The sequence below is a fragment of the Crinia signifera genome, chromosome 11 (assembly GCF_055691185.1).
Source record: "Crinia signifera chromosome 11, ASM5569118v1, whole genome shotgun sequence".
In the NCBI taxonomy this organism is placed as follows: Eukaryota; Metazoa; Chordata; class Amphibia; order Anura; family Myobatrachidae; genus Crinia; species Crinia signifera.
This window is the reverse complement of record NC_139227.1, coordinates 89791097-89863185: the sequence shown is the minus strand read 5'-3', so window position 1 is coordinate 89863185 and position 72089 is coordinate 89791097. Positions and strand designations below refer to the sequence as shown.

At 46.9% G+C, this 72089-nt stretch overlaps 3 protein-coding genes across 5 annotated transcripts; 1 reads left to right on the top strand and 2 right to left on the bottom strand.

Moving 5' to 3' along the window:
- Nucleotides 1-23536: 23536 nt before the first annotated feature.
- BET1L (Bet1 golgi vesicular membrane trafficking protein like) lies at nucleotides 23537-32087 on the bottom strand. Its single transcript, XM_083165674.1, has 4 exons — nucleotides 31629-32087; nucleotides 30543-30634; nucleotides 29960-30016; nucleotides 23537-24184 (listed from the first exon to the last, which is right to left on the bottom strand). Exons 1-4 carry the CDS (start codon nucleotides 31645-31647, stop codon nucleotides 24017-24019), a joined length of 336 nt encoding a protein of 111 aa, XP_083021800.1. The 5' UTR covers nucleotides 31648-32087; the 3' UTR covers nucleotides 23537-24016.
- Nucleotides 32088-35341: 3254 nt separating this feature from the next.
- SIRT3 (sirtuin 3) lies at nucleotides 35342-47091 on the bottom strand. Of its 3 annotated transcripts, XM_083165672.1 has the most exons (9): nucleotides 46985-47080; nucleotides 46663-46737; nucleotides 46433-46538; nucleotides 44310-44477; nucleotides 40672-40904; nucleotides 40412-40512; nucleotides 39192-39353; nucleotides 35806-36009; nucleotides 35342-35477 (listed from the first exon to the last, which is right to left on the bottom strand). In XM_083165672.1, exons 2-9 carry the CDS (start codon nucleotides 46730-46732, stop codon nucleotides 35469-35471), a joined length of 1053 nt encoding a protein of 350 aa, XP_083021798.1. In that variant the 5' UTR covers nucleotides 46733-46737; nucleotides 46985-47080; the 3' UTR covers nucleotides 35342-35468. The 3 variants fall into 3 exon arrangements, with proteins under 3 accessions (XP_083021798.1, XP_083021799.1, XP_083021797.1); XM_083165673.1 differs by lacking the exon at nucleotides 46663-46737 and having other exon boundaries at nucleotides 46985-47091; XM_083165671.1 differs by having other exon boundaries at nucleotides 46663-47090.
- Nucleotides 47092-51576: 4485 nt separating this feature from the next.
- Nucleotides 51577-67292, top strand: PSMD13 (proteasome 26S subunit, non-ATPase 13). Its single transcript, XM_083165670.1, has 13 exons — nucleotides 51577-51803; nucleotides 56487-56565; nucleotides 56741-56775; nucleotides 58420-58475; nucleotides 58571-58614; nucleotides 59777-59863; nucleotides 61216-61387; nucleotides 63581-63660; nucleotides 64321-64446; nucleotides 64539-64601; nucleotides 64795-64875; nucleotides 66026-66142; nucleotides 66993-67292. Exons 1-13 carry the CDS (start codon nucleotides 51703-51705, stop codon nucleotides 67086-67088), a joined length of 1137 nt encoding a protein of 378 aa, XP_083021796.1. The 5' UTR covers nucleotides 51577-51702; the 3' UTR covers nucleotides 67089-67292.
- The last annotated feature ends 4797 nt before the right edge of the window (nucleotides 67293-72089 follow it).

Sequence of the window (72089 nt, the reverse complement as noted above, 5' to 3'; positions counted from 1 at the left end):
GACCTCAGCGCTGTGAGGCAGTAATGCTAACGAGATGCAGTTAAAATCCCGGCGTTCAGAATCCCGACCGCCGAAATCCCGACACTTTCTCCCTCCGTGGGTGTCCACGACACCCCTGGAGGAAGAATAAATTAGCGTTCCGAGCGTAGCGAGGCATCGGGCCCGCTGCGTGGCGATAATCCACGTCCCCCCCTTGTCGGGATTTCAGCGGTCGGGATTCCGGCGTCGGGATTTTGAACGCCGGGATCCCGACCGCCGGGATTTCATACTGAATCCATGCTACCCACTACACCATCCATACTGCCCAATGCAGACTGTTCCGCTCACAGAAGTGTTACACACAAAGTAATCAGCGTAGTCTCCTTGTATGACTCAGTTGTGTCACATTGCGGCTTAGAAGCATTTTCAGGCAAAAAAAATTCCAGTGGAATTATACCCTCCAGAAAGGACACGTCAGTGTAAATGTACTGAGATAGGCGTTCTGTTGAAGGTGGGAAGTTGCCCATAGCAACTAATCAGCTTCTATTATCTTCTAGAAGGTGCCAAATACATAAGTAGACTCTGATTGGTTGCTATGGGCAACATCCCACCTTAGTAAGCTTAGTAATCCTGCATGCTTATTTAGCATTTTTTTTCGGAGGGGGAATGGGACCCTCATGTAAGGATGTTGCAGCAGAGTTATAGGTTAGCGCAGACAGATACTGCACCTTCTGGTACAATTTCGTTAACAGCTTTCTCTTTACCAAGAAAATGCAGCAGGGCCACCACCAGGGTTTTTCTTAAAACTATACACTATGCGATTTGGGCCCAATTTCACCTGGTTCAGATGGATCAGGCCATGAGATCGGCCCAAATCGCATGTGCAGACATTCCGTCCAACCCAATGCACAGTCCCGTGCGCATCGAGCAGGAGTCTGGAGATTTGGGATTGTATGTGCAGCCTGGAGCCGGGCAGGGGACGCAGACAGGCAGTGGGCGGTGAAGGGACCAGAGAGCTGGGTATGGGAAGCCGGGCGGTGGACGCTCATAGAAAAAAAAAAAACCATACCATACAAATGAATGGGCAGCCAGTGATAAGCTGAGAGAGCTCTCAGCCAATCACTGGCTGCCCATTTATTTGTTTGGGATTTTTTATTGTATGTGAGCCAGCCGCCCGGCTTCCCATATATCCAGCTCTCTGGTCCCCTCGCCACGTCCCCTGCCCGGCTCTCCGCAAACAGCCCCCACCCAGATCACAACTCCCTCTGCCTGCAGCTCCCTCGGGGAGCGGTCAGGATGATTAGGTCCAAGTCGGCCTAATGTATGGGGGCCTTTACACTAACAAGGCGTAGGGAGGGCGGAGCCACCGGAGCTCATGCTCCGGGCGCCGATTGGTCGAATAGCGCCGCCGGCCCGCCCCCCCTCCGCAAATGATCCCACAAGTTCAAGCATCATGGCAGCCACCGGCGCTGTGCATGCTGCCCGAGCGCCCTGCACGTCAGCACAGACTGCGCGGCATCACAGCAAGCCCCTGAATGAAGGCAGCGGTGCTGCACATCGAACCGGGACTCCACAGCGGGTGGCGCCCCCGGTGACGTCATCAGCCAGCGTCCCGGGAGCTCCAGGAAACGCACCATCCCCTGGAGACGAGCAGAGGGGACTGGCATACCATAGGAGAGGCGCCGTCTTCACAGATCCCGCAGTACCCACTTCAGCTAAGTGGAAGCGGCTCCGTGGGACCGACACACTACGGGGGACCTCAGTGACCATTGTCACAAGACTGTAAGTCCGCAAAGGAGTATTGTGCACTGTAGGGGGTATGGACGCCAGCCCCCTGCAACACAATACCCCTTTATTTTCTCTTTCAATGGTCCTGGTGACACAGCTCAACACTGGGGATGTAGGAGGGTCCGAAGGAGCCAGGCACCTATCCTAAAGCTTTAGAGGGTAGGCTCCTCCCCTACTGCATCCCTGGACTCTTCAGTTCGTGTTAGGTGCCCACTGGAGTGGGTGCTATTCTAAAGGGCTGCGGAGCAGCCGAAGAAATAGAGTAGTTAGGGGATTTTTATTATTTTATTAACTATTACCCTAGCTAGGTAGGCACAGTGTGAGGATTTTCATAGTGAATCCTCACACTGCTAGCGCAGCAGGAGCTGACAGAAGCGCGTCCTGTCAGCTATCTGTGCACAGGGTAGACACTGTCTGGTCTCCCTGTGCTGCGCTCATAGCCTCTATTAAGAGGCTGCCTGGGCTCCGGAGTAGCCTGAAACCGGCTCCACAGTTAGGTGGGGATCATGGGGGACAGGCGCTCCGTGATGGCGGCGGCCATTTTATGCGGAGCTTACACGCTGAGCTCCTGACTGAGAGGACAGCAGCGCTGTGACAGGCATGTTCCAAGTGGTCCCCATTTGAGGGGGAGACACTGGAACAAGGAAATCCTACCTAAGGAGCGGCTAGCTGGGGGTGGTTGGCGCCAAGAGGTCACGGACCCCGCAGCAGCAGGGACTTTTGGTCTCTTCCTTCACTCTGACTTTGGCGCCTTTCAGAACGCTTGCAGCGGAGCTGAGCTGGCTAATTGATCCTGGCAGAGTGACTTGGATTTCCTGGGCATCGCTTCCCCGCAGTTGAAACCTACAGACAGCTAAGTGACTGGGTGCATTGACTTTGTATAAGCGCTTGTACAATTGTTTGCACTGTGTATATTGAGATATATATATTTTTCACTTGCATCATGTCTGAGCATCAGGCTGTGGTTTTGGGGGAGGGAGCCCTTAGTGCACTGAGCGCGTGCAATGTTTGCACACAAAAGTTTGTCCCTGAGCAGATGGCCAAGGGGGGCTTATGCATTACTTGCGCTGATGTGAGACCCATAGGCAGTGAACACCATAGGGCAGAGCAGAGTGAACCTGCGTGGGCCAGTGCCCTAGGCAGGTCTGTAAACGCTTTGGTGCAGCTTCTGGACAGGCAGAGTGATGTGCTGGTAGAATCACAGAGACCTATGCCATCATCTCAGCAGTCGTCTGGCTCCTTGCCTCTTACCCAGGCAGATCCTGCGCTTATTCAAGTGATGCAGGATACTGCTAAAGGGATCAACAGATTCAGTGAAATACTGGACAAAATGGATGATGTTGCAGGGACCCCTAAAAGGTCTTATGCTATGCCTAATGTGTTAGAGGAGGAGGAAGGAGAGTATACTGACACACCCTGGGACCAGGGTGATGATTTTGAAGAGACCTCTGCTGCTGGTATAGAGGATCTCATTGTAGCTGTTAAACAGGCGTTAAAACTGTCTGTTGAGGATAAGACCCCTGTTAAGGGTGTTTTTAAGCGACAGCGGAAGGAGGCTGTTACTTTTCCCTCAGATGAGGGGTTACAGGAACTATTGGAAGGGGCTTGGAAAACCCCAGATAAGAGGCTACAGATGCCTAAAAGATTCCTTAGTCTGTACCCCATGCCGGAGTCTCATTCTGAACTCTGGGAAAAAGTGCCTGTTGTGGATGCTTCTGTGGCACGTTTATCAAAAGCTACGGTATTGCCTGTACAGGGTGGTGCAGCTTTTAAAGATTCTGTGGATAAAAAGCTCGAGGGAAACCTCAAAGCTATTTTTGAAGGGGTGGGGTTTACCCTGCGCCCCCTTATTGCTTCAGCCTGGGTCTCTAAGGCCATTATAGAGTGGGCTGGTGAGTTATGCACCATGCTGCAGGCTGACCCTGGTGCTTTGCTGGTAGCAGAAAAGATTAAGGCCGCGGCAGAATATGCGGTGGAAGCAGAGGAGGAAGCTCTTAAAATGGCTACCAGAGTGTCCACAGTCTCTATTAATGCCAGGAGAGTGCTCTGGCTTAAGGCCTGGGAAGCGGACAATGAGTCCAAAAAGGCCCTAGAATTGTTAGCTTTCAAGGGAAAGTTACTTTTTGGTTCTGAGCTTGAGGAGATTATAAAACAAGCCACAGGCGGCAAGAGTACGTTTCTGCCGGCCTCCTCAACAAAGCAGTCATCCAGATTCGCTGCTTTTAGGCCGTCCTTTCGGCCCTCCCCTAGAGGTGGTGCGTCCTTTCGGGGACAGTCGTTCAGGGGAAGGTTTCAGACCTCCAGGGGCAAATCTCAAAGGTCCAAGTTTGGCTCTTTCCATAAGAAGCCTGCCTCTAAAGGAGAGGATAAACCCTCCGCATGACTGCCTGGGGATAAGCCCGGCAGGGATAAAGGTGGGGGGGCGTCTCACACACTTCAGGGACGCTTGGGCTTCTCTAGACCAGGATACCTGGGTCTTAGAGATTATTACCCAGGGTTACAAAATCCCTTTCAGAGGGCGCCCTCCGAAGAGGTTCATCCCCACACCCATACCAAAGCAGGCGCTCCTGCGCACAGCTCTGATGAGAGCGGCTCATTCCCTTTTGGAAAAAGGGGTGGTAATTCCGGTTCCCAGGGCAGAGTGGAAGAAAGGATTTTACTCCACGCTGTTCCTGGTGCCCAAACCAGACGGGTCTTTCAGACCAATACTAAATTTGAAGTCCTTAAATGTTCACCTATGGGTAGACCATTTAAAAATGGAGTCTTTGAGGTCTGTTCTCCTGAGTCTGGACCAGGGAGAATTTCTGGCGTCCATGGATGTCCAAGACGCATATCTGCACGTTCCCATTCACCCGGAACATCAGACGCTGTTGAGATTTGCCATAGGAGACCTGCATTTACAGTTCCGGGCGTTACCCTTTGGGCTAGCAACCGCGCCAAGGGTATTTACAAAAATAATGTCTGTGATGGCGGCAGTGCTGAGGCTCAGGGGAATCACAGTAATACCCTATTTGGACGATCTCCTGTTCAAGGCGGAGTCAGCAACCCTGCTGCAAAGTCACTTGAAAGAGGCCATCAGTTTTTTGCAGGCTCACGGCTGGATTTTAAACTTACAAAAATCTCAGTTGGTACCATCACAGAGGATCCAGTTCTTGGGAGTCATACTGGATACCCATCTCCATCGGGTATTTCTCCCGGAGATAAAGGCCAGGGACTTGGTCACCCTAGTTCAGGAGATTCTCAGAGCTCCGAGCTTGTCAGTATGGAGGTGCCTCAAACTCCTGGGGAAAATGGTGGCGTCATTCGAAACGCTTCAATTTGCCAGGTTCCACTCACGAGTATTCCAATGGAACATTTTGTCAGCCTGGTCAGGAAACACTTTGTCCATGAAGACGGAGTTGATAGTGCTGTCCGCGGACACTCCGGACTCCTTGAAATGGTGGACAGAGGTAGATTCCCTTCAATGGGGTCGGTCATTACAGACCTGGGACTGGTTGGTAGTAACTACCGATGCCAGTCTCAGGGGCTGGGGGGCAGTAGCCCTGGATCTCAGGCTGCAGGGCCTGTGGACGGCAGACGAATCAGTGTTACCAATCAACATCTTGGAGCTGAGAGCTGTCTGGAAAGTGATCTCCTTAGCGGAAGACAGGTTAAGGAACCTCCCCTTGAGGATTCAGACCGACAATGCCACAGCTGTGGCGTATCTGAATCACCAGGGAGGTACACGCAGCAGATTAGCCATGTGGGAGGTGTCCAGAATCTTCCTATGGGCGGAACAGAATGTTCCTGCCATATCGGCTATATTCATTCCAGGAGTGGAGAATATAGAAGCAGACTTCCTGAGCAGGGAGGAGCTCAAGGAAGGAGAATGGAGCCTACATCCTCAGGTGTTTCACCAGATCACGGCAATGTGGGGAACTCCGGATTTGGACCTAATGGCATCCAGGTTCAACCATCAGGTGCCCAGGTTCTATGCCAGAACGAGAGATCCGCTAGCAGAGGCAGTGGATGCCATGACTACTCATTGGCAGGGAGACCTTCTTTATGCATTCCCTCCAATTCCAATGTTAGCGAGACTGTTGAAGAGGGTACAGGACCAGAAGGTTCCGGTGATCCTTGTGGCCCCAGATTGGCCAAGGAGGTCTTGGTACTCGAGGCTTCAGAGGTTATCAGTGGATTCATGGCGTCTACCTCTGAGACCAGACCTGTTAAGACAAGGCCCATTCAATCACCTGGATTCCGATCGATTGATTTTGACGGCTTGGTTATTGAAACCGCCATTTTAAAAAAGAAAGGATTTTCTGACGCAGTAGTGCAGACTATGATAAAAGCCAGAAAAGCTGTTTCTTCGGCAAATTATTATAGAGTCTGGAAGACTTATATTAGATGGTGTGAGAGGCAAAAAGCTCACACATCTCACTTCAAATTATCAAAAATGTTGGATTTTCTACAAGATGGATTTTCTTCGGGCCTAAGCCTTCAGTCGTTGAAGGTGCAGATTTCGGCCTTGTCCATCTATTTTCAAAAAAGAATTGCCATTTTACCGGAGATTCAAACCTTTTTACAAGGGGTATCCAGACTGAAACCCCCTTACAAGCAACCAGTAGCACCTTGGGATCTGTCACTGGTTTTGGATTGCCTTCAGAAGGCACCTTTTGAGCCTTTAAGGTCGGCTGACTTTAAGTTTCTCACGTGGAAGCTAGTGTTTTTGTTAGCAGTAGCATCTGCTAAAAGGGTGTCAGAGCTGGGAGCCTTGTCATGCAAATCTCCCTTCTTAATTTTTCACGATGACAGGGCTGTTCTGAGAACAGTGCCGCAATTTTTACCGAAGGTAGTCTCTGCCTTCCATTTAAATCAGGAGATAGTTCTACCTGTGTTTCAACCCCCAGAGGGTTCCAAGAAAAGGGACAAGTTGAAGACTTTGGATGTTGTGCGTGCCTTACGCATATATGTGGACAGAGTGAAGAGTGTTAGGAAAACTGACACTTTATTGGTACTGTATGACGTACATAAAATTGGTTGGCCTGCATCTAAGCAGACCATTGCTAGGTGGTTGCGTTCTGTGATAGCCTTTGCATACACCAAAGTGGGTAGGCCTGTACCGGCCAGAATAAATGCGCATACCACCAGGTCAGTTGCCACCTCTTGGGCGGTCCGACATGGGGCCACAGCTGAGCAGGTTTGCAGAGCTGCCACTTGGTCATCTGTTCACACATTTGCCAAATTCTATAGATTCCATGAGTTCGCGTCGGAGGACGCATCATTCGGGCGAGCAGTGCTGAGAGCTGCAGACCTGAGCGTACCCTCCCAAAGGACCGGCTCTGGAACGTCCCAGTGTTGAGCTGTGTCACCAGGACCATTGAAAGAGAAAAAGGGATTTTTGTAAGAACTTACCGTTCGAATCCCTTTCTCTGATATGGTCCTGGTGACACAGCGATCCCTCCCTTACGCTCAGTAAGTATGCCAGAATTTCATGATGTTCATGTTAAAATGGTTAAGAGTTAACAGTTTCTGTTATAAAATGTGCATATAATATGTGCAGGCGTTTGTACTGAGTTAATGTATTCCAGTGGCTTTGAAAGATTGAACTGAAGAGTCCAGGGATGCAGTAGGGGAGGAGCCTACCCTCTAAAGCTTTAGGATAGGTGCCTGGCTCCTTCGGACCCTCCTACATCCCCAGTGTTGAGCTGTGTCACCAGGACCATATCAGAGAAAGGGATTCGAACGGTAAGTTCTTACAAAAATCCCTTTATTTCTCTGGCCATCATCGCTGAGAGACTGCACAAAAAAACTGCCTTGACCCCATAACACCATCAATTCAGCTTTCATCGAGTATCAGCATTTCTAAGCATGTATGTCATGTTTTGTACTTTATGAGCACATAATAAATTTGTTATATTATCTTCACCAACACATTATCATTATACTTATTTACCATTCTGCCTATTTAGATACTGTATCATTTGCTAGCATGTAACCTAATTCTCCAGGTTGTTATATAGCGCGGCAGATTCCGTTACAGGTTGTTATACAGCGCAGCAGATTCCGTTACAGTGTTTTATATAGCGCAGCAGATTATGATAGTGTCTTACATAGCGCAGCAGATTCCGTTACAGCGTCTTATATAGCGCAGCAGATTCCGTTACAGTGTCTTATATAGCGCAGCAGATTCCGTTACAGGGTCTTATATAGCGCGGCAGATTCCGTTACAGGTTGTTATATAGCGCAGCAGATTCCGTTACAGTGTCTTATATAGCGCAGCAGATTCCGTTACAGTGTCTTATATAGCGCAGCAGATTCTGTTACAGGGTCTTATATAGCGCGGCAGATTCCGTTACAGGTTGTTATATAGCGCAGCAGATTCCGTTACAGTGTCTTATATAGCGCAGCAGATTCCGTTACAGTGTCTTATATAGCGCAGCAGATTCCGTTACAGGGTCTTATATAGCACGGCAGATTCCGTTACAGGTTGTTATATAGCGCAGCAGATTCCGTTACAGTGTCTTATATAGCGCAGCAGATTCCGTTACAGCGTCTTATATAGCGCAGCAGATTCCGTTACAGCTTATTATATAGCGGAGCAGATTCCGTTACAGTGTCTTATATAGCGCAGCAGATTCCGTTACAGCGTCTTATATAGCGCCGCAGATTCCGTTACAGCGTCTTATATAGCGCAGCAGATTCCGTTACAGCTTATTATATAGCGCAGCAGATTCCGTCACAGTGTCTTATATAGCGCAGCAGATTCCGTTACAGTTTCTTATATAGCGCAGCAGATTCCGTTACAGCGTCTTATATAGCGCCGCAGATTCCTTTACAGCGTCTTATATAGCGCAGCAGATTCCGTTACAGTGTCTTATATAGCGCAGCAGATTCCGTTAGTTTCTTATATAGCGCAGCAGATTCCATTAGAGTGTGTTATATAGTGCAGCAGATTCCGTTACAGGTTCCAATATAGCGCAGCAGATTCCGTTAGCCACGCCCCCAATTTATTACTGGGGGGGCGCGAAATATGCCCTTGCTCCGGGCACCATGGTACCTAGCTACACCGCTGCTAACAATGCGTACAGGTCTGATTACCCATCCAGTGTTATTGCCTACCAGCAATGAAGCCCACCTGATCATCACAAATCAGCTGAGAGAAGGCCATGGTTAAGATAATACTTGGGCTTCCTTTTGAAGATGCTGTTGAACACCGCAGCAAGATGAGAGAAAGTACTGCACCTAAGATCTTGTAATAGGCGGCTGTGAAGTCAGCTGTCCTCAGGGCTTCATGTCTTCGTTTTTTTTTCTAATGTGCGGAACTTTGAGTTTCAAGATCTCTGCAATCAGCGCCTCGAGCTCACTGGGGGGATTTTCTATTTTAAGTTACATGAAGGTAGGAAGTCCTACACGGTGTGCAGAGGAGGGGTGACGGAAGCTGATGTCTGAGCTCGGTTCTAGACTAGAGCTTACTATAGACATGCATGATGCCGTGATCTCAGAGGGAGGGAGTATGAGTAATTATACCTGACTTCAACATCATTTTGTGAGTGGTTTAACCACAGGCTGATCGGCTATGCTAATGCGAGATTCCGTAGGGCTAATGTGAGGTTTATGAGTCTGCAAGCGGACTCCCACACCACCCACTGATTTTACAGGAGTAGCCACAACCACCATCATTGCTTGTTCCAGACCCACACTGGGTGCGAAGAGATGCAATAGAAACAGGCTTCCTTTAACAGTACATATGTCGGAGACTCGCACAGTTTCCAATGCACGCCTGTGATAGTCTCTGTGGAAAACGAAATTGCATCTCTACGCCATTAATTTATTACGACCGTCCTCTGCGCAATTTCATTACGCCATTTGCGTCTTATTAGCTTAAATGTAACTACCAAGGTCGGATGTCAAACATTAATGGTAAATTCTGTAAGATATGTTCCCTTTTGTTTTCTCTGTTTGTGCGAAGCTCACTGATTAAACCCCCAATGTTGTATTATTTAACTTGTTACAATTGCCGTCAAACAGCTGCAGGGAGGAGGGGGGTGAAACAATTCACTATACCTGTCCTTCCAGATACCTAAATCACTGTAATCAGATGAACCTTTGTGTGGAGTGAAACCAATGTCCACCCATCTCAAACTGGTTTCCTAGGCCCTGTCCAAGTAGGAAATCGTACCCATGATGTGGAGGACCAATCAAGAGATGCCCAGTCCACTTTCTGCATCCATTAATATCCCAGCCTGTCCCCACTCCCCTTTTTGGTATATAGTGTGGTGTTAGGATCTGAGCTCACTGAGCAAACAGCTGCAGGGAGGAGGGGGGTGAAACAATTCACTATACCTGTCCTTCCAGATACCTAAATCACTGTAATCAGATGAACCTTTGTGTGGAGTGAAACCAATGACCACCCATCTCAAACTGGTTTCCTAGGCCCTGTCCAAGTAGGAAATCGTACCCATGATGTGGAGGACCAATGAAGAGATGCCTAGTCCACTTTCTGCATCCAATAATATCCCAGCCTGTCCCCACTCCCCTTTTTGGTATATAGTGTGGTGTTAGGATCTGAGCTCACTGGTGATCTATTTCAGAGCACAATTTCCCGAGGCCTCGGGAAACCTCTGTCCGAGCTCCTTTTTGATGGTAATTGATAGAGATGTGCACCGGCCACTTTTCGGGTTTGGGTTCTGATTACCTTGAGGTTTTGGGTTCTAATGGGTTTTGCCAAAACACCTCCTAAGTGTTTTGTGTTTGGATTTCTTGGGTTTTGGGTTCTGATTTTTTTGTTAAAAAAGCATAAAACTTTTTTTTTTGCTCCTACGCTATATTAACCTCAATAACATTCATTTCCACTCATTTACAGTCTATTCTGAACAGCTTACACCTTACAATATTGTTTTTAGGGCAAAAGGTTGCACCGAGGTAGCTGGATAACTATGATAAGCCACACAAGTGTGCGGCACAAACACTAGACTGATATGGCACACTTAGCATACCCTCTAGGCTGATACTGCACACCTAGAATTACCCCTGGACTGATATGGCACAGGTAGCATCACCCCTGGACTTATACGGCACATTTAGCATCACCCCTGGACTGATATGGCACACTTAGCATCCCCCCTAGTCTGATACGGCACACCTAGCATCACCCCTGGACTGATATGGCACAGGTAGCATCACCCCTGGACTGATATGGCACAGGTAGCATCACCCCTGGACTGATACGGCACACCTAGCATCACCCCTGGACTGATATGGCACGCTTAGCATCACCCCTGGACTAATACAGCACACTTGGCAGCACCCCATGAATTATACGGCAGACTTGGCTTACCCCAGGAATTATACGGCACAGATGGTGGCACCCCTGACCTGATACAGCACACATGGAATTATACGGCACAGATGGCGGCACCCCTGGACTGTTACGGCACACATGGCGGCAGGCATGGAATTATACGGCAGACAAATTCCTGCAGTAAAAATAAAAATGTGTATTCTTTTAATTATAAAAAAGAGCAGCACACCTTATTTAGCAACACCCCATGAATTATACAGCACTCTTGGCTCACCCCTGGACTACAGTGCATTTAACAGCCCTTGCAGTAAAAAAAAAAAAAAAAAACTTAATTTTATTTTCATTAAAAAAAGGGCAGCTCCCCTGGTCTGATATGGGACACATGGGGCACCCCTGGAATTATACGGCACACATGCGGGCACCCCAGGACTGATACAGGACACATGGGGGCACCCCTGGACAAATACAGCACACATGTGGGCACCCCTGGATGGATACAGCACACATGTGGGCACCCCTGGACTGATAGCACTGGTAGCCAGTGGAAACAGCAGATTGGAATTATATACTGCAATAAATACTGGTAGCCAGTGGCAACAGACTGGAATTATATACTGCGATAAATACTGGTAGCCAGTCATCAATCCGGGCCCGGATACGAGCAGCGCTCGGCGCTTCCCGCCTGACTCGAATCCGGGCGCACGGGCAAAACGTCATCGCCCGGCGTCGGATTCTCGCGAGATCACGGAACCCTTAAATTCCGCAACCTCGCGCCGCCATCTTCACTCCAATCTCGGAGAAGGGTAGGGAAGGGTGTGCTGCTGCTGTGTGTGGTCTCTGCTGGGGCCCGTGCTGCTGTGTACTGTGTCTCTGCTCAGTGATCAAGACATCACCATTGCAAGGATGACTGGTGCTGTGTTCTGTCTCTCCTTTGTGCTGGGGCCTGCCTCTGCTGAGTCTGCTCCTGTATAGTCAGTCACAGTGTGATAGTCCACTGGTGCTGCTAGTGCCACTGCCTGCCCTGCACTGCCTAGTGTCTGCTGCAGTCTGCTCTCTGCTGTTGCCACTGGCTAGTGCCTACCAGTACCTATTGCAGTATATAATTCCAGTGTGCTGTTGCCCCTGGCTACCAGTACCTATCACAGTATATAATTCCAGTTTGCTGTTGCCACTGGCAGTGGCTACCAGTATTTTATTTATTGCAGTATATAATTCTAGTCTGCTCTTGCCACTGGCTACCAGTATTTATCGCAGTATATAATTCCAGTCTGCTGTTGCCGCTGGCTACCAGTATTATTTATCACAGTATATAAATCCAGTCTGCTGTTTCCACTGGCTACCAGTATTTATCGCAGTATATAATTCCAGTCTGCTGTTGCCGCTGGCTACCAGTATTATTTATCACAGTATATAAAAATCCAGTCTGCTGTTTCCACTGGCTACCAGTATTTATAGCAGTATATAATTCCAGTCTGTTGCCACTGGCTACCAGTATTTATTGCAGTATATAATTCCAATCTGCTGTTTCCACTGGCTACCAGTACTATCAGTCCAGGGGTGCCCACATGTGTGCTGTATCCATCCAGGGGTGCCCACATGTGTGCTGTATTTGTCCAGGGGTGCCCCCATGTGTCCCATATCAGTCCTGGGGTGCCCGCATGTGTGCCGTATAATTCCAGGAGTGCCCCATGTGTCCCATATCAGACCAGGGGAGCTGCCCTTTTTTTTCATGAAAATAAAATTAAGGTGTTTTTTTTTTTTTACTGCAAGGGCTGTTAAATGCGCTGTAGTCCAGGGGTGAGCCAAGAGTGCTGTATAATTCATGGGGTGTTGCTAAGTAAGGTGTGCTGCTCTTTTTTATAATTAAAAGAATACACATTTTTATTTTTACTGCAGGAATTTGTCTGCCGTATAATTCCATGCCTGCCGCCATGTGTGCCGTAACAGTCCAGGGGTGCCGCCATCTGTGCCGTATAATTCCATGTGTGCTGTATCAGGTCAGGGGTGCCACCATCTGTGCCGTATAATTCCTGGGGTAAGCCAAGTCTGCCGTATAGTTCATGGGGTGCTGCCAAGTGTGCCGTATCAGTCCAGGGGTGATGCTACCTGTGCCATATCAGTCCAGGGGTGATGCTAGGTGTGCCGTATCAGACTAGGGGGGATGCTAAGTGTGCCATATCAGTCTAGGGGTGATGCTAAATGTGCCGTATCAGTCCAGGGGTGATGCTACCTGTGCCATATCAGTCCAGGGGTGATGCTAGGTGTGCCGTATCAGACTAGGGGGGATGCTAAGTGTGCCATATCAGTCTAGGGGTGATGCTAAATGTGCCGTATCAGTCCAGGGGTGATGCTACCTGTGCCATATCAGTCCAGGGGTAATTCTAGGTGTGCAGTATCAGACTAGAGGGTATGCTAAGTGTGCCATATCAGTCTAGTGTTTGTGCCGCACACTTGTGTGGCTTATCATAGTTATCCAGCTACCTCGGTGCAACCTTTTGCCCTAAAAACAATATTGTAAGGTGTAAGCTGTTCAAAATAGACTATAAATGAGTGGAAATGAATGTTATTGAGGTTAATATAGCGTAGGAGCAACAAAAAAAAATAATTCTGCGATTTTAGCAGTTTTTATGCTTTTTTAACAAAAAAATCAGAACCCAAAACCCAAGAAATCCAAACACAAAACACTTAGGAGGTGTTTTGGCAAAACCCATTAGAACGCAAAACCTCAAGGTAATCAGAACCCAAAACCCGAAAAGTGGCCGGTGCACATCTCTAATAATAATAGGGTGCACGTTTAACGCGTGAAGTGTACCCTTAATATTAATTGAGAATCATCCGAGGTGTGTCCGATTTGAAAGTTGCTAGGAATTAGGCCCAAGGACGGTGGAGTTAGTTGTTATACTATATTTAAAGAATTATTTTATTTTTTCCTTCTCCATCTCTCGTGTGTTTTATTGGTACTATAAATCATTGTGTATTATGCATAGATTATAGTTAAAGTGCTGAACTTTCGCTTGCCACAAGGAAATAAGGTGTTCTTTTCTACCGCTTGATGCTTGAATTGTATAGATTGAGATTGTGAAGCTCAGTTAACAGAGCCGTGTTACACAGCTAATTGGGTAAAACAAATTGGATCAATAGTGTACAAAGCATTGTTAAAGCATATGCTAGCATATGAAGGTATAAAGTGTGGTTGTATTGTTATAGCATTGTAGGCTGTGTTCTAAAGCTCTTGTCACGTGACAACCGGGCTGAAGAACACAGAGCGCAGAATCGACTGAAACACAGTTGTGGTTCTGACGAAATATACGTGGTCTGGTAGGGACACGCTCAAACCAGTGGCGTAACTACAGAGGGTGCAGGGGATGCAGCTGCTATGGGGCCCGGGGGGCTTGGGGGGCCCCATAGCAGCTGCATAGAGCACCCTCTGTAGTTACTACACTGCCTGAACAGCGTCGCCCAGCCCGCTCGTGCTACTGTCACGCACACACAGTGAAACTTGCCTGGCTCCGGAGCTGCTGCCAGTGCCTCGCGAGAATGGAGGAAGCTCCGCAGCGGCTCTCTCTACTGTACCGTGACTCAGGCCTCCCATCTTCCTCCACGGTGTGGTCTGCAGCGGCAGCGCCGGGGTCATTGGTGAGTAATCCACACAGTCCCTGACCGCGATCAACCCCTTTTATACTGCACTAGAGGCCGAGGATGCTTGTGGTTTGGGCCGGGCAGCAGCAGGGAAAGTGTCTATATAACTCCAGTGCACCATACATGGCCCTTTCCTCTCCTAATAGCTGTCTCCTCAAAGTACAGGTGGAGTGCAGTGGTCCCTCTCCTCTTTTATGTCCTCCCAGCTCCCGATGCCTGTCTCCATGCCCCATACACCTATTTCCATGCCCCCCACCTGTCTCCATGCCCCCTCAACATTTTCCATACTCCCATCCACCTTTTTACACCCCTCCCCTGCCTGTGTCCATGCCCCCTTTGTCTCTATGCCTCCTCTGCCTCTATGCCCCCATCTGTCTCCATTACCCTCCACCCTGCTTTTCTGCCACTCTCCATGCCATCCCTGTTTCTACATCCATGCCCCCTCTGCATCTGTCTACATGCCCCCTTTGTCACTGTCTATGCCCCTTCTGCCTCTACATTCTTACTGTTGCTTGGTCTTCATGCCACCTCTACCTCTGTCTCTATGCCTCTACTGCCATTCTCTCTGTTGCTATGTCTTGGCTTTTTCTGTCTTTTTTAAATACTATTACTGACCACACTTCATGTGTGACACTAGCCCGTACAGTTATACGTCACTGTGCCATGCCCACTTTGGTGTTAACTTGATTGGGGGGGCCCCTAAAAATTCTTGCTATGGGGCCCACAAAGTTCTAGTTACGCCTCTGGCTCAAACAGTATACTAACAAGGTTATTTTGACCGAGTATATAGTGTGAGAGTGACCAGGAAGAGCATGTGTTGGACGCCATTACACATACACATTAAGTAACAGGCGTCATCACAGGAAATGCGTGCATGTGGGTATCGTGCAGAAGCTTGTCTCAGAAGTAGTTGCGTTTGCACAGTCGTGCTCGCTCCCGGTCGCAACTGCGTCCACGTGCGTGTCTCAGACGCTACTCCGGCCTGTATCAGCACATGCGTCTGGTCCTGAGGCCTTTGCGCGAATGCATTAGTGATGCATTTCCTGTAACAGGAATACATTGTGAATGTGAATCGGAACAATACTGCCACACTTTTATCCAGTATATATAATTTATTGTTATTATTTTAAAACAATTCAAGCATTGCTAGTACTTTAAACCTAAATTGTAAAGTATAATTGTAGGCATAGAATTTTGGGGGCTGAGCTACCGTCCAGGGAATTAATTTTCTGTACAGAAAAAAAAGTCTGCCTGTATGAGTCAGAGAGTGCAGTGAGTGAGTGCCAGTCAAAGATTTGTCACAGTAGGCATTGACTGAAGGTGACCAAAGATTCACCAGAACAGGTGTTGGTTGCGGAAATCCAGATCTGGTAGATCGGTGATGATTTAAACCAGGCATGTCCAACGTTGGCCCTCCAGATGTTGTGAAACTAAACATCCCAGCATGCTTTGCAACAGTTTTTCTATTAGAGAATGCTAAAACTATTGCAAAGCATGCTGGGATGTGTAGTTTCACAACATCTGGAGGGCCAACGTTGGACATGCCTGATTTAAACTAAAACTGCCAAGTTGTCGGTTCTGTTTAAACAGAGAGTCACCAGAGGTTACAAGAATCAGTATTGATTTCTGTAATTAACCGTGCTACTGTTGCGTATTCAGTATCACCTCAGCTATTAGGTAGTTCAGAATTTGCCAGAGTAGGCAGTAACTAGGCTGAGGTGCTCTGGTGGGTCCCTCAGGCAGTGCGGAGGGTCCATTATTCGCTCTTCGGGGTAATAGTTTGGTGGAGGAACTCAGAACTCCACCGGTCGCTTGACAGAAGAGGTAGCTTTCTTTCGAACAGAGGGTTCATAATGTGATTGGCTGCAATAATTACACAGTGTATTAAGGGCCTTATTTTGGTTCATTCTTTCTGACAAAATCCTTCTTAGATGGGCAAAACCATGTGCACTGCAGGTGGGGCAGGTGTTACTTGTGCAGAGAGAATTAGATTTGGGTGGGGTTTTACTTCAAAGTGAAATCGATATTGCAGTGTAAAAATAAAGCAGTCAGTATTTTCCCTGCACAGAAACAAAATTACTCACCAAAATCTAATTCTCTCTGCACATGTTACATCTGCCCCCCCTGCAGTGCACATGGTTTTGTCCATCTGAGAAGGATTTTGTCAGAAAGATTGAACCAAAATAAGGCCCTAAGTGTGGACCTTCATTTCCCATACAGCAGTATAAGGATTAAAATCTGCTAAGGTCACTGTAAGTATTCTGGGAGTATCCCCGGTACCCTAACTCCGTTGCCTCTGACTGGAATCGACGGACGTGTGTGGTGCTAGGCTTTACCTGGGCCCGTCTCGGCTGAAGGGCGAATTAGGTCCGCCCCACTCCGCTACAGGCAGGTCTTAGGAAATGACAACACGTCCGCCGAGGCCAGGAGAGAGCAAGGGGAACAAGCTAGCTAAATCCCTATACCGGGGAACTCCCAGAAGCCCAAAAGAAGTAATAAGGCTGAGCAGGTGACACTGACTGGCAACAGTGCACGTGAGATATAATACCATGAAATGGCAACAATGCTAATGAGATGTTATATAATGAAATGGCAACAATGCTAAGGAGATGTTATATAATGAAATGGCAACAATGCTAAGGAGATGTTATATAATGAAAATGGCAACAATGCAAATGAGATGTTATATAAAGAAATGGCAACAATGCCCAGTAGAAGATAACGTAAAATGGCAATAATGCCCAGTGACACCGTGTGTCAAAACTGCGTAAGGAGAAAGACAGGGTAACCCCTGACTTATCTGAGAAGATGACGGAGTCCCAGACAAGCACTCGCAGATCTCTTGGGCTGATGAGTGTACAGCGGAGCAGACAAGCTGAATCCCAGGCACAGCAGGACCAAACCAGGCAGGGCAGGACAGGCGTGAAACAACAGGAGGGCTTCCGACAGGAACCAGGACCAGGAACACACTCTGACATAGGCTGACAGAACGCTATAACCGGCGTCTGTCTGAGAGAGACGCCGGCTTATATTTTGAATTTGCCGCCCCCTGCGTGACGTCACATCCGGTCCGTCCTGCAGAGTCTTCCCCCTGCAGAGACGGCCGCGGCGGAAGTTCGGGGCATTGCCTAGCAACGTCCCCGAAGCCTTCCAGTGACGCGTCCCAGGAAGATGGCCGCCGTCCTAGCAGCGCAGACGCTGCTGACGGATTAGGATGGCGGCGGTGCCTGGGACGGCGCCTAACAGTCACCTTACAACAGAATCAGTAGCTTCTAGTCATATGCAAATTTGGTGTTTCCATAGTCTGTGAAGGAGAAGCCTTTAGAACTCTGAGCTGGGCATTTGCTAACATCACTAGTTGCAACTTGCCGTTGTTAGGGGGAACCAAGTGTATGTTTTAAAAGGTAACGAATATAGTGTATCAACTGCATTCTCCACCGGTTTGTTATAAAATACACATTTACATCATCTAAGGTATACAATGGTATGCGATGCGACGCGATATTGTACAATAAAATATCGCATGGCATACCATGCGATCGTATACGATTTTTTTATTGTACAAGAAGCACCCTGATGGGTCCTTATAATGTTAAATGATTCAATGTAAATGTATCTGTCTCTCATTCCTTTTTTCCCCAAAAAATGTAACTGTGTAATGTGGGCTAGGTGACATGAGGGAGATTGCTAGACTAATGAGGGAGAGAGGGAGATTGCCGCTATTTCAGGGAGTCTCCTGCAGAATGCAGGAGGGTAGGCAACTATGGTTTGTGAACAGGAATCAGACCAGTATTCCCACATTCTAGCAAAGGCAGGTTTTTATCTATATGACTAGAAGCAACCCTTTGTATAAATAATATAAATTTTTAACTAAAGGGTAGTTTAATAGTGATTACAATTAATTAATCAGATTAATCAGAAGAAGGTCCAGAGTTACACCTCAAATACTTGGATACTGTAAGGCTCTAGTATCAGTATAAAATAATGTATTAAACCTTTTTTTTTATATATATATTATTGGCATTTGGTCTGGATTAGTGGTGGCTAGATGATACTATTTATAACCAAGATTTTTTTACTTTGGTCAAACAGTACATAACATCTTAGCGTCTTACAGTACATAACATCTCAGCGTCTCACAGTACATAACATCTCAGCGTCTTATAGTACATTTAAATTCTCACTCGAGGAGCGGAAATATTTATCTTGTGCTAGGGAGTGATCAGTCCTGATAAATTATTCCTGGTTGTGTTGTGGGGTAGAACAAGGATACTAAGAAAATGTTCTAGGAAATGAAAGTCACGGTTACACAGTCGGCACAATGTTGTGTGTGTTATTCTCAGATCAAGATCTCTGATCTGTGAATCTGGGATCTGTTATAAACCCCCTCCCCTTTTCCACAATGAAAAGACCACTTTGGAACATTCAGGTGTCATGAGATAGAGGGCCTTATTCTGATTGACTCTCAAGGCTGTGAAATTCAAAGCCTTGCAAGTCCATCAGACGCCACCCTCTGCCTGCAGTGCCGGCCGCCCCCCCCCCCCCTTGCTTGCAGTACCCCTCCACATGGCTGCAAATGGCTGATTTACATAATCATCCATTCACAGGCAGGGAAGTCATTAGATGTTTGCTGACCATCGAATGATTTCTCCCATGCACGCAGTTCAGAGTGACCGCACAGAGCTGTGCTGCCCGGACCTGTGACCTCCTCCTCCCTGCACTATGATCCTCTTCCAGGTGCAGGGAGGAGGAGAGCCCGGTGTAGCAGCAGCGCCGGGTAAGGGAGGGAGGGGGGATCCGCCGAGACCCGCTGACTCACCGCAAAGGACAGATCTTAACGCAAGAGCTGTCCTTTGCCATAATTATCGCATATGTTACAGCATATGCGATAATTATGTATGTGGTAGCCAGCGGTAAGGGGGCGCGGATGTTAGAGCATCCCCCCCCTTTATCATCCTTCCATTTATCTCTTGTTAAAACTTAATACATCTGCCTCAATGTCAGAGATTCTCCACCATCACATCTTATTAGCTCCAGGGGTAAATTTCCGTTTCACACGGCCAGCGGCACAGTGGTATGTACATTGGAGGACAGAAATACCCATTATCAGTCGCCATGTGCCATTCTGACAACATATATATCATCAGTTCCATCCCTCCTGGGGAAGTATAGAAAAGAAGACTTGAATGTATGCATTTCTCCTATTACAAAGTCTGATAGTTTATGTGACCGATCGGTTTGTATTGTGTATATAATATATCTTTGTTATGCCTATTTACAAAGTGATGCAAGTGATGTATTGTGTTTTTGTATATAAATTTGTTACAAGAGAACACTCCTGCTTGGGGCAAAGATCAACACACCTAGGAGATATTACTAGTGGACTGTACACACGGTGCAATTTAAACCACACCTCATTTTGTCTACACTACATGTCAATACATGTCCGTCATACCTCTTTCACACTGAACATCAAATTACCAGGAGAAGCAGTTCTACCCGGTTATTTGTTCAGTGTGAAAGGGTCAACCTGGGTCTTAAATCCTGGGTCGCCATCCTGATCTTTATCAGGGTCAGTGACCCGGGAATTGTGACCCAGATTTACCCTTTCACACTACAGAAATACCCGTGTAATTCAGCAAATTACCGGGTTAACATTTTTAACCCAGTAATTTGCTGCTCAGCATGAAAGGGGTCAGAACGCACCTGGCAAAATGACTCGGCACTCAAAATGGCGGGCCACATGTCTGAAAGTGGTATAACAGGGTTTATGCCATGGGTCTTCAAACTGTGGCCCTCCAGATGTTGTGAAACTACATGTTCCAGCATGCATTGCCACATTTTTTCCTATAAGAGCATGCCAAAACTGTCAGGGCATGCTGGGACATGTAGTTCCACAACATCTGGTGGGCCACAGTTTGAAGACCCATGGTTTATGCGATCTGGTTCAAAATGACCTAAATGCGCATATTATTTAGCCTTACGATTGACTACGCAGGACCACGCATCGCAAAGGCAATTTGAACTAGATGCGATGCGATTTGCACCATAAGGCATAGGAACCATAACCGTGTCCTTCCCAGAATATTTTTCCGGTGGCATTAGGCAATTGGTTAAAATATAATCTGACTGGACAGTTAAACTTTTTAAATACTCATGCAATTAGTGCCCTGGCTGGACAGAGAGGTGTTTCTAGCAATGAACGCATCTGCATTCACAATTTAGCTTCCCTGCAATGCTCTTTTGGTCCAGACCACAAATTGCCTCTTAAATATGGTGGAGGCATCTCTGGTAAGGTGCCCATACACTGAGCCGATGTGGACGAATCGGGACGTCAAATTGGCCCAAATCGGTCAGTTCGTTGTACCCTCAGGTCCGATGCATGTTCCTGTGCGCATCGGACCTGAGTCGGTGGTCGGACTTACTGGTCGTCCGACCTGGGACCTCCCTCCCATTGGAGAGCAGGGACGTATGCAATCCATCACAGCAAATTGTGATGTAACGCATGCGTCCTTCCCGGGTGGCTCGCGGGATATCGGGTGGCTGTACACTGCTGCGAGCAGTGTATGGGAACCTTTACTGTACCCATAACAGTAGCCTAAATGCAGCACAACACTGATTTTGTCCATCAGCCACCTGGAGCAGGGTCAGGCATTTAACCACTTTCACATCGCAAACACGGGTTTTACAACCGGGGTCAGACCCTTTTAATTGCACTTTTGACCCATGTTATTGCCGTATTGGCACCTTTTCAGTCATCCCAGGTCAGCCATTAAAACACCATGGATGTCATTTTAAATGGACTATTTTTTGGCTCAGAAAAATGACAAGTCAGAAGGGGACAAAAAGAGAGGGTAGTGCCAGCTCACAGCAGTGCAGCAATCATGGCCGACAGAGCACAAGGCTGAAGCCCCGACTTCATGCTTGCTTCTACTTCAGCCAGTGAGAGCTATTTGAGGAGGAGGTTGCACTATTTGGCAGATAGGGCTTTTACCCGACAACAGTGTCAGTGCAGGAGGGGTTCTCTGTTCCTGGCAGCCCCACTTTTATTTTTGTTGTGATCATGGATTTTTAGGTAGTTTTTATTTAGCGCTTGCTGCTGAGTTCTGTGAAAGCCAGAGGACTCCAGCAATTCGGCAACATTTCTGTAATCAACAAAATCTTTGACAGTTCCTGTCAGCTGCCTGGCAATCTCTGCCTCACCCCTTATTCTCAGCAACTCCTTCACCTCTTCAGGACTCCAATTTGCCATGGCTGTGTGTGCAGTAAGTAAGCAAAATCCTCTCTGTACTCTCCTCTGCACTCTGCTGTCCAGGCACAAGCTGCTGATGTCATCAGACACACAGTGAGCAGCCAATAAGCAGTTTACAATGAACCATGGGTTGAATAACCTGGGTTGGACCATTTAAGGGCCATTTATCCCGGATCCAACCAGTGTATAACACTGCTTATATCCCTGGTTGAAATGCCAGGTTGCTCAACCCGGGATATTTAAAAGTGGTGCATTTAGACTCCACCTCAACCCGGCAATAGCCAGGGTTATTTTGGCGATGTGAAAGGGGTAATAAGAAGCCTGGTGAAACAGATCCTGGAGAGAACACTTCTATAAAATACATTTTATCCTAAAGATGCATTATGATCATACTTATACTTCATAGAATCGTATGGAGGATTTGTATGTATTGTGTCACAAAAAAAATTACATAGTAAAAGGTACAAGCACGAAAACTATTTACTAAGCCTGGAAAAATGCAGACATCTATCATATACACACTGCAGATATACAATAGCGGTTGTAACCCAAAAAACAGCAATTTACAACCAGTGGTTATATATATATATATACATACACGGTATCGCCCGGCACTCCACAGAACATAGCCTGTATTAATTACCCGGTGCCTTCCTCTCTGGACCCATTGGACCCGGCATATAGAAGATAACGATCAGGCGGCACTCTCGGAGTTTGGTGAAAAAACAAGTGAGGTTTATTACTCCAACATGTTTCGGGAACCTGAGGACGGGCAATAGCCCGAAACATGTTGGAGTAATAAACCTCACTTGTTTTTTCACCAAACTCCGAGAGTGCCGCCTGATCGTTATCTTCTATATATATATATATATATATATATATATATATATATATATATATATATATATATATATATATATATATATATATATATATATATATATATAAAGCATTGCATGGAACAGTCATGTGCTATAACTAGCTGAGTGCAGGTCATGTACAAAATCCCGACAAGGACAACATCCCGACATTTAAAATACCGACAAGGACAAAACACCAACATATATAATGTACAGGTGAAACTGTCAACATGACTTTAGGTCGACAGGTCGACATGGGTTTTTTCACCGTTTTTTTGACCCGACATGTGTTGACAGGCGGTATTTCATGCCCTACCATCCACAAGGGCGTGGTGGGAGAATTAAATAGTGTGCCGAGTGCAGCGAGGCACCATGCCCGAAGCATTGTGAGCGATGCGAGGGGCTGCGGTTCACCTCCAACTGTGTCGACATTCGGGTAAAAAAAAAAAAAACAGTGAAAAAACCCATGTCGACCTCGCGACCTGTTGACCCAAAGTCATGTTGACAGTTTCACCTGCACATTCGATATGTCGGTATTTTGAACATGTCGGGATTTAAAATGTCGGGATTTTGACCATGTCGGTATTATGACCCATTCAGGATTTTGACCCTGTCGGGATTTTCACCATCGGGATTTCATACCGAATCCGTAAAAGCCAACCAGTTCCGTTTCATACTATGATTTAGGAATTTCATGACCAATGCCGCTCTAACGTCAATAGGGATTATACAAAGTTTAATGTATAGCAGCGTTTTTTATTTTAAATTAAAAAAGGAAACATTTTCTTCAGATACATAAATAGATTTCCTTGGTCTCCTACCTTCCATACCAAACACTGTATAAATGTATACACTGGTAGAAGCGCTGCAAAGATAAGCAGACAACACATGTAGTCACTATAACAGATGGAAGCTGCCACTTTACAAACTTGTGGGTCGCACGGTAAACCCCCTTATTTTTAGGTAACCATGAACGGCATTTTGTCGGAGTTTGGTATGTTGCAATTACGTTAATATCTATATGGCTACTTGGATAGCCATTAGCGCACTAATACAATATTAAAAGTTGAATCAATCGGCTGAGTTGTTAAAAGTGATTTGTGAAAGTGCCAAGTTCCTCTTTAGCTTGAGTATTAAGCCAAAGACCCCTTCCCCGCAGGTAGGTAATGGGGTGCATGTGCATTAGGAATGTCTTTATTGTGAAGGTGAATTCCATCACGTACTGGCCCGGGAGACTATAAAGTATAACACGAAGAAGAGTCCCACAAGTCCAGCTGAAACGTAGCACAAGAGCTTGCGATTATCTCGCCCTGAACGAGCCATTCCTGTGAATCGCTTCACACTGCCGCTCAGCAGACCAGTGACACTCATGAAGTCAGAGTCCTATGGAGAAGAGGGAACACATACAGATGTCATATAAGATCACTTTAGGTTACTCAAATGTGAAGACATTTAATTCAAAAATATTTACTAATCAAAGTGGTGCACTGTATGAATAACTCATAATAAATGAGGGGGATAAAGCTATCAAGAGTAGTGAAAAAAAAGTTTAGAAAGTGGTGGTATATGGCCGTAGTGTTGGGATTATTAGTCATTTTTATGGCTAGTTTTGCCTTTAACGTATATAAGGGGATTTTTGTAAGACCTTACCATTCGAACCCCTTTCTCCATCCTGGTGACACAGCTCAACCATGGGATGTAGGAGGGTCCAAAGGAGCCAAGCACCTATGCTAAAGCTTTGCGAGGCAGGCTACTCCCTTCTGCATCCCAGCATTCCTCAGTTCAACTTCCAGAGCACACTAGGATACATTAGCTCAGTACAACGCCTGAACATATTAATATGCACAATCAAGTAATTCTAACCATCATAACATGACCAACATGAAACGGCATTACTTACTGAGCGTAAGGGAGGGATCGCTGTGTCACCAGGATGGAATCAGAGAAAGGGATTTGAACGGTAAGTTCTTACTAAAAAAAACCTTTTCTCTTTCACTCATCCTGGCGACACAGCTCAACCATGGGACGTTCAAGAGCCGGTCCTTTTGGAGGGTACGCTCAGGTCTGCAGTTCTCATCACTGCTCGCCCAAATGAAGTGTCCTGACGCGAACTCACGGAACCTGTCAAATTTGGTGAATGTGTGAACAGAGGACCAAGTGGCAGCCCTGCATACTTGCTCTGCCGTAGCCCCGTGGCGCAACCGACCTGGTGGTATGAGCATTAATTCTGGAGGGCACTGGTCTGCCAGCTTTGGTGTAAGCAAAAAGCAAGTCAGTTTTATGTAGCGCCTTCACTTTGACCACATGAATGCGCAAAGCGCAAACAACATCCAAATTCTTTACTCTGTCCCTATTTCTGACCTCCTCAGGAGGACTGAACACCGGAAGAACAATCTCTTGGTTTAAGAGAGGAAACAACCTTAGGTAAAACCTTAGGAACTGTTCTCAGCACAGCCCTATCATCACAGAATATCAAAAATGAAGACCTACAAGATAGGGCCCCTAACTCAGAAACACGCCTTGCAGAGGCGATTGCCAACTAAAAAGTAAATTTCCAAGTAACAAATTTCAGGTCAGCCGACCTCAACGGTTCAAATGGAGGTTTCTGATAAACCGATAACACCAGGGACAAAATATCAATGCACCACTGGTTGTTTATAAGGAGGCTTCAGCCGAGTACCCCTTGGAGAAAGGTCTGTACCTCCGGTAACAAGGCCACTTTCTTTTGGAAGAAGATAGACAAGGCCGACAATTGTACCTTCAGAGATTGAAGACTTAAGCCTGAAGAGAATCCATCCTGTAAAAATTCTAGAAGTCTAGAAACTTTAAATCTAGACGTGTGAACTTTCTGTCTTGCACACCATCTAATGTACGTTTTCCAAACCCTATAATCGTTTGCTGCAGAAACCGGTTTCCTTGCATTAATCATGGTACGGATAACCGCATCTGAGAAACCCTTCTTCTTTAAGGATAGAGTTTTCAAGAGCCAGGCCGTCAAATTGAGCCGAGCTAGGTCCTGATGAAAGAAGGGCCCTTGTCTGAAAAGGTCTGGCTGAAGAGGAAGACGCCACAACGCCGTCGACAACCTCAGAGTGTTAGAATACCAAGATCTCATGTGGCCAATCCGGAGCTATCAGGATGATGCATACTCCTTGAAACATATGCCATCTTGAAATTCCAGGGCACTGTCATGGCATCCACCACCCAAGACAACGGATCCCTGGTCCTCCCACAGAACCTGGATACTTGACAATTGAGCCGGGACGCCATCAAGTCCACTTCTGGAAGTCCCCAAAGAGCAACAATTTCCTGAAACACCTGTGGATGTAACACCTATTCTCCTTCCAAAAGCTCCTCTCTGCTGAGGAAATCCGCTTACACATTCCCGGAATGAAAACAGAAGATAAGGCCGGAACATTGGCCTCTGCCCACTAGAAGATCCGATACACTTCTTTAATCGCCATCTTGCTGCGAGTGCCCCCTTGGTGATTCAGATACGTCACAGCCGTGGCATTGTCTGATTGGATCCGGATGGGAGATGCCCTCAGAATCTTTGCCGCCTGCAACAGCATCTTCCAGACTGCCCACAGTTCCAGTACATTGATCGGCAATGACAATTCTTCCCTGTACCATAGGCCCTGCAACCTCAACTCTAGGGCCACTGCTCCCCAGCCCGAGACTGGCGTCGGTGGTGACCACCAGCCAATCCCATGACTGAAGAGAATGACCCAATTGGAGAGACTCCACATCTGTCCACCAGAGTAAGGCAGTCCGCGTTTCTGGTGTCAAGATAACCTTCTCTGTTTTCATGGTCTTGGGATTCCCAGACCAACACGCAAAAATTTTCCATTGAAACGGCTGTGAATGGAATCTGGCATACAGAAGTCTCGAAAGTCGCCACCATCTTGCCCAGTAGTTTCAGGCAATGCCATACTCACAGACCGGGTGACTGCAGAATGATCCAGACTAACTGACAAATGTCCCTGGCCTTTAATTCCAGGAGAAATACACAATGAAGATGTGTATCCAGTATGACTCCCAAACACTGAAGTCTCTGAGTGGGACACAGCTGGGACTTCCGTAGATTTACAATCCACCCATCGCTCTGCCGCGCTTCTGTCAGCCCCTGCTGCGCTGTCAGTGTGAGGAAAATTCCCCTGGAAGCCTCACACTGTGCCTGCACTAACTAAGATGTAAAATTAATAAAGAAACAAAAAGGTACTTGTGTACTATCACGGCGCCCATCGCATCGCAGACCATATCGCATGCAATGCGATATCGGGCGATGTTCTACAATGTCATACAATTTTAAAATTGTATGGCATTGTATATGGCATACAATGCCATACAATGCGATGGGATGCGATTATAACTTGTATAAGCACCCTAATGGGTGCTTACAATGTTAAATGCACCCCCACGCCACCCCCCAAGTATAAACGTGAACCCGAAGTGTGGCGAGCGCAGCGAGCTCGCAAGAGGCGGCGGTACGCGTCCTACGACCTTTTCATACCCCCACTATCCACGTCGGCGTGGAGTTGATTTTATAAAGTGTGGCGAGCGCAGCGAGCCCGAAGCCCGAGCGTCCCCTCGCGGGCTTCACAGGTATCCACGTCCCCTCGCTGCGCTCGCCACACTTTATAAAATCAACTCCACGCCGACGTGGATAGTGGGGGTATGAAAAGGTCGTAGGACGCGTACCGCCACCCCTCGCTGCGCTCGCCACGCTTCGGGTTCACGTTTATACTTGGGGGGTGGCGTGGGGGTGCATTTAACCATTGTAAGCACCCATTAGGGTGCTTATACAATTTAATATCGTATTTGGGTCAAAATCGCATCGAATGCCATCGGGTGTATGGCATGCGATGCGATAAAAAAATCGGGCGACTAATTATCGTGGGCGCCGTGCTAGTACACAAGTACCAAAACAAAACACCCTAGCTGCTCTATCGCATGGCTGCAGCAGCAGCCCTTCAGCATAGTACCCACTCCGGTGGGCACCTAAAACGAACTGAGGAACGCAGGTATGCAGAAGGGAGGAGCCTGCCTCGCAAAGCTTTAGCATAGGTGCCTGGCTCATTTGGACCCTCCTACATCCCATGGTTGAGCTGTGTCACCAGGATGGATGAAAGAGAAAGTGATATTAATCAACTATTTGTGTGGATTAACTGTATAGATAGGAAGCTATAGTGTGTGGCATTCAGTAATAGGTATAACTTGAGGTGCCCATACACGTACCGATAACTGCAGCCGTGCGATGCGATGGGATGCGCGCTCCCGCAGGCATCCCATTGCACAGTACAAAAAGTATGTGCTGCACACACATACTGTACTGTGTTTTGATCGCATCACACGTACTTCCCATGCACAACGCATGCAATAAGATGCAATGCTATTTTAGCACAAAACGTACCATATAATCGGTACGTGTATGGGCACCTTTAGACCTTCAGGCTGCCTGAATTTGTTAAATTTGTTATTTTTTTCTGTTACAATATCAGGGGAAGGTGTAACTTATACCCCTTTTAAACCAAAATCCCTGATCCTACCACACATTTTCAATGAAAAGGTAGGTCAACAGGTTAGGCGCAAATAGTCCGGAGTGGATATGTGAATAATCTGGACCCACAATGGGGAGTATTTTTTACCAGAACAAAGATTTATTTCACATACAAATAACATTTAAAAGTGCAAATGCAAATGGATACAAAAAGTGCAAGTGCAGCAGCAGTACAATTTTTCAATTTCAAAGTGACAATGCATTCATTTTTCCAAAAGTGCATGTACAATGAATAAGACGGGGCAATCTGATACTTTTATCTCACCATTCCAAGGAGGTGCGGTGGGCTGGGTGCTAAAGATGGTGGGTCCCGGGTAGCAGGAATGATAGCACCACCGCACAGGCTTTGGATGGGGATTCAGTGATGTTTTTGCAGAGTCCTCCCGTCAGAGTGTTGGCATCCTCATAACATGTTTCGGAAGCTAATTCCTTCCTTCTTCCTTCCACATCTGAAGAAGGAACTAGCTTCCGAAACATGTTATGAGGATGCCAACACTCTGAATCCCCATCTGCAAAAACATCACTGAATCCCCATCCAAAGCCTGTGCGGTGGTGCTATCATTCCTGCTACCCGGGACCCACCATCTTTAGCACCCAGCCCACCGCACCTCCTTGGAATGGTGAGATAAAAGTATCAGATTGCCCCGTCTTATTCATTGTACATGCACTTTTGGAAAAATGAATGCATTGTCACTTTGAAATTGAGAAATTGTACTGCTGCTGCACTTGCACTTTTTGTATCCATTTGCACTTTTAAATGTTATTTGTATGTGAAATAAATCTGTGTTCTGGTAAAAAATACTCCACATTGTGGGTCCAGATTATTCACATATCCACTCCGGACTATTTGCGCCTAACCTGTTGACCTACCTTTTCATTGAACCTGTCTATCCAAGAGTTGGTGTCACTCTTTTTTTGGCAACAGAGGGCTGCAGATAATTCCGCAGTTAAAATAGTGCGCACGGATACCCCCCTACCTTTCTATATCCTACCACACATTTGGAACACGGTTCCAAGCCAGGTTGGATCCGGGATTTTGGACCGTTTACACTGCATTGCCCAACCACATTGTAAACGGGGGCTGGGCTTGGAGGTGACATGGTCTCCAAGCACCGGGACCACAGATCGCCGTGGCCCGGACTGCCGTGCCGGGGGGCAAGCCCAGCACCAGAGGCCCAACCTCCACGTTGACCGCAGGATGCTGCGGTCCAGAGGTTGAGCTTCCCCCATTGCTGTAAACGATGACCCGGCATACCCATTTACACTGCCCTCTACCCAGGTCAGGACCTGGGTAGAAGTCCAGTGTAAAGGAACACGAGTTAACCCCTTTTACGCTGCCGCTGACCCGGGATCACAAGGGAAAAAGCCGGGTTAAAAGGGGTATTAGACAGGGAGCACCATCCCCAATATACTATTAAGAGGGAATTACCACAGAAATAAACAATATTAAATTCTAGTAACAGGGATAGTGCGGATCATCCAATCTCCATAAACCATTAATTTAATTTACAATTAATGCAGAGTTGGCCTTATGCTTTGGCTGACCACTCCACATAACAATAACCACCCAGTAACAGCGACCACGTGCAGCATCTTACCATTCCATCCAAGTACTTGTTATGGTCATCAGTTTCCCTGTCAATGTCCAGCGCAAGCTGCAAAGAGATAGACAAGTTATTAGTGTGAGGTTGGCGCTGACTTCCCTTGCGTTAAATACCAGAGGTGCACTTATCCTCTTAGCTCCTGAGGCTGCAAAGGAAAATCCATCTAAATTAGCATTCTGGTAATTAGGGTGCAAGGAAAATCATTAGGTTCTGTATTTCCCATGGAATCAATGGGATACTATGTGTTATAACAGTGGTTCTCAACAATGCACGGTTTCCAGGTCTCCACACAGAATCCCAGGTGAAATAATTAGCTTTACCTGTGATCTTTTAAAATGTGTCAGTGAATAAGGGTGACCTGGAAAACGTGCAGTTTGGGGGTCCTGAGGACTGAGGTTGAGAACCACTGTTATAGGTTTCTATCATACAGGGGAAAGGCTAAATAATGAAATACCTCCAGGCATTACATACAAAGCTTCGCCTGCATGATTAAACTTGGGACTAATTGGATATGCCGGATTGCGGTCTGTGCCTTTGGCCTGCCCAGGTTTGTATACCATGTAATGGGCGCACTTACTGATTTCAGTCGTGTCACTTTGGAGGATAGATTTTCTGCAAGACGCTTGTTTTCAGCATCAATCATCTCATCCACTGCGCCTGAGTTTGAACCTGTAAAGACAAGAGAAATGTTTATTAGAAACCTTACAGAAAAAAAAACAAAAACCTGACATTACTTATGCATATAGCAGAGGTGAAACATACATGGAGTCTCTTGGTTTATTACAACTGAACCTGCTGACACTATTCAAGAACAAAGAGACGTCTAATGACAGTTTCCTGGGGTCAGTAAGATTGCAGACATGAGGTCATGATGTAGACACCACCATAACGCTGACAGGTACAAAAGTCACCAACCACAATGACTCATTAAACATTCAGACCCAGACAAAATGTCAACAATTTCAGCCATAAGCTAAACATTTTTACCGTGTCAACACTATGAGAGTAGATTTAGTGTTGACATGTAATTGTCAAACATAATGACTAGATTCCTATTTGGGAATCGGGACATCTGTCAGAATGAACTTAGGTCTACAGTCATTAGGTCGACCCCACTAGGTCGACTGGCAGGAAGGTCGACCTGACTTAAGGTCGACATGGGCCAAGGTCGACATGACTTAAGGTCGAATTTGCATAAATGTCGACATGAGGAAGGTCGACTGGTCATAAGGTCGACATGGGTTTTTCACTGTTTTTTTATCCGAATGTCGACACAGTCGACATGGACACAGTTGGCAATGTAGGAGAGGCGCACTGTATAAATCAGAGACTATACTAAACACTGGACAGTAAACACCTAATATTAGATGAAATATAAGGTACTGTAGTAGTAGACTGTAGCTGCAATTGTAGCTAGACAATCTGTGACGCTACAGCTGTTGTGGTACTACAAGTCACAGCATGCCCTGCAGTTACACCACAGTTAGACACAGCTTCTATCGCTACCAAAGCCATAAACGAGAGACTGCAGACAGCACCGGCTGGACCCACAGTTCCAGTGACAGGAGTTGCCCTATTAGATGTCAATGTCCTACAGGAACCGCACACACTCTGGACTACCCTGAGATCACCCGTGGGCATAACAACAACATTGTACAGATACCTCTCCCCCACTCCGCCATCTTCCGTCCCTTCCTCTCTCTGACGTGGCAGGATCTGCAGCGTCAGGGATCCGCCCCCTTCGAGCTACGTCACCTGACAGCTCAACTACTCGTGGTTGACGTAATCAGATGGGCGGGGCCATGTTGTCGAGATGCAAAAGCCACGCCCACATGGGACGCGTTTAGTAGCTAGTAGGTGGTACTAGTGTTGACATGGTTACATGGAAAGTGATGCTCCTCTAGCTGCTGATTGAGGCCCCCTGCTTGTAACTTGAGCACTGCAGGGCTGAGGAGTGGGGTTGCTTTTTTATTCCATTCAAGTTGTTAGTATTTGGATAGCTGACAGACAATGGGCCTGATTCTAGTTGAATCGGTACCCGGCGTGTTTGCACGGGTGACCGATGTTGAAGCCCTGCGCATGTGCATTTTCGCTAATGTGCATGTGCAGGGCTTCTATACGGGCGCCATTGCTACCCGTCCAGTTCTCGGACCAGGATGCCGCAAGTCTAAGTCAGCCAAGACTGACTTAGATTTGCAAGCACTGTAGAAATTTCGGGCCCGCACACTAACCTGCAAATCGATATTTATGCAAACATCCATTCGCAGTAGATATTTGCAAGATGAGAAGGGGTGGGCATTCATATACCCAGCAGGCAGCGTTAGAATGCACGGTAAGCGCAGAACTACCGCTGCTTAGCGAGCCAACCAGTATGACCCCCAATGCCAAAATTGACAGTCAATAGGTCCTCATTCCTCACCTGGGCCCTTATTCTGATCGGTGCGGATATATCCGCGTGCGTTCGGACCGCCGATGTTTTGTGTCTGCGCATGTGCAGAGGCGTCTCTGCGCATGTGCGAGCGGGGAGTACGGCCAAATCCCGCATGATATGTGAACACTCCGAACAGGGGGTGGAGAGGGGCGTGAAGGGCTATTTGGGCTCATTACCATATGCATACGCCCGTTTCATGGGAGTTCCCATGAAAACGCTGGGCGTACGTATGGTAATGCGGCCGTGACGCACGTGTAGGGGGCGGACATATGACATCGCCGGATGTCAGCTGCCCGCCCAGATCTCTGCTTTTGCACGGAAAAATGTCCGTGTGGTCTGAGGTTGCGGGAGCTGGTGGAGCACTCGGTCCTGCATTCGATTGTCTGCGACCATCGAATGATGGGGGAGGTTCCCTGAGATGGAGGAGGCGTATTCCGTGAAAAATACACGTGCGGTCCGTTCGGCCAGCTTCTTACCGCGTACGGACGGAGTTGGCGATCCGTATGGAAGGCGGGGTTTCGCACGCACGGTCCTGGCTGCATAATCGGATCCGGCCGCACTGATCAGAATAAGGGCCCTGATGTTTAGCCATGCCCATCGTTTCATGGGCATTCCCATGCAAATGCGGGCAGAACGCAGTGTGTCACGTGTCGTCAGCCGCCCACCCTGTCTTCGTCCCGGAGCCTGCAAATATGTCAGTCTCCGCTGACTTTTATTTGCGAGCCCAGGAGAAATCATTCGATGTATGGCGACCTTTGAATGATTTCTCCTGCTGCGGGCACATGCGAGGGGATGGGTTTTCATAACACATCCCTTCGTATGGTTGCGAGGAGAAATGGCGGCGGGGGTATTCGGCGGGGCGGCGTCACAAGGTCTCTGTAAGCTGCAAGCTTCGCAGCTTACCGAGCCAATTAGAATCAGGCCCCCTGTGCATTATCCAAACATTTGAACTGACCAAAGAGCCCCTTTCTGAGCCATATGTTTTACTATGTCATGTCCAAACTATGGCCCTTCAGCTGTTGTGAAACTACAAGTCCCATCATGCCTTGCCACAGCTTTGCTGAAGTGCCAGTTTGCCATGCCTGCTCTAGCACATACCCTCCAACATTTTAGCGATGGAAATCGGTACAGGGGGCGTGGTCACATATATAGGGGCGTGTCCATGTGTAGAGGGGGTGTGGCAAAACCTCATATATCCGTGGCCACGCCCCGACCTGAGGATGAACAACATTAATTTTAAAATTGTACTGCACCCCGATCCAAGTCCAGCGGCCGTGATGCCAGTCAGATCACCGGTGGCGGGTGCGCAGGAAGCATGCTGGACGGGTGCGCAGGCAGCGTGCGGGACAGTCAGGTACCCAGGAAGCGTGCTGAGTGCTGACGTCAGACGGCGCTTCAGCGCTGGCTGCCGTGATGCCGCACAAGCCACACTGGGACACAATTATCCTCCTTACTGGGTCTGCGTATATGCGTCCAGCCGTCCACGATCCATCACAGCCTGCAGCCATCGCCTGCGGGCTCAGAGGAGCGGCTACCGACAAAGAAAATCGGTACATCAGTACATTTGATTTTTAGCCGGTACAGTCCTTTAAAAAGCGGTACTGTACCGGCTAAAGCGGTACAGTTGGAGGGTATGCTAGCAGCGGTTCTCAAACTGTGGGTCCTGACCCCAAATTGGGTCCCAACCTTCTCAGCATGGGGTCGCAACTCCATGCTGCTGACCATCAGGCTGATCTGATGACTTTTCTAATCTCAGTCAGTGATTCAAAGAGTCTGAAAAATCTGTTGAATTATCTGTTATTTCAGACTCCGCCAATCATTTTGTGCCTCCACAATGCTGCGATGTATGTGCTGTCTGCTGACTACACATGTGATGTGATGGGTTATGGTATATCAGACTCCTCCCATCACTCTGTGCCTCCACAATGCTGCCATGCATGTGCTGTCCGCTGACTACACATGTGATGTGATGGGTTATGGTATATTAGACTCCTCCCATCATTTTGTGCCTCCACAATGTTGCCATGCATGTGCTGTCTGCTGCCTACATAAACTGTATGATGTGACAGTGGCAGAACTCCAGGAGATAAACGGAGTCTCAAGCTGCCGGGCGCTAAGCCCTGAAGGGGCGCTTCGCTCTTTCACAATTCCTGCTGGCTCAGGGAGCAAGTATCCCCCTCACCCACCACGGATCACTAAGCATATATATATATATACTGTATATATATATATACCAAGAAATAACAGGCGTCACTGCGGGTCTTATATATCAAAAAAACGTGAGTTTACTTGTGTTGAACTTGTGTTGAACAGTCTACGCCGTTTCGGGCATCCGCCCTTCGTAAACTTGTGTTAGACCCGCTGTGACACCTGTTATTTCTTGGTATTTATTGGTGGAATTTTTTTCACTAAGGAGGGCACCCGGGCAAGCTGGATACAGAGAGCGAGGAGTGCCGGACATACAGTAGATATATATGTATATATATATGTATATATATATATATATATATATACAGATGGAGCAGGCTCCATCTTTACAGGGGCTGGCGATTCTATCGCCATCCACCACCAGCGACCGGCTCTCGCCAGAAGCGGCGCACCCCCCCCCCCCCAGTCCCCATCGCCGCCCCCCCCCCAGTCCCCCTCGCCCCCCCCCCCATCCCTGATGAGGATGCCGTCGCGGCGCTGTCCTGAAACTGGGACGTGCGTACGTGTGAGACGCACGCGCTTCCCAGTGTCAGATGGAGCGCCTCTGCGACGGTCATCGCCAGTGCAGGCATGCTGGCAATCCCCGGCCATGGATCAGAGATGCTCCATCTGTATATGCCCGAGTTGGAGGTCGGACGTGCAGACAGGTCTGACCTCTGACTCTGATCCGCAAGGCCTGTGCCTCATACTAATGCCACCTTTGTAATAGTAAATTACAATGCATACTACTTCCATCATTGTCATAGCAAAAATACATTTTAATATGAATAATAAACAGAAAATGGATAATGTGGCAGTATCTTCCTCCCAGCGAGATGCCTCAGACCCACTCCCGAGCCGTAAGTGATGGTCTTTACTGTGACTTCAAGGTTTCTGTGAGGAGAAAACACGTTAGCATGCATGGTTAGTCTGCCCACAGTGGGCACATATTGGGGGGTACTCAATCCTGGGTTCCGACAGTCGGATACCTGTCCCGTTTTCGCCCGGCTCGACCGTTTCTTGACAGGTGGAATGCAATGTTCCACAGCCATGGATTGTCGAGATATGGCCGTGAATTTGACAATACAGGCCACTTCCATCAAAACAGATCCGACTGGTTTGAAAGTCCTATCTGTTTTGTCAAGATCCACCTTCAATGCTGTCGGAAACGGCACCCGTGATTGAATTACCCCCATTGTCTCTTTTCTTTGTTTATTCCCACCTTGCCATTTCTCTCTAGTTCTTCCAATTCACTCTCCCATCCCAGTAGTTGTACAAAGCGTTTCACTCCACTGGTGACCTCTCCTAGTTCCAGCACATTGAGCCCGTCTGAGTTGTTCAGAAATGGTCCTACAGGGTCCCGATTGATAAGGACACGTGGGGTGGAGCGACTAATTGTATATACCAAACTAGCAAATGGTTCCACCTGAAAAGACAGACAGACAGATCCATTAGAGCACACAATGAAGGCTTTTAGCTCTCTGCGTATTATATAAAACATCCATCAAACTGCCAACACTTCTCAGGCCAGTCCTACCTACAAAAGGTATTTTCTGATTTTTTTTTTTTAAATTGTTACAGTTTTTGTGAAAAATCCTGCAAAAACATCTCCATATGTATGAACAGGGCACATTTTTCTTTGACAGAGCAGTTCCCATAGGTTTCCATGGGAACTAATATCTGGCCAACTGTAACAAACTTGCACTGTAATAATAATGATATTGATATAGCACTTTTCTCGCAATAGGACCCAAAGTGCTTCACCATTGTCTTTACAGCTCAAAATATAAAACAAGCTTAACAGTAGATGTCAGAGAAATGCTTGAGTAAATAAGTACGTCTTTAGTCTATTTTTAAATGATTCTACAGTGGGGGCTTCTCACACTGTGCGAGGAATTGAGTTCCATAAAGTTGGAGCAACAAAGTTGAAATCTCGACCCCCAGATGAATTCTAGGAGATTCTGGGTACTGTTAGTAGTCCTTCTTCAGCGGATCGTAGTAATCGAGTAGGACAGTAAGGAATCAGCAGCTGCTGCAGGTACCTTGGGCCCTGGTCATGTAGGGCCTCGAAAGTAAGTAAGCCAATATTAAAATGATTTGCCATTTTACAGGTAGCCAGTGAAGGCAGTAGAGAATGGGAGTTATGTGGCAGGAGTGGGGCTGGTTAGTTAATAGTCTGGCGGAAGCATTTTGTACCAGCTGCAAGCCGTGCAATTCTTTTGCTGGGAGACCCAGGTAGAGAGCATTGCAGTAGTCTAGGCGTGATGATATTAATGCATGTATGACTTTAGGCAGGTCTTCTGAGGGAATTAAGTGCTTGATTCTGGCTATGTTTCTCAGATGAAACAATGAGGATTTGATTGTGGCTGACACCTGATGTTTAAGTGTCAGGCCACTATCCAGGACAACACCCAGATTCCGCACATGATCAGAGTTTTTTAGTGCTGTGCCCCCCAGCGTGAGACCTGTTAGTTGGCTATGCTGCCATCTTGTCCTGTGATTTATCATCAGGACTTCTGTTTTATCAGGGTTCAGTCTCAGCCCACTGGCACTCATCCACTCCTGGAGCTCAGCTAGGCAGCCATTTAAGGTTGTTATTGTGTTATCGGTGCCTGGAGCAAAGGACAGGTACAGTTGTGTATCACCTGCATAGCAGTGGTAGACCAGGCCATGACGTCTGATTATGTCACCCAGTGGAAGCATGTATACTGCAAAAAGCATGGGAGATAGTATAGAGCCCTGTGGGACACCACAATACAACGGCACTGGTGGTGAAGAGTATACTCCACAGGAAACTCTCTGTAACATGCCAGTGAGAAATGATTTGAACCAGCTAAGGACTGTGCCACCCAGACCACAGAAATACTTCAGGTGCTCAATTAGAATCCCATGGTCAATGGTGTCAAATGCTGCAGAGAGGTCCAGAAGGATTAGGATTGAACAGTCTCCTTTATCCCTTGCATTTAGAAGATCATTGAGCACACATACCAGAGCTGTTTCTGTGCTATGTCTTCTCCTGAATCCTGACTGGAATGGATCATTAATGTCATGGGTTGACAGGTGGGTCTCTAGTTGAGTTGCAACCACTTTCTTAATAACCTTTCCTAGAAAAGGAAGATTTGATACTGGCCTGTATTTGGTCATGCAGTCAGGGTCTAAATTAGATTTTTTAAGAAGTGGTCTGACTATTGCTTCCTTTAGTGGTTTGGGAAAAACGCCTGTCTGCAAAGAGCATTGAACTATTTTTGCGAATGCAGGGCCGATTATTTCCATACACCCTAAAAGAAGCTTGGATGGGGCAGGGTCCAGATCACAGTAGGAGGGACGCAACCGCCGGGAAATTCCAGCAATGTATTGTACTGTACATCCACTTGGTCAAAGATGTCCCATGAAGGCAGGTGTCTTACACTGGCAGGCTTGGTATGTTGGTACTCCTTTGTGTTGGTGTCACCCTGGATGTCTGTTGCTTCTAATGGATACACCTCAGCATATGAACATAAATGGTGTGGATTATTAGTGTATATAGACTGTCAATAGGTCAACGCTAAAAGGTCCCAATAGGTGAACATAGACATTTTGGGGTGTCAATGTCAGCACCTGTCAACATGGACCCCTAGTTAGTGTAACGCTTTGCTCAGCACACTTTACCATTCTCAGTTGTAGTCCACATGGTAAAGTATGGAAAAAAGTCTAATAAATGAGGAATAAATGTAATTTCCATGATAACCCGGTTTGAACTTTAAATAAACTGTTTGCTGTTTGTAATGAGATGCCTGGCGCCCAAATCTTACTGCACTTCACTGGCATTTGCACCCACTACCACAAGGCTTCCGTAAGTAAGCTCCTGAGCATACAGGGCTCCCACTGGGGGTGCCGGGTGACTCACCGACAATCTTTTCTCCGACGTCGTAATCCCGATTATCGGGAGCCCGACAGTCGGAATACCAACTTGCACAGGCTATTTTCTCTCGTGGGGGGTCCATGACCCCCATAGAGGGAGAATAGAAAAGGTGGCGAGTGCAGTAAGCCTGCAAGGGACTTCAATGCGCTCACTCCCCTGTTGGGCTCCTGACAGTTGGGATTCCGATGTCGGGGAAACGACGGTCGGAATCCCAACTGTCGGTAAGTTATACCCCCCACTGGTACTTATGCCTAACCCACGACGAGTCAGAGCAGAGTAAGTGTAAAGTATATCAACTGTGACAATGCAGGGGTATTCTGCCATACCCAGTACCAGGCAGGTGTTACATGAACACTGATAGTAATGGCTATGAAACCAATTACATGGAATATGCACAGCTGGAGCAAATTAATCCCACTTGTATTAACAATCTATTAAAATGCAGACTGCCAGGGACAGTGTGAGGACTGGCGGTGGTCGTATTTAAATGCAATTGATAGATTTTAGTAATAAAATATCAAGCAGTGGAAAAACCTTAACTCACAAGCCTTAAAAGATCCCAAAGCTATACTGTACACAGATGGAAACCTACTATATCCATAGTCACTAGTTCTATCACTTAAATAATAGATGCCTATATCATAGGCATTTCTTTTCTGCTGTGACTCTCAGGTGATATCTGCATGTTCCCCATCTGTCTGTCTGACCTCTAGCGAGGTGCCCATCACTATCAGCAGATCTGCCCTGGGGAAATCCGTCAGGTGCAGGAGGAAGCGAGGTGGTAGTTGTTCTCCAAAGAATACAATGTCCGGTTTGATGAGGCCGCCACACGATGAACAGCGAGGGACTCGGGACTCCAACACAGCCTCCTGGAAAAATGACAGAAAACAGTGGAACCAAGATCAGGACTTTGCATGGTAATCCTTCCAAACAGATGATTACTGTACTTCTCCCATTACACATCTAACTGTACCCGCATCATTGGTCACTTCCAACACAGGGTAAAGGGGCCTACACATGGGGAGATGTTGCTGAGCGATCTGAGAAATTTAAAATCGCTCAGGATCGCTCAGCACAGAGCAGAGTGTGCTGAGCGATCTCTCAGGGCCGGTGAGAACACTAGCCCTGATCGGAGATTAACTAGATTTATCCAGCATGCTGGATCTCCAAATATCAGCTGCCCGCCTACTTCCCCCTGAACATGCAGGCATATGTAATGTTGCTCAGAGCAACATTATATATGCGTGTACCTTCCACATCTTTCCATGGTCGCCGACCATGGAAAGATGTGGGAGGTTCCCCCTGGCCTGCAAATGGATGTTACTGTGTTACATCCATTCGCATGTCCTGCGTGCGAAACGCGCTTGCGAATGGGTGGCGCCAGCCGACCACTCACAAGGCAGGGTTTGGTGGACCCAGCCTTGCGAATCATCCTGATTAAGGGCCATAATCCGTCCCTGGTTTAATAGAGGTGTCCAAGCAAATGTCCCTATTTTCCATAACTATCTGGACAGTACAATTCCTTTTATCATGTTTATTTAATGCAAGTTGTTATTAGATGGCTTTGTAAGTGTTTATGGATTTAATGTTTAAATAAAATAAGTTAGGTAAGAATGTTCTGAGGAGGGGGTGTACTGCACCAGGGTCTGTAAAGAGATGTCCCTAAATTAACCCGGGATCTTTACTAGTTCCACCCTACAACTAGATCGGCTTTACAAGCAATCCTGAACTATGGAACGATAGCAACTGCTCATAATTAAAACCGGATTATAAAATGCTGAACAATCCTAATCTGCACAGACTACTGGGATATAAATGATATAACAGCAGCACTGGTCATATGTATACAAGCAAATCCAAAGCCTGCAGTCACCAATATCACACAACATAATGCATGGTGCACCATGACAGATACATTACCACTCACACTGAAGGCCTCTCCTGGGTAATCTTTAAGACACATGGTGCACGTGGAAGAGGAAAATGAGCCATGAGCTTCTACCAATTTTTCGACTGGTATTCCGGCCACTGCAATAAAACATCTGTGATAGAATGTGTATATTTAACCTCGGTCTTCTGGAAGGCTTTGGCAGCCCCCTATTCAACCTGGACCACACAAGTTCACTATTTCCCCTGCGTGACTGTGTTCTAGAACAGATAAAGTGCGTGAGGTTACAGCACCCTCACCTCTCTCCAATCCATCGATATTCTGTGTGTAGAGGCGTAACAGTACCCTTTTGTCATTCAGGAGACGCAGAAAGTAATGAGCTGGATTGGGATGGTGACGTCCAGGTAGGAGCTCTTGGGAAAGACGCAAGAAGGCATGAGGCTCCCGCAAGAAGTAGCTTATATCGAATATGGCTTCAGGGTATGGGAGGGAATATTCCTGCAGTTTACTGTACAGGCCACTAGAGGGAGACCTGCAGCAAGAAAGACATGAGAGACACAAAATGTAATAATAATAATAATAATAATAATAATAAAATAACTCCATACCTCTCAGCATTTGGGATATTTAACTCAGTACTCCTGGGCAGCGAAGCTGCTTGCGTGTCCAAAAGGGGGGCCCTATGTTAAAAGGGGCGTGTCTTCATGTGAATGACGCAACAGTGAGTCATGTTTCCCATTTTCATCACTGTGACGGCATGCCTAACGCTCTGGGAGCAGCTGGCCATGCCCCCATCCTCTCTGTCTCCCCTGAATAGACGCTGTGCGCGTGCACACAGACTCTATTTACTGCTGGCAGCGATTGAGAAAGGGGCCTCCATACTACCCCCCACTGCAGGACATTGTGGCAGGCGGGTTGTACAGTCCAAAAAAGTGACTGTCCAACCCGTGAAAAGTGGGACAGTCGGGATTTAAGTAATGCAGCTATAGACAATCCGCACATATATAAAAAAGAAAACTCTCTAACTATGCGCTCTAGGTTATGTATTCCAGGGTTCCAGGGTCCCCCTCCCGGTACCCCGGAAAGGGTGGCAATCCTCCCGCATATCCCCCCCAGTGTCCCTTAATTAGCCACGACCTCATTTTCATACGAGAATAGACGCTGTGCGCGTGCGCACAGCGTCTATTCTATTAGATTGGGGGGTCTCCCAACTGCCACCCCCCCACAGCGGGACAATGCCTGCCACGGGTGGGACAGGACTCGAAAATCGGGACTGTCCCGCTGTAATCGTGACAGTTGGAAGGTATGCGGCATTGCACGGTGGGGGGCGGGGCTAAAATGCTGTGATGCTGTAGACATGCCCCCAACAGGGCATCATCTGTGTGGCCACGCCCCCGGACCGCCTCTTTTTCCAGTCCTGGAAATGGCCCCGCCCCCCTGCCTGACAGAGCTGGCTGCCCTCTCCCGGAGAGTCAAAAGTCGGCAACTATGATGTATTCTAACCTTAAAAGGTACTAGGTGAGGCAGACATCTTGGGCGCACTGCGTATGATTACCTTGGGTTGCTGCACCTGATCTTCTCTTAACTGATCATCCATATCGATGAACTCAACACTCACAAGTTGTGCAATACAAAAGCAATCATTTTTTCTTTTTTTTTTATTGCAAATAACAAATCACCCGATGAGGAGCCACACTGCTTATATTTATGTGAGCAATGTCACAGTGTGGTACAGCACCACAGGTTGTACAATAAAAAGACCAATTATTTTCTTATTTCTTTGAAAATGCCAACTTGCAGCGTGGAATCACATAGCTTATATTTATTCAGTCAACAAAAGTGTAGTTGCGTTCAGAGTACACAGATTTTATAAAAAAAAAGAGCAAATACCTTCTTTTTTAAAATGGTAACAAAATTCTGTGAGTGAAGCCCTATACACACTAGAGCAGTGGTGGCCAACCCATGGCTCTTGAGCCTCATGCGGCTCTCCCCTTGTAAAGTGAGGCTCCTGCTCCCACTGCTGCCCGCCGCCCACTGTCCGTCCCAGTCCCCCCTGCTGCCGGTTCCCTGAATCCCTTCTCCTTCTGAGGGGAGGAGAGCACGCATCGCGCATCTCTCCTACCCCTTACTGTGCATCCTTGTGACTGGGCCGTCCGCCAATCAGAGCTCGCAGGCCAGCAGCCAATCAGGAGCCGGCCAGCGAGCTTTGATTGGTAGACAGACCAGTCACAGGGAAGTGAGGGGGAAGGAGACGCGCGGTGTGCTGTGCTCTCCTCCCATCAGTGACATGATGTCGGCTCTTTAGCTTGACTACCGATATTTTTCGGCTCTTTATCTATGACCGGTTGGCCACCCCTGCACTAGAGGATATTCTGAACAATATCGTCTAGGGTGTACACTCAATATTGCTAATGATGTGTGCTTCCGTGTGCCGGGTCTGAACACGCAGGTCAATTTGGCTATGTAGCCAAACGACCTGCTGGTCCAGCGGTTCACAGTGAAGTCACTGAATGAGTAATTATTGGATATAATTCAGTGTGTGCACGCAATAATGAGACCCACAGCCCATATGGTTATTTATCATTTAGTGTGTATGGGGCCGCCGCCATATAGTGTGTATGGAGCTTTACACCTCTTTTATGTATTACGTATAGCCTGCGGGGTCACAGTACAGCAACAATTACACACTTATGCCGCCCATACATGGTGCAACGCGCACAGTGTGTTCTAAACTAGATTGCATCTACTTAAAGCACCATGTGTTTTGAATTAGATACTTTATGTGCTGTGCGCGCATCTCGTCCTGCTCGTACACTGGACCGTGTATGGGCGGCATAAGATAATAGATGAAACTAAGGGTTTTTGATCTTGATCAGGGATCCTGATTCTGGTTGACTCGGTAATCTGCGAAGCTCGCAGCTTACCAAGTTCCAAAGTGTCCACCTTGCTACCCCGCCGAATCACCGCCGCCATATCACCTCACAACCATGCGAGGGGATGTGTCAGAAAGACCATCACCGACCATCTAATGATTTCTCCAGGGCTCGCAAATATAAGCAAGTGGAGACTGACTGATATTTGTGGGCTTGTGGCCGAATACAGGGAACGCTGCTGACGTCACACCGCCATTTACAGGGGAACACCCATGTCGGACCGCAGCCACTGCTCCCATCCACCCCCGTCAAGCTTCCCTTGTCTGTGCGTCATGCAGTGAAGTTCAGCGTGGGTGCTCGCACCGAAGCCCTGCACATGCGCTTAGCTAATTATGGGCATGCACAGAGCATGACCATCGGTCCCCCATTTGAGCCGTGGATCAGAATGAGGGCACAATTCCTGCCCTATATAAATAATAAATAATAACTTACTATCTGCCTGTACTGCAATCTATCTCGGCCAATATAACACTAAGCAACACTGGAATGTATGGACACAGTGGACACAGATACGGGTCAGCTCAGCCACTGGAGTGAATAGACAGGGCCTGATTCAGACTTGTTCGCTGCTCTGCGATCAGATAGCTGTCACCCCACCAGAGTGAAACCTCCCCCCAGGGCAAGGCTGGGGATGGTTTGGGAAAATCACCCTGATCGGAGCAATCACCATCTGATGATCTTCCCAATGTGTGTAACCCATAAACTACTCTGCCTGTGCGATACAAACTGGCTGCCCGAGGCCGGAGCGGACGCCATGCATTCTCCCTGCAACCAATAGGCACGCCAACATTTGCCTTGACACTCCCAAATAACCGCCGGGTACCACCCACAAACGCCGGCTTCCTGTCAGTCTACAGGGGCTGGCTTGCGATTTTAAAAATTGCTAAATTTTGTCGCCGTTTGGCATCACATCCGCGTACAGTGATCCGTATGCATGCACATAGTGATCAGGTCTAAACAGGAAAACAGGAACAATCCTAGTAAACGCAGCAGGTTGTATTCACCTGAAATCTGGGATGCCACTGTCTGTACTGATACCTGCGCCCACCATTACTAATATTCGGCGGTATAAGCCTTCCTTTATCCCATGTGCCACATCGGAGAGGGAGAGACCACTGTCCTTGCTGTCGCTTCCTCTGTGGTGAGCGGTGCTGCTGTGAGCTCGTACCCAGCTGTGACAAGGGGGGGAAATATAACAATTACTATTATTATCTTTTATTTATATCATGCCCTAGTGCTGTGCAGGGAAAATGACAAATATACACAGAATCAGCACAACTCATGAGTGGACGACAGTCAAGGGTGACACTAATAGAGTGGAAGGCCATGCTCGCAAGAGCTTGGACTAAGGGACCATGGTCCTCATTCAGACAGGTGCGCAATCCTGATGGTTTGTACACATTTCCGATTGTTAGAAATCGGCACCTGTCAGGTCTAATGTGAGATCGTTATGCATGGTCAGGTCTTTTAATACGAGTTTGCTCGCAGAACTTCCTTAGCCGCAGCATGATTCGCACGCTGCTGCATTTTGCAAGACGGATTAAGGGCAGCAACGGGTACTATTCTACAAGATGGGGCATGTCACCCCCTTGTGCAGAGCCCGGGGAGTGTGTCTTCATACCCAGACCTCCTGTTCCTGCTGAGTGAGTTCTGGCGGTTATGCGGAGTTACGGTGCCCGGGCACAGGTTCCGATTTATCTGTTTTCACTCGATTCCAACAGATCGGGTGAAAAGTAGCCAAATCAAACCTGCTATGGCATCCGATCCGGGGTCCTGTGCGCATCGGAGACGGAGATCATACGTGCTGCACGTATGATCTCCGACTTGGCCCCCCACCCTGCAGCAGGGATCACATGCAGAAGGTCCTGGGCGGCTGAAGGGGATCGGATGGGCATACATTTCTGAATACGGACCTCTTGGGGTAATTCAGACCTGATCACACGGCCACAAATTTGCAGTGGCTATTGTTCAGGTACGTGCTGCCTGCCATAGTGAAATCCTGTCTTGTAAATGAATGCGTTGGCTCTGTGAATAGATGTTTATGGCTGCAAAATTTATGTTCAAAACCAGTCGTAAGCCGCTCACCATCTAATGGTTTTCCACTGGGCACCAGTCATCACAGACTCAGATGGCGGGATGTACAGTACTAAAGGGAAAATGCGTTAAAACAGGGGTACTACCGCATTTTCCTATGTACCAATACCCGTCCACCCCGTCTTCCTCTGGCAGAGTATCGCCACCCTCTGGGTCCGCGCGCCCGCCCCCCCCCCCCCTTCCGGTCCTCCGTTGATCTCCTCCTCCCCCAGCAGGTGTCACAGCCGGGAGGACATCCGGCTGCAGGGGGAGGAGGAGATGCAGGGGGACACTGGCAGCTGCCGGGATGTGACGGAGACCCCCGCAGACCACATCACAGGTATCGCGGGGGTCTCCGTCACCGCAACCCGATGCTAGCCGCATATATTAGTACATATCGCGGTGGCTGTCAGGCGAAGGGCGGCGATATGTACTAACCGCCCTTCGCCTGACGCATCGTAGCGGCTGTCAGGCGAAGGGCGGCGATGTAAATTAATACATCCCGCCCAGAGTAATCAGAGCCTTACTCGGTGGCTGGGATGAATACGGGCATATCCAGCCTGATACTAACATCACACACCCTCCCCTAAAACCCTTGGGCACGCCTGGGTCTTCCGTCACTACCAGCGGTTTTTCTGGCACGCCTAACGTTCTTCTTGGCACTCCCATTATCAGCCAGCCATCATCCCCAGACTTCCTGTCAATCACCGTGTTAATGTCTAGTGAAGGAACAATGCAGCAGGCTTTCAACGTACAGTAGGATGGCCTCGCGCATGCATACTAAAGGCCCTACGCATTCGCAGTCTATCGATAATCGGCCGCCGTGCGATCAGGCTCTGAATTACCCCCCTATGTATAGGAGCAGATTTTAGTGCGTTCATATACTGAGATTTACAGAAAAGACACTTGACACCTTTAGAACACAGCTCAGACAATTAAAAGGAGCACCCAGAACGCGGATATAATATGTACTCAATGTTTTGAAACTATTTTTGTTTTAATTGTGAACAAAACATCTGTTATACATGCCTACAGAAATGGATTCATTGCTTACCTTTGTTGTGAATGGGGCCCATGTGTAATGCATCTGGACAATAGTGATAATCTGCTCCTAGCAGCACACGGCAGCAGCTGACATGAGCTGACCTGAACGCTTCTCGCTGAGAAGAGGAGACTGGAAGTCAGGCTCAGGACGACCGTACAGATAGGACACATATACAGTTCTGCCATACTGGTTGCTGTCACTGACAGGCCAGGGGACAATAATATATTATACCGTAATACCTGTCAGAGACTGTGAGAGTGCAGACACCAGAACCATTCTCCTTACAGAGGAAACACATAACAGAGCCATCTGTCCTGTAATGTACACAATCAGCTATACTATGAACCCCGGCATTGGTCCTTCATCAGTGTGTATAATGGTCATTCCTATGTCACAATGCCTGTATTACATGTGCACGGTGCTATATGCAGTTATTGCTATACAGAGTCCTTGTATATAACCATATACTGTATATATAAGCTCTGTGCTGTCCCTGTGTATATACATGCAGTATGGAGGTGTCTGTCACAGTGCGTGCACTATACAGTATGTAACACTTACTGCAGAGTAACTAGATAATATGAGAGTCTGGATTATACTGCTCTGTGGCTCAGTGTGTGCTGTATCCTTCCTGTGTCTGTGCTGCTGTGCTCTATGCTGGGCTGATTGACACTGTAAGTTCTGTCACATGTACTACTGCTGGCCCTCCCCCAGCACTCACCAATAGGCTGTGAGCTGGCCTAGCCTGCCCTGGGTCCTGCTACTGCTGCTGTATGCTTATTCCCTTCCATTTGACATAACCTTGACTGGTTAAGGGGCAGATTTACATTGCTGTCGCACATCATTAACCCCTGCATTACTGGAAAGAAAAGCAGCATGTCCATTATTACAAATACACACACAGGGTTTTCTGTTACCTTAAAGCACAAGTTCTCAAAGTCGGTCCCCGGGACCCCACACAGTGCATGTTATGCAGGTCTCCTCACAGAGTTAAGGTAAATAATTAGCTCCACCTTTGGATCTTTTAAAATGTGTCAGTCAGTAATGAGTGCACCTGTCGGGTGACCTGGATAATGGAAACTGTGTGGGGTCCTGAGGATTGAGTTTGAGAACCGCTGCCTTAGAGCATACTTACCTACCCTCTCGGAATGGCCGGGAAGGTCAAGAAAATAGGGTCCGCCTCCTGGCCCCCTGAAAGGGTGGGCAAGACTCCCACATTTAGTGCCCCCCCCCCGCATTAGCCCCCACACCCCTTCCCTCCATTCCAGTACCAGTCAAATACCAGCATTCGTGGCTCTTTGGGGAGGGGGTGCGGCTAAAATAATGCAAATCGCATCATTTAGTACCACCTCCCCGAAGAGCAGCAAATTGCGGCATTTCCCGTAATGGGGTGGGACTAAATCACAGCATGCCCCACCCCCAGAAACAGCTGCAAAGAGTCTCATCTACAGGCTTCTCCGGTAAAGGAGACCATCAAAGTAGGCAAGTATGCCTAAAGGTCCATACACACTGGGCGACTATGCCCAGTGTGTATGGACAGCAATGATGTTAATCATCGCTGCGGGGAAAGCTGCTCAGTGCATACACACTGAGCGGCTTTCCCCCTGCCCGGCGCCTACGGAGTGGGGAGGGGGGGGGTGACGGCGTTGCATAGCAAAGTGCTATGCAAAGCCGTCCTGAAAGCCTCTCATCTACTGGTATTACCAGCAGATGAACGAATTTCCTGGCGATGTTGCGGGAGTGCGCAGCAGCGCTCATCGCCGGACTATACACACTGGGCGGCTTTGAGCTGAAAGCCGCTCAAACCTGCTGTTTTGAGCGACTCTCAGCTTAAAGTCGCCCAGTGTGTATGGGCCTTTAGAGAGCCAGGAAATGTCAGGATTCTAGGTGGATATCTATATAAAAAAGAGGGTATGGAATTGCTTGGCATACTGTACATTGTACAATTATCTGGGTATTGGCGGATCTAATAAATATCAGTTTATTTATTTAGCGTTCTTTCTCCAACAGGACTCAAGGCGCTTCCCAGATAACACACATACTAAGATGGGAGTGCTATTGAAGATGGGATGTTGCCAATCAGATTCTATTATCTTCTAGAATGTGCTAAGTATATAGAAGTCGAATCTGATTGGTTGCTATGGGCAACATCCCATCTTCAATAGAACTCCCATCTTGAGATGATGAGATGAGATTCACTTATCTTAAGGCCCCCATACATTAGGCCGACTTGTCCTAGGGACATGTCGGACCCAATTTACCTGCGAGCCGCCCGGCAGCTCCCCGGGAGGCTCACATACAATTTGGCACTTGATGTGCCATTTTTTACATGGGATAAATCGCATGCGATTTATCCCATGTTAAAAAAAACCCGGGGAGCTGCAGGGCGGTGAGGAGTAGTGGGGGCGGGCAGCGGCAGTAGTGGGGGCGGGCAGCGGCGGCGGGAAGCCAGCGGTGGTGGTGGGGGCGGCCAGCGGTAGTGGTGGGGGCGGCCAACGGTGGTGGGGGCGGGCAGCGGGTGCGGTGAGCGCTGCTGACCTGGCCGGGCAGTGTACTTACTTACATAGCAGCAGCGGGGACGGGCAGCGCAGTGGCGGCTATTATATTTTGAAAATACTTGTCAAATGACCGGCTGCTCTCTGATTGGCCGGAGAGCTCTCAGCCAATCAGAGAGCGGCCGGTCATTTGACAAGTATTTTCAAAATATAATAGCCGCCACTGCGCTGCCCGTCCCCGCTGCTGCTATGTAAGTAAGTACACTGCCCGGCCAGGTCAGCAGCGCTCACCGCAGCTCTCAGCCAATCAGAGAGCGGCCGGTCATTTGACAAGTATTTTCAAAATATAATAGCCGCCACTGCGCTGCCCGTCCCCGCTGCTGCTATGTAAGTAAGTACACTGCCCGGCCAGGTCAGCAGCGCTCACCGCACCCGCCGCCCGCCCCCACCACCGCTGGCCGCTGCCCGCACGCACCACCGCCCGGCCAGGTCAGTCAGCCGGTGCTCAGGGACCCGCTGCCCGCCCGGTGTCTGCATGCATATGCCTGTCAGGTGGCAGGCATATGCATACAGGGAGGTCGGACGTGATCGTATGTACAGACCGTCCGACCTCCCTGAGGTCGGACATGATCGTATGTACAGACCGTCCGACCTCCCTGATCCGGTCCGATGCGCACGGGACCGCGGATCGGATCAGATATCACACACATACGATTTTGGGCCGATTTCATCCGATTATGGGCACCAAGTGCCGAAATCGGATGAAATCGGACCAAAATCGCATAGTGTATGGGGGCCTTTAGTAAATGTACCCCGCCGAATCATTCAGCTTGGCAATATTTTTTGAGTTGCAATTTGCATGCTTTGGCCAGTGTATGCCCTGCCACTGTCCACCAACCAACATTTCCCCTATTCCTTCACATGGGGGGAACAAGGAAATGTCTCCTCTTAACCGCCATGTTATAGGCCGTGTTTGAAAAAGTACAGGAGCTGATTGGCTGGCAGATTACCTGGCATGGTTACTCAATAGCTGCATTACTCCCTAATGCAGCTATTGTGTAACCCAGGGTTGCCGACCCTCCCGGAATTTCCGGGAGTCTCCCGAAAATCGGGACCCCCTCCCGGCCCCCCGGAAGGGTGGGCAACCCTCCCGGATTCAGGGGGGACCCCCGCTGTCCCCCGGATGGCGGCATTAAAATGCCGCAATCCTCGGGTCTCAGAGGAGGGGGCGGAGCAAAAATGGCACAATCGCGTCATAAGCCCTCACTCATAAACCCCGCCCCCTGAGCGGCTGCGGAAACTCTCCTCTCCGGGCTTCTCCCGGAGAGGAGAATCTTAAAGTCGGCAACCCTGGTGTAACCCTACACTGGGGAGAGATAATGTGGAAAAAGGTAATCTGCCAGCCAATCAGCACCTGTCATTTTTTCAAACACAGCCTATAACATGGCAGTTAAGAGATAATTGGCTTGTATTTGATCTCCTTTCACTTTATCACTCTCCTAGGCTTAGACCATACTTGCCTACCCTACCGGAATGGCCAGGAGTACCTCCCAGAAATATGGGCAAATCTCCGACATCCACTTGAAACCCAGCCCCCCTCCCCGTCCTTCTGTGGCCGCTGACTTATGACCATTAAGCCCATACGAAAAGACGGCCCTGAAGAGAGGGTCTGGTGTGAGAGGTCACGGTAGTGTCTAGATTCCCTTCAGTTTTGACAATTTTCCCATCATGCTCTGGGACCGGTCCACGTATACCTAGAGGGGGAATATCATACCTCCCTACATGTCCCTCTCCAGGAGGGACACATTGCTCTGTTTCTGGACTTCCCTCTTAATGTATGATTGCCATCACCTGTTTTATACAGGTCCATGTGTAAGAAAGGTGTTTCCACACAGCATACCTCCCAACTTTTGTCCTTGTAGATGCGGGACGCTGCTCCTTCGCGCCGGAGGCGCGGCGAATTTTCAGGGGGCGTGGCCTAATTTCGGGGGCGTGGCCTATACTCGCGGCTCCCCGCGAGGCCACGCCCCCATTTTGCCGCTATGGGGGCATGACCCAGAGGCTCTGTGAGCCTCTAGCCATGCCCCCAGCCCCCTGGCTGCGGGAATAGACGCTGTGCGCATGCGCACAGCGTCTATTCCCCGCTGTTTAGCAGCCGACAGGGGGGACTCCCAACAGCCCCCCCACTCCGCGGGACACTGCCGCCCGCGGGTGGGACATCGGGACAGGCCCTGACAATCGGGACTGTCCCGATAAAATCGGGACTGTTGGGAGGTATGACACAGGTTATAGCAATCATAAATTAAGAGGGAAGTCAAGAAAGAGAGCATTGTGTCCCTCCTGGAGCGAAGCGAGCCACCACGCCCGAAGCGTGTGAGCGTAGCGAGCCCGCGAGGGTACAATGCAGCTAAAATAAAACAAAATAAATTACACCTACGTGAATTACAGATAAAATAAAAAATGTTGTGAGGGCATCTAACAACTTCCGCCCTCACTGAACATCATATCCTGTAATCAAAACTGAAGGGGTTCCATTCTGAACAATGGTGGCTGCTAGAGCCATAAGCAGCCATGGCGTTGCCTAGCAACAGCTGGCGTAAGCTGATGGCCGTGCGACGCATTCTGGGAGCTGTAGTCCTGCGCCGGTGCTTTACGGCCATCATCGCGACTGGTTACCGGAAGTGAGTGTGCAGGTTGTCGCTGACACTTCCTGTAGCGGCTACCCGGTGTATCGTTCACGTTTTTAGGTAGCAGCAGATTACTCGTCCTTATTCCTCCTCAGACATGAGGGACGTTACCGGCTTCCTCCAACAGCAGCAGAGCCAGAGCTCGACGCCCGAGACCGCGGCAGTGTGGCACCGGCTGGAGGAGCTCCACAACAAGAAGTGAGAGCAGCGCCGTATCCATAACACACACATCTAGGCTGTGGCAGAGCACATCACACACAGCCACACCACATTGCACACCTGCTATGGTGTACTGGGAGGATGGAGCCGCTCATACACAGGGTGTGACACAGCAGGCGCTATACTGATGCCCATTCATCTACCTCCCTTGTGCTTTGATGCCCACCACCCTACAGACCTACAGCACTGGTGCTGGCACATAGCTGCCAGGTGTTCTGATGATTTGCCCATGCCCATCCCAGGTCCTCATGACTTCTACCTTAAAACTGAATTGCCCCCTCCGACCATATTAACGATCGCACAAGAGGGCATGTCAGATGAGCCCTGCTTGATATGCTGCCCATACACTTGTGAGATATTGCATGCAAACATTCAATTTCGGCCACATCTGGCTGATAAATGATAGTATGCATTTTTAAGGGACCATTCAACGCAAATGAGGGGGGGGGGGGGGCAGAGTAGCAAAGCGCTAGAAGAGAGCTCAGCCAGTCAGAGGGCTGCCCATTGGTTTAAACAATAATGCCACAACCGGTGACCCCCGCCGCCCCCTAGCGCTACTTCTTGCACTATGCTACTCTGCCACCCTCTGCCCACGATCTCCCATGCCACCAGCGGGCCCTCCAGCCCACTCTCCCCAAACACCATGCCACCGAAAGCATTCCCTTCACTCTCTCAGCCAATCAGAGGGTTGACCACTGTCTGATTTACTGTCCCCTGCTAGCGCTACGCTGCAATGCCGCCCTCTGTTCGCTCTCTTCCAGCACCCAATGGGCCATCTCAATGGTGATGGTATGCGACATTAGGTGCTGAAAAGGGACACTTTTTGCACCACAAGATGCGATTGGATTCAATGGACATCACACTTCAATGTTGCATCAAATCTGATTGCATAAGTGTATGGCTAGCATTAGTTTCAGTTAAGTATTGACTATTATTACATTATATTTTATATCGAACCACAGTGACTTAAGTTGGGCACACAAGTGAACCCAGGTACCGACGATAAATATATTGACAGTGCTGCGGGAGAATGATATATTGCATATACATTGACAGATATTGGTCAGTTACGCCACCTGCTCCATACATGCAGTCGCTGACGATATTGTCAGATTGAGATGCATGTACAGATGGCAGGGGGTGGGGTCTTTAACAATGTGCAGGGTTGTTCATTGTCAACGTTATAGTGCGTACACTGAGCGATTTGCACTATATATCGTTAACAATATCATCCATATAATGATATATTGTCCAGTGAGTACCCAGCTTTAGAGTTGTAGACAATAGAGGACAAATACAGGGTACATAAACATAGCTGCTTTAGCAGATGACACTGAAATAAGTATCGTGGCAGAAAACCCTTGTAACTGGTTTAAAAAGATGGTTTAACCCCTTCCCGACATTTGACGTACATGTACGTCATGGTCGGGAAGTACTTCCCGACATTTGACGTACATGTACGTCATGGCTTGTAACTGTCACTGCGTCTATAGACGCGGTGACAGTTAGGAGATGTCTGCTGTCCCTGACAGCAGACATCCCCCCTCGCCGCCCAGGGGGGGCAGGGGTGCCCCCCCGGGTCGGCGATCGCTGTGATTGGCTGTTCAAATCTGAACAGCCATTCACAGCGTTTCCTGTGTTACCGGCGGCTAAGCCGCTCGGTAACACAGAAAACGGTGGTGATCGGTGCAGCACCGATCACCACCGATGAGCAGCACCCCCCTCCCACCCACCCGGCACTCACCCGGCAGCTCCCTCAGGTCCCCCGGCAGCAGCAGCAGCACGCCAGGTCCCCCGGCAGCAGCAGCAGCACGGAGCCTCAGCGCACGCAGCGCTTCCCCCCTCCCACCCCAGCAATGAGTTAAAAAAAAAAAAAAAGGTACTGAAATATATATATATATATATATATATATATAAATATATATATATATATATATATATATGTGTGTATGTGTATATATATATACACACATATATGTATGTGTATATATGTATATATATATATATATATACACACATATATATATGTATATATGTATATATATATATATATATATATATATATATATATAGACAGATATATGTGTGTATATATATGTGTGTGTATATATATATATATATATACACACACACACACACACACACACACACACACACACACACACACACACACACACACACACACATATAGAAAGATATTCCCGACATATGACGTATATATACGTCATGGTCGGGAGGTACTTCCCGACCGAAGACGTATATATACGTCATGGTTTTAAACTGCGTCTATAGACGCGGTGACAGTTTGGAGATGTCTGCTGTCCCTGACAGCAGACATCCCCCCTCGCGGCGATCGCTGCGATTGGCTGTTCAAATGTGAACAGCCAATTGCAGCGTTTTCTGTGTTACCGGCGGCTAAGCCGCTCGGTAACACAGTGATCGGTGGTGATCGGTGCTGTTAAGTACAGCACCGATCACCACCGATCGCCAGCCCCCCCCCCCTCCCACCCGGCAGCCCCCCTCACTCCCACCCACCCGGCTGCCGCAGCGCCAGCACCCCTCCCACCCCCCCCCCAGCCGCAGCGCCAGCCCCCCTCCCAAAGCTGGTGACCAAAATGGGGTCACTTGTGGGGGGGTTCCACTGTATTGGTGCTTCGGGGGTCTTGCTAATGCGACATAGCACCCACCATTCATTCCACCACCAAATATCACTCCTTCCCTTCTGAGTCCTGCCATGCACCCAACTGGTATTTTTTGGTCACATGTGAGGCATTGCCGTACTCGGGAGAAATTGGGGCACAGATTTTGGGGTGCTTTGTATCCTTCATTCCTTGTGAAAATGAAAAATTTTGAGCCAGAACTGCATTTTTCTGTAAAAAATTACATTTTTTTACACAAAAATGCAGATCTGGCTCAAAATTTTTCATTTTCACAAGGAATGAAGGAGACAAAGCACCCCAAAATCTGTGCCCCAATTTCTCCCGAGTACGGCAATGCCTCACATGTGACCAAAAAATACCAGTTGGGTGCATGGCAGGACTCAGAAGGGAAGGAGTGATTTTTGGATTTTGCAGCACAGATTTTGGTGGAATGAATGGTGGGTGCTATGTTGCACCAATACAGTGGAACCCCCCCACAAGTCACCCCATTTTGCAAACTACACCCTTCAGGGAATTCATCAAGGGGTATAGTGTACATTTCAAACCCCCAGGGGTTTCACCAATTTTGATACAACTGAGCTGTGAAAATGAAAAATTAATTTTTTTTATTTTCACTGCCCAGTTGTACCACAATTGGTGAAACCCCTGGGGGTTTGAAATGTACACTATACCCCTAGATGAATTCCCTGAAGGGTGTAGTTTGCAAAATGGGGTCACTTGTGGGGGGGTTCCTAACTTTTAGCATCTTATGGTGCCTAGAAACCTACATGGTGCCTAAAAAATAATCTCATAAAAAGGAGGCTCCAAAATCAAGTAGGTGCTCCTTCTATTATGAAGCCTGTGGTTTGGTCACCGTGCACACTAGGGCCACATATAGGATATTTATGAAAACCAAAGAATTGGGGGAATCAATTTTTAGTCACATTTCTCTAGTAAAATCTACTGTATTCGTTAGAAAAATGTATTAAAATTGAAACTCTGCAAAAAAAATGAAATTTTGAAATTTCACCTACACTTTGTTTTAATTCCTGTGAAACACCTAAAGGGTTAACAAACTTCCAAAATGCTGTTTTGAATACTGTGAGGGGTGCAGTTTTTGAAATGGCATCATTTATTGGGGTGTCTCACATACAAGTCCCTCAAAGTCACATCAGAACTGAACTGGTCCCTAAAAAAATCAGTGTTTGAAATTTTCTTGAGAATTTGCTATTCATATTTTAAGCCTCCTAGTGTCCAAAAAAATGAAAATGAGGTTGAAATAATGATGGCAACATAAAGTATACATATGGTCTATGTTAGTTATTAACTATTTTGAGTGGTAAGATTATTTGTCTCACAAGCAGAAAATTTAACATTTTGCAAATCGCAAAATTTTCCATTTTTTTACGACATTTTGGTATTTTTCACAAAAAAACACAGACTGTATCGACCAAAATTTACCACTAACTTGAAGTACAATGTGTCACGAGAAAACAATCTCAAAATCACTGGGATAAGTAAAAGCAAAAAAAAGTTATACCCACTTAAGTGATACATGTCAGATTTGAAAAAAAGGGCTCTGTCAGGAACGCAAAAACTGGCTCTGTCAGGAAGGGGTTAAGTAAGAGAAGGAAAAGCAAATGAGGGAAGAGGGCCCTGCTCATGGGAGTTTACATTCTAAATGTACTATGTATTGCACATGACTCCTGTATATACTGTACACTAAAGGGGCCTACACACAGGGAGATCAGTGTTCTGAGCGATGCTAGATCTGTCAGGGCCCGTGTTCTGCATAAGAACACCGGTCCTGACCCCGGTGACCCCCAGCGATGAACTAGCTTGACCCAGCATGCTGGATATTATTCTGCGGGGTAATAGCGTCTTGCAGAATAATTGAATATCGCCTGTTAGTACAAATAAAAAACATCCAATAAACCAAGTTCTGTGCAGTATTTACTGTGCACAATGTATACATCCTGACTGCATGGTGTGTGATAGCTGTTGTGATGTTGTGTATTTTTAGGCTCTGGCATCAGTTGACCCTACAGCTTCTGGATTTTGTAGAGGATCCTGAGTGTGCTAAAGGAGATGGACTCATCAAGGTGAGTGTCACTTCCTTGCGTCTGTTTATCTCTCCAAGACGATATGAGTGGGCTAGGATCACAGAAAATAGTCCTGCTGTCATCAGGTTCTCTTCCATGTCATCATCAGTAACATATATTTCAATTGGTACACTACAGTAATATTCTCCTTTTTTATTCCTCTTTATTTCCTCAGCTTTATGAGAACTTCATCAGTGACTTTGAGCACAGGTAAATGATGTTCCTTGTAACCCTACAGTGCATTCGCAGTAATTGCTCACTATAGCAATTGTCCAATTGGAGGCCATTACATTATATTTGCTTCTGTATACTCGTGGTGATAACTGATGCTCATTTGTTTGCATCTACCGAAGTCCGATGATCCTGTATATTTGGTTCTCCTGCATTATTATTATTATTATTATTATTATTATTATATGCAGTATCTATGATACTTGAAAGACAGATCACTATATGAGGAAGGGCCTGATTCAGAATTGTGCGCTAGGCTACATATGTTCGCAGCCTACCAACCAGGTAAACGCCTCCTGAACCTTCCTTGGTAACATTCAAGCGTATGTGTGCGGTAACACCTCCCCTCCCACGCTGCCCTATGGAAGAGAAATCATTTGATGGTCGCTCACCATCGAATGATCTTATCAGCCTGCTGTCTGAAAAGTAAGACAATACTTCTCCGATGGCCGCTGTAGTCCGAAATTTGGGGTGGGCGCTGATGTCATGTGATAGGCCTGCGTTCGCCTGCCCCTCCCTCCCCTCACAGTGCGATCACCTTTGCAAGGGGGTTTGTACAAGCGCAGACCCACACCATCTAAAACCAGTCCAAATTCGCACATGAACGAATGGGTCTGAATATCCCCAACTCTGCATCAGGTCTTTATTTTATTTAGTTCTGCTTGCAAAAACGGTAACCAATGTGCGAATGATCCATCTTCCTATTAAGACATTCCGATGTAGCATAATATATGAAGAAGTGTGACCGCTCCGCATGGCTGCTGTTCTGTATTATTACTTACAGGCAGAACATTGGAGACAAGTCGTAGTTTTGTTTGTCTGGGAAATCCTATCACTATGGTTCTTGCTGCATGTGAATCAACCAAGACAGATGCTGTCAAATGTACAGCTTGCTATCCTGTCCAGCTGTGCCCTAGTACTGTATTATCCAATGTGTACATATAGCACATGAGGAAAAGGTCCTAGTCCTGAGTTCTAGTCTATAAAGGACCAATCGCATACCCAGTGGCAATTGTTATCTATTTACATTTTTTGTTTAATATTTGTGTGTTATTGACTATTTTTAAAGAAACCGGTTATTGAATTGTGTATACTTTCTATTCAAAGTCCGACCTGCCAGTCACCCACAGCAGTCCCATTGGGAGGTGTTCCCTCCATGCTCCGCTCCCTGTCATCTGTAGTGTACAGGTGCCAGGACAGTGACTTAGCTTGGTTATGTAATGTACCCAAACCATTTTAACCTCCTCAGATTATAAACGCTCAAGCAGCCCTTTTATTCTTTGTCTGTTATTAACCAGTCTTGTTTTTATTACTATTTTATTCCCAATTATAAAGTGGAAAAGAATATGTTGGCACTTTCTAAATTTTATGTATTTAAATCTTACAACCAGTAGTACATTATTAAAAATATATGTAGAGATGGATTTGGGCAGCGACTGGGCATGCTCATTTGCATGACGCCCACCCGTTGAATTGTCAAGCACCACTGGCTCTGGTGGGAGTGTTCAGATGGTTAGCAGATCACCCGTACACACAGCATAATCCACTGATCTATTGGCCACGATATGTCTGTGAACGGCAATAGAATGTATTTATATATAACATATTTTTTGTTTGTTTCAGAATTAATCCATTGTCTTTGGTTGAAATAATCCTCCACGTAGTGAGACAGATGACAGGTGAGAATGCACTACTTCTGCGTGCAATGCCTGTATTGAGCCAATTATTGGCCGGTGCGTTATCGCTCATTGGGCTGTTATTGTTGTCTTTGTAGATCCCACAGTGGCGCTCAGCTTTCTAGAGAAGACGCGTGAGAAGGTGAGCTGTTCTCCTAATGGCGTCTGTTCCCTGTGTCCACTTCTACTGAATGCAGGATTGCCAAATCATCCCTTAGTTTCTCTTTAATTAAAACCAACCACGTTATCAGCCACATGACCAGTATAATCTGTCTGCATTAAAAGTGTAATAATGGTTTCTGTGATGATAGGGTAGAGCTCAACGAATCAAAAGGTCCAAAAGGAGCACTAAAATATTAGGATCAATTCTTAAGGCCCCATGCTCTATGCCTAACTTCACCTGATTCTGGGGGATAAATCAAGAGCAGTTGCCCCCAAAATCGCTAGTGTATGACATCGGATCCGATGCGCGGCCCTGATGCTCAAACAGCAGTTTGCTGCCATTTACTTGCATTGTAATTATAGAGAAAACTGACACAACTGTCCACCTACGCTGGTTGTGGTAGGAGTTGTCCTCAGGGGAAAGGGGTCTTTCTTTCTCTAGGTTTGCATAACATTTATATGTCTTTGTGTAAGTAAATGTAACAATTTTCACTAATACAGTGAATTCCATTAACCGTTCTGGTTTTATAAATAATTACTCCACATATTTATTGGGCCTCCATTATCAGAGCAAACAATAACAACCAGGGTTGACTTTAACACTGAAGTATTTTGTGCCCTGCTGTTCCTTGAAAATGACACTTTCTAAAATGTATTCTAGATATTTAGCCATTACCAGCTTTACGTCAGGTTACTCACAGATCAGTATTCCGTGTGATTAGGTCAGTCCGCTACATAATATATGTGCACGTGGGCCTCTTGCTCACCGCATTCACCTTCTTTGTAGTGCTAGAGGAGCTTCTGCTACAACATTATTGTAAAGTAAACAGGCCTGGTGGCCTGTGTCCTGGCCCAGATAATTACTGGAGTTGTTATTTTAGTGTTTAACGCTATGAAAACGCAATGGGAAAAAAAATAAGTGAAATACGTTTGTCGCTAGCACCTCTAGTGGTGTGAAGAGCTTACTGTAAGCCGCCGTAATGTAATTTACCCATGGATAATTCATGCATTAAGAATGCCAATAAATCATTCATCTAACCCCTGAGGGTACGACACCCTGGGCAGTTATCTTGATGCATTGATCTCCGGTTAGTTTAGAAGTATGATCGTAACTGGTTTTCATTTTGATGTAACATTTCTAGGTAAAAAGCAGCGATGAGGCTGTGATACTCTGCAGAACGGCCATTGGAGCTCTGAAACTGAACATCGGAGACTTACAAGCTACTAAGGTGTGTATGATACATTTCCTCTTGTATAGAGCAATGAGGGGAAACTATTCTCTAATGATTCATCTAAGCTTGGATGCTAGACTTTAATGTGCACTTTACTAATCTGGTTTAAAAAGTCTGAAATAATTATTATTTTTATATTATTTACACTCCCATTTGGTGATTATATTTAAACAACCACTAGATGGCATTGTCTATTCTGGATAATCACCACATGGTGGCAGTATGACATTTTATTGTAATATAATATTAAACCAGAGAAGTAGTTGTAATTCATTATAATTTTTTTTTACTGTATATAAATATGAAATAAAGAAAATAAACTAGTATATTGGGAAGGATAACTGGTGTAAAATGAACAGTAACATAAGTAAATTATCAAATGTCGACCTAGACACTGTCAAACTAATGAGTTGTCTAACTAATGACCTGTCGACCATCCTGCTGTAGACCAAATGATCCCAACCCACCATGAGTGACCAACTTATACAGTAGTTCTGCCCGCTGACCACCTGTGTTGCCTATAAGCATAACAGGATATTGGGGTTGTTCAGGCATTAAATTGATAATAGAATCGAAAGGCTTCAGTACGTGGAAAGACCCCCAAATTTGAAGAATGATAACCCGTGTGGCTACAATTCCAATAGTGAAATGTTTTGCTAGTTGGACAGCTATCAGATGATGTCTCTAGAGCAGGGGTGGGGGAACCTTTTGGCCCTCCAGCTGTTGTTGAACTACACATCCCAGTATGACCTGCTACAGTTTTGCTCTTTAACCATGCTAAAACTGTTGCAGGGCATGCTGGGTAGTTCAACAACAGCTGGAGGGCCAAAGGTTCCCCATCCCTGCTCGAGACTATACCACCATTTGTGTAATCGTTTATGTGCATTTTGTTTCCATACTAAACTGCTAGCAATACTCGCTCACCTTTCCAATAGAATTCATCAGAGGCAGTCAAGGGTTAAATTATTTGTGCTATTTAATGCATTACTTTTTTATACTTGCTGTGACTGTTGTACTAGAATATGATCACGGTTATACTGAATGTTATGCCATATCTCCGTCATGGACGGTAAGAGGGTAATCCAGATGTTAAAGCTTAAACGTTGTCCCACTAATTGCAAGTTGGGAAGCTTCTTGGCTCCCGTACAGCGTTCCCTAATAGTCCGAGTACCTCCCAGAGCCAGACCTCATCTGCAAACACAGGCTTAATTGCATACTGTATATACCCAGCTAATTATACCGCAGAGCCTGGCAGGTGAGTGTGTATGGCCAGGTTTGGGTGTTGGACAGCTGGGGTGTTCTAGCTCCTACTTCTGCTGTAAATCACTGTGTGTGTTAACTATCCATAGGAAACCATTGAAGCTGTGGATGAGATGCTTGGAGCACTGCCCGGGGTGACTTCTGTGCACAGTCGTTTCTATGACCTTTCTAGCAAATATTATCAGACCATTGGCAATCACGCTTCCTATTACAGAGATGCTCTGCGATTTTTGGGATGCACAGACCACAAAGATCTACCAAGTAAGCTCCAAGGCCTGGTCTCACACACACACACACACACACACACACACACACTCTCTCTCTCCCATGCAGGTAGACTGTTGCCTTCTTCCTTGCTCATGACCTCTGATAAGTAGTTTTACAAAAGTTAAAGTGATTCCTGCTGTAGGTGCAGCAAGCTGAGACCAAGTAGTCCTCTTGTAATGCAGCTGTGTCCCTTTACATCTGTCACAGCATGTGAGTCACAGGATATTGCTCACACCAGCCATCCATTCTCTCAGCATTGTATGCTGCTGAGTGCGGCTATATGCGGCCATCACAGAATAACGTTATAAGAGGCAGCGGCATATACATGTGGGCATTATACACACGGGCAGCGGCATATACATGTGGGCATTATACACACAGGAAATGGTATATACATGTGGGCATTATACACACGGGCAATGGTATGTACATGTGGGCATTATACACACGGGCAATGCTATGTACATGTGGGCATTATACACACGGGCAGCGGCATATACATGTGGGCATTATACACACAGGCAATGGTATATACATGTGCGCATTATACACACAGGAAATGGTATATACATGTGGGCATTATACACACGGGCAATGGTATGTACATGTGGGCATTATACACACGGGCAATGCTATGTACATGTGGGCATTATACACACGGGCAATGCTATGTACATGTGGGCATTATACACACGGGCAATGCTATGTACATGTGGGCATTATACACACGGGCAGCGGCATATACATGTGGGCATTATACACATAGGCAATGGTATATACATGTGGGCATTATACACACGACAGCGGCATATACATGTGGGCAGCGGCATATACATGTGGGCATTTTACACACGGGCAGCGGCATATACATGCGGGCATTATACACACGGGCAGCGGCATATACATGCGGGCATTATACACACGGGCAGCGGCATATACATGTGGGCATTATACACACGGGCAGCGGCATATACATGTGGGCATTATACCCACGGACAGCGGCATATACATGTGGGCATTATACACACGGGCAGCGGCATATACATGTGGGCATTATACACACGGGCAGCGGCATATACATGTGGGCATTATACACACGGGCAGCGGCATATACATGTGGGCATTTTACACACGGGCAGCGGCATATACATGTGGGCATTATACACACGGGCAGCGGCATATACATGCGGGCATTATACACACGGGCAGCGGCATATACATGCGGGCATTATACACACGGGCAGCGGCATATACATGTGGGCATTATACACACGGGCAGCGGCATATACATGCGGGCATTATACACACGGGCAGCGGCATATACATGTGGGCATTATACACACGGGCAGCGGCATATACGTGTGGGCATTATACACACGGGCAGCGGCATATACATGTGGGCATTATACACACGGGCAGCGGCATATACATGCGGGCATTATACACACGGGCAGCGGCATATACGTGTGGGCATTATACACACGGGCAGCGGCATATACATGTGGGCATTATACACACGGGCAGCGGCATATACATGTGGGCATTATACACACGGACAGCGGCATATACATGCGGGCATTATACACACGGGCAGCGGCATATACATGTGGGCATTATACACACGGGCAGCGGCATATACATGCGGGCATTATACACACGGGCAGCGGCATATACGTGTGGGCATTATACACACGGGCAGCGGCATATACATGTGGGCATTATACACACGGGCAGCGGCATATACATGCGGGCATTATACACACGGGCAGCGGCCTATACGTGTGGGCATTCTACCCACGGGCAGCGGCACGCACGTGTGGGCATTCTACCCACGGGTAGCGGCACGCACGTGTGGGCATTCTACCCACGGGCAGCGGCATGCTGGAGGGTAAGCGGGCATGCGTGTAGGCAGCAGGCAGGCCGGGCAAACTGGGTGCGGGGGCCGGAGGTTCCCCACCCCTGCCCTAGTGGATGGTAGGGTATGAAATAGACTGTTTCTGATTTATTTATTTTTTTCAATACTCGTGTCGACCTTCCGACCCTGTCAACCTTTAGTGGTCGACCTAATGAATGCAATCCGATAGATCGCCCCCATGTAGGGAGATACACCGGATCATGTCCCCTGCATGAATCCTGTAATAGGCTTCCTTAAGAAAGTGATGATGATTTCTCATTTCCTTTCTGTAGTATCAGAGCAGCAGGACCGAGCATTCACTCTCGGGTTGGCTGGACTATTAGGGGATGGAGTCTACAACTTCGGAGAACTGGTGAGTTACTCCTGGTAATGTCATTGCTTTAATGTTGTTTGATACGTTCAATATCACTGTAAAAGTGTTTTATTGAGGTGGATTTCTACACACACACACACACACACACACACACACACACACACACACACACAGACTGATGCAGAGGGATCCGCAAGCACAAATTGTGTTCATTAAAAAAAGTCAAGATTGCAAACGTATACAAATCAGAGCATATGTGTAATACATCGCATGCGGCCCTGTTCCCTGCCGCTGGGTCGGACGGCCAAGTCTGAGGAGGTCGGACAGGCAGCAGGTCCGACCTCTAACTCAAGTCCGATGTGCATGGGACCGCTCATTGGACCCGGGGGGGGGGGGGGGGGGGGATGTCAAACACATCCCATTTCTCGACCCGTGTCATGTATGGGGGCCTTAACTGCATTTGATTCACATAAGTACACCCCAGTTCTGCCTATCAGCAACAAGCAGGCATACCTGGCAGAGTCACACGATTATGCATAGCTCGCATGTTCACCCACTGTTCTGTGCAAAGAGATTTCACTCTAGGTGCACTACACCAAATGGCACAGTCCCAGCTCATACCGGACATACGCAAGTTTAGCCAGGTAACCCAGTGATCACAGAGTAATCCCTGCCAATGGCGTTATTGTCTTCCATCAGCTGATGCACCCAGTCCTGGAATCACTGCGGAGCTCTGAACGGCAATGGCTAATAGACACCCTCTATGCCTTCAACAGTGGTAATGTAGAGACCTTCCGGTCCTTGAAAACAGCATGGGGACAACAGGTATTGTGCAAGATCATGTCTCGTATATAACAACCATCAGTCCGCAATCTGCTGCTCTACCTATTCCTTACTATGTTCCTGTTCTCCTACAGCCAGACCTTGCTGCCAATGAATCCCTTCTACTAAAGAAGATTCAGCTTCTTTGTCTAATGGAGGTGAGAGTCTTTGTAAATGTTGCATGTATACATGACTAGTGTTCCAAGCTCTTGGATCATGTGGACACCTAGACTGGGAAATGTAAACATCCCCTTCCAGAAATTGTTCACATGTACAATGAGTCTATTAGTGCTTGGCCTTCAAAAAAAATTAAAAAAAAAGAATTAAAAAAATGCCGTTTTTGATCTATAGATGACATTTACACGACCAGCAAACCATCGTCAGCTGACATTCGAAGAGATAGCAAAGAGTGCACAGGTCAACGTTAATGATGTGAGTACAAACGAGATGTGGGAATGTTTTTTTTTATTTTTATTATTGTATTTTTTTATTGACATTTTTTTTCCTTGCTCACATAGAAGGGTATTCAATCGCCTATTCAATGCTGCAGTTTCTGACAGCATTGAAGACCGCTTCCGCCAAAACAGATCCGACATAAAAACAAGTCAGATCTATTTTGAAGGAAACGGCCGTCTTGCGACAATCCGTGGCTGTTTGACAATCCTCAGACTTTCCAACACGCCTAAGTGGGAACCTTGAATTCCGAAACCCGCAAACAATATCCCCATTTAATGTACTTTGTGTGATTTTGATACTTATCCATTCTTATTTTTGCATTTATGTAGCTACCATTGTCCTATTTTTATATCATTTATGTACATAATACTTTTCATCTAGCAAAGTAGTCTGATATATTCCATACTGATCTTTTCATATATAGTCACCATTCATCTATGTGTGAGCTACTATTCTAATGCGTTTTCCATGATTTCGGTATATACGCTAGGTTCATATTGGGTGGGGAGAAAATCTTTATGTAGGGTAGTGTTCCTTCTAGGAACTGGGCAGGGCGGTGCTGCACGGGGGCAGCATAAAGGGGCAGACCGGGCCTGCCAACGTCACCGCTGTGGGCGTGCCCAGCCGCGACATCATGAAAGGTAGTGTTTTGCCCTTTAAAAATTGGGCAGGGCACAGCGCCCCACCAAAATAGCCTAGCGGGAACACTATAGGGGATGTGTGCTGTTAAATGTTAAGATGTTAGCTCAGTCTATAACCTTCAGAATATTCACAACACAAAACAGCAGTCCTCACAATATATAGTGTTCATTCTAGCACCCGCTATCTTTGAAAACCCATGCAGTTCATCTTCCCTGCCTGGGGTGTCGCTGTCTGCTATTGTGCTTCAAGCACAGTGTGGTCTGTATATCGGCACTGATATGCAAACCAGACCTGTGCTAGAAACACCACAGCAGACAGCAACACCCCAGGCAGGGAACAGGAACTGCATGGGTTTTTAAAGATAGCGGGTGCTAGAATGAATACTAATATACAATGTACTGTGCATGTATGAACATAGCTCATCTGTTCACATTCTGTATTAATCATTGTGTAACCTGTCTGTCTATTGGCTGTTTTCTCACAGGTGGAACTTCTTGTTATGAAGTCTCTGTCCGTGGGTTTACTGCGGGGCAGCATTGATGAAGTCGATAAGAAAGTACACATCACATGGGTCCAGCCACGGGTTCTTGATTTGCAGCAGGTATATGTTCAGCTTTCACTAATTTCTACATTGTTATATTGTGTTAAATAGAATATCAAGCCCTATTCAATAGCAAAAGTAAGAAGCCACATCTATAGGGATTATGGTATATGATACTGATCATAAAAAGTATTCAGTCACTTAAGCTGCTGATATTATTGTTTCCAACTGATCTAAAAAAAAGTACAGCAGATGAAATCTGATTCTCCATAATGGCAAGGTGGCTTCTTACTAAGGCCCGTATTCAATGCGGCCAGTGAGGGGGGTTAAACGGCGGGGATCGCAGAAAACAAGCGATCCTCGCTGTTTAACCTGCACGTTGGCCGCTCACCCTATTCTGCGTTCCGGGGGAATCCTAACTGCCACAGGATGGCGAGGATTCCCCCAAACAGCGAGGCTCACAGCTAATGCAGGGAGCCCGCTGCGTTTAGCCGCGAATCTCACTGTTTCAGCGGCCTTACACACCGTTTCCCCCTAGCTCCAAAAACAGAGCGAGGGGGAAACGGCGTGTGCAGGAGGTTAGTTGAATACTGTCACAGCTCGCCAGCAGCATAGATCCTTCAGGTTTTTCATGTATAAATTTCATCTCTGTGATACACAGCCATGGCTATATAATATTACAGAAAAATAACCTTATTTAAAATGATATAAATAGATAAAGGTCTCTGAAACTCTGGGCAATTCCCTGCAGTCTTTTCGGTCTTGTTCTATATTGCAATTGTATGCCTGTATTATGTGCCGGTGGTCTTTATTGTCACAGTTTATTGAGAAATTACTCCAGTTTCGTTAGATTGGCATCTTGTTTGTTTCATATTTGTAAACCTGAATTATTATTATTTTTTTTTCTTAGATCAAGGGCATGAAAGACCGATTAGAGTTCTGGTGCACAGATGTGAAGAGCATGGAGATGCTAGTAGAACACCAAGCCCATGACATCTTGACATAGGCAGAACCGGAGATTGCACCAGTCCACGCTTGTACAGGCTGTACTGGTCAGCGTGATGTACAGGTTATTCCAGGACTATTGTGGAGCGGTTTCCCCTTCCGATGTTTGAGGCATCCGCCATGTTTTCTTTCGCCTCTTTGTTGCGCTCTAGGGTTTGTGTCTGCCCAGTGATGGCAAATAAACCACTTTCTGTAAACGTGTGAAGTGCTGTGTTCAAAACTTGTGTGGCTATTGGAGAAATGTGTCATCGGTAGGCACCTGGTAATCCATCCTGATTTGGAGACGGAGTGCACTGCTATAATTCTTACAAAATAATCCATAACGGGTATTCATGTGAAAGATACTGCCCCTATCACGATTGGCCATCTGTGTCTGCCTAATCCCAAAAGTTAAACATTTTAAAGTGTTCTCATTGGCCAAAGGTCACCCGCACCACGTGCAGAACTAATTTCTGCAGTGAACACAGGGAGAGAATCAGGCCTGGCTTCAAAATTTCCTTAAGGGGCATACACACGTAGAGATCTGTGCTAAGCAATTTTGCTGGTGTCAAGATCTCCCATGGAGAGCACATACACATGCAGAGATTTGTGCTAAGCAATTTTGCTTAAGCAAAAAAAGGCCGGGTAGTTGTTAAGAATGAGAGATTGCGATCAGTATCTCTCATTCTGTACACACAGAGAGATTTGCAGTTATTAACTAAGCAATCTGACTAGATTTTGACTGCATGCACTGACTTAGTTAGCAAGAGATATTTAATCTCTCGGAGCATACACACGGAGAGATCTGTGCTTACTTTCTAAGCAATCTAGTCAGATTGCTTAGAAAATAGCACAAATTTGCTCCGTGTGTGCACCCCTTAAAGGGGCATACACACTGGAGCAAATTTGTGCTATTTTCTAAGCAATCTGACTAGATTGCTTAGAAAGTAAGCACAGATCTCTCCGTGTGTATGCTCCAGAGATTAAATATCTCTTGCTGACTAAGTCAGTGCATGCAGTCAAAATCTAGTCAAATTGCTTAGCAAAATTGCTTAGCACAGATCTCTACGTGTGTATGCCCCTTTACTCTGGGCGCTAGTAGGCCTGTATCCGGCCCTGGAGAGAGTGTGTAACTACTCAGTTTCAGTTGGTATACTAACTTTTAATCTTATTTTTTTTTTTTTAGTTACAGTGGATTGTACTGTAATAGAGATGTGTTATCCCATATAGCACAAGGAAGATGGGTGTATAGATGAGTGCTATGACATGCATGGTTTCCTCAATTTTTGCCATAGCTCCCATGGGTTATTCAGATGTGGTTGGAGCTGTCCGTTCCTATATATGCTCCAGTGAGTGCATAAGTGGATGCCAGGTAGTGGGAGATGTTATAATTAACGTCCACCTTAGGTGCAGTTGAATGCTGTAGGTTACCTCCCTTTCTCAGTGGGTAGGCTGGTGTGCAAATTTTGCTGGGAGTCCAGTGCACCATATAGGGGTGGGATGAGCAGATTCCTTTTTTATCAAACTCCATAAAGAGCTCCTGTATATTGGGGGAGGGGACTATTGATTTCCATGCGTCATCAGTTCTAGAGACATTGGTGCTGAAAACATCATTGTCTTCAGAACAATCCATGGCTTCATCATTAGCAACTTCCATTTTCCCTCGTTTGCCTAGAAGTGAGGCTCAGTAACAGGTGCTTAGAATGTGCTTGTGTCAAAATGGCCAGCTGTATGATGCCTGCGCCGGTCACATGACAGATGCTCTGAAAGTTAACAGGATAGGTGCAAGTAAGATAATTCCTTTCCAGATACAGGATGTTTCACCATCAGCGGACAGGTCCGGTATAAGGACAAGAATTTGCCAATGTTGTGTGTTTTTTTTTTTTTTCCTAAATAACATTGTATCTTCTAAAATAAGAGGGATGATACAAAGCAGAAAACCAAACACAGCAGTTACCAACAGTAATGCAACTGTAGAAAGAAACCGGCTGATAATGCACAGGATAATACAGAGGCCTTGTAGCCATATAGAATTTATAAATATCATCCAAGTAGGGTTTAAGTATGTGCAGTATGTGTTTTAATATAGATTAAATGTACATTAGACATAGGTGGCCATAACAATAGGCAAATACCTAGGGGGAGTATTCCATGCCTATGGGTGGACCGGACCCCCTCAAGCCTCCCCCTCCCTCTCAAGGCATGGGGGGATGTCCATTTCCGTGGCTGCCGCTATAATTGTGTCTCCTGGATCAGGGCTGTTGAACCCGCTACATGGAAGCCTGCACAAACTCAGTGTCTTAAGCTGGCCATACATCAGAAAGATCGATCTTAAGATCGATTGCGCTCATGATTGTGTACAATTTCCCTTGAAATCCCCGGCAGTCCTTGGTGGTTTTTGGACACACAATCTACACACAATCCATCTTACAATCAGTCATACAATCCATCTGCTGTATGATTGTGTATACAAGATGTGCACACAATCTGCATACAATCCATCTGATGATTGATTGTATGATTTGTGTACACAAGATGTGCGCACAATCTGCATACAATCCATCTTACAATCAATTGAGATTGTTTGATTGGGTACAATATCTTTCTGATGTATGGCCACCTTAACACTGGCTGTAGGGAAAGGAGGGAGGACAACAGGGATTGCTGTGCGTCCAGAGGCTCCGCCCAACTACCACGCTTTAGTATACTTCTAGTTCATCAACCCCACCCCTTATATAATATTTTCCCATCACCCCCTTCTATATTCTGTGCTGCCTATTTTGATCTTCTTTTATTGGCTGGCTGTGGCTGGAGGTTCCTCGGCGATAGCAGGTCCCTTCAGGTGCTGCTTTATGCATGATGGGGGAAGGAAGAGGAAGAGAGAAGCCAGCGGGCACCTGTCAATTCGGCATAAGGCGGCTGGCTTATCCCTGTTGTCCTCCCTCTTTTCCCTACAGCCAGTGTTAGACACTGAGTTTGTGCAGGCTTCCATGTAGCGGGTTCAACAGCCCTGCTCCAGGAGACACAATTATAGCGGCAGCCACGGAAATGGACATCCCCCCCCCCATGCCCTGAGAGGGAAGGGGAGGCTTCAGGGGGCCCGGTCCCCCATAGGCTTGGAATACTCCCCCTAGGTATTTGCCTATGGTTATGGCCATCTATGTCTAATGTACATATACTCTATATTAACACATACATACTTTTTGTGTAGTTCTTGATGGGCTTCATTAAATCACCACAGTGTATAGGGCAAGAGCACAAGTATACATGTGGCTGGTGCTTTTACATTAGAAGCCGTCTCACTGTACAAAAGCATAGTAGCCTTTACCTCCTCCCAAGTCAGCTGACCAGTTACAGACATCCTCTAAATATCACCCCAGTAGGGTAGAGGGAAGGCAAAAGGAGTCTTTTGGGAAACCAATGGATACATCCCGTTATAACTTGGTTTTACTAGATTTGTGACTCAAATCTTGGTCAGTATTTCCACACTGTTGCCTATTTGAGGGAAAAGACACTTTAGGGCAGAACTGTAGAACATAATAAAATATGCTGCTGGTGGGAAGCATTAATTATTTTCTCTAAATGAGCTTATTTCCACAGCAAGAGCTTATTTCCATCATTGAGCTCCTTCAAAATGGTTTCAAAGAGCGCACAACTTTAAATGTGACCTCATTGCCTGTAGTAAATCATCAGAGGATCCCAAGCTTTTACACAAATCTTTCTGGTGCACAATTGCAATGATTCTTCCTAAATGGTTTTGTATCTAAAGGATCTTTGCTAATCTCAGGAACACACAATACCAATGGCGTAACAATTGCCCCACAGACCCTGCGGTAGCGGGGAGGCGCTGTGTAAGTGCGGTTGCCCGGGGGTCTGCGGGGCTACTGTAACACCGCAGCTGTGGCCGGGACCCGCAGATATACTTGTCTGCGCTGCAGTCCCGGCTCCCCTCCTGGCTTCTGCTGCTATGAAAATGAACCATCATCAAATGTCCACTCCCATACAGCAGACAGTTCTCTGAAACTGTCTGCTGTATGGAGGCGGACATTTTGGGATGGTCTGTTTTCATAGCAGCAGAAGCCTTAAGGGGAGCCAGAACCGCAGCGCAGACCAGATCTGTGGGTCCCTGCTATGGAAATGGAGGGATAAGGCAGGGGGGTTGTTAACTTTTACTTGGGGCGTTGCCGAAATCGCAAATATAATAGTTATGCCACTGCACAATACCTCCAGGTGAGAACACTGGCCCTGACCAATTTAATAACCATGTTTTTAATGGGGGAGGGAGTAGGGGAGATACCGGTGCACCAGCAAGAACACGAATAAAGATTTTGAATATTTGATTACAATTATAGATCCACAATATTGTAATGAGGTGCCTTGTTATTAGTACTTAAATGGCTAGTGGAGGTGCTCCCCTGAGAGTAAATGAACATGCAAGTTAGAGAAAGAAAAAGTACTCTCTTTTGCTGGGGGCACTGCTTTAGAAAATAGTTTTTTTTTTTAAACTTGGCTTTTAATTATTAAACATATTTTTTAAAGAATAAAATGGACACACGTTGACGTTACCATAACATATAATAAACATACATGAGAATACACAGCACTATCAAGGTGCTTGTACTAGAACTCACTTATACAGCAAGCATTGTGTAGATCACTTGTACAAGAATTCAATGTGAATTCAACAATTAAAAAAAAATCATGTGCACCTCCTCATTACAGAAGTATTTAGTGTGCACATTGAATTATTGTACACACTATACAAGTGATCTACACAATGCTTGCTGTATAAGTGAGTTCTAGTACAAGCACCTTGATAGTGCTGTGTATTCTCATGTATGTTTATTATATGTTATGGTAACGTCAACGTGTGTCCATTTTATCCTTTAAAAAATGTGTTTAAGAATTAAAAGCTAAGTTTAAAAAAAAAAACTATTTTCTAAAGCAGTGCCCCCAGCAAAAGAGAGTACTTTTTCTTTCTCTAACTTGCAATTTAATAACCAGCATGCTGGATATTAATCAC

Excerpts from the sequence above, each read along its gene's own strand:
- BET1L (XM_083165674.1), bottom strand. Across the intron at positions 30,017-30,542 it reads AAGTGACACGACTGAAATCA|CTTGCGCTGGACATTGACAG; the intron begins GTAAGTGCGCCC and ends ATCTCTTTGCAG. Across the intron at positions 24,185-29,959 it reads ACAAGTACTTGGATGGAATG|GACTCTGACTTCATGAGTGT; the intron begins GTAAGATGCTGC and ends TCTTCTCCATAG.
- SIRT3 (XM_083165671.1), bottom strand. The coding sequence starts at position 46,732 with ATGGCTCTGTTATGTGTTTCCTCTGTAAGGAGAATGGTTCTGGTGTCT. Across the intron at positions 40,905-44,309 it reads AGTGGCATCCCAGATTTCAG|GTCTCCCTCTAGTGGCCTGT; the intron begins GTGAATACAACC and ends TTCTTGCTGCAG. Across the intron at positions 40,513-40,671 it reads TATCGATGGATTGGAGAGAG|TGGCCGGAATACCAGTCGAA; the intron begins GTGAGGGTGCTG and ends GTTTTATTGCAG.
- PSMD13 (XM_083165670.1), top strand. The coding sequence starts at position 51,703 with ATGAGGGACGTTACCGGCTTCCTCCAACAGCAGCAGAGCCAGAGCTCG. Across the intron at positions 64,876-66,025 it reads CACAGGTCAACGTTAATGAT|GTGGAACTTCTTGTTATGAA; the intron begins GTGAGTACAAAC and ends GTTTTCTCACAG. Across the intron at positions 66,143-66,992 it reads GGGTTCTTGATTTGCAGCAG|ATCAAGGGCATGAAAGACCG; the intron begins GTATATGTTCAG and ends TTTTTTTCTTAG.